The sequence below is a fragment of the Molothrus ater genome, chromosome 25 (genome assembly GCF_012460135.2).
Source record: "Molothrus ater isolate BHLD 08-10-18 breed brown headed cowbird chromosome 25, BPBGC_Mater_1.1, whole genome shotgun sequence".
Classification (NCBI taxonomy): Eukaryota; Metazoa; Chordata; class Aves; order Passeriformes; family Icteridae; genus Molothrus; species Molothrus ater.
The window spans coordinates 5,113,015-5,179,167 of NC_050502.2; the positions used below are offsets into that span (position 1 = coordinate 5,113,015).

Below are 66,153 nucleotides of genomic sequence, written 5' to 3' on the forward strand. Positions count from 1 at the left end.
TACTGACCTGTCTCCCCAAAAATCCAACCATTCCTGGCCCTAGGAGCTGTCTCTGAGGGTCATTTTCTGCCTGCTCAGAGGGCACTGGGGCTCCCACAGCTCCGTGGCAGTGCCCAGTGTCTGCCAGGTGCCCACAGGAGGCAGGAGCTGCTGGAATCGGTGCTCCCGAGGTGGGGATGAGGGAAAAAGCTCCTTCCCCATTGTTTCAGCATCGATTTCGTTCCCTCCTCCTCTGAGCTGGCTCTGCTGTGGCCAAGAGCTGCCAAGACCTACCTGGGAGTGCAGCCACGGACACTGGAGGTCAGAGCTCTTCTCCCTCCTGTCACACCTGGGTGTTCCTGCTGCTTCTCCTCCCTTTATAAACCCCTGCAGGCACTGCAGTCGCTCACCTGTGACCCTGTCCAGCTGCCTGGCCTGCATGGAAACGGCTTTCCCAGGCAGGGAATGTTATCTGCACTGGAGTTTTCTGAGTTTCTCGTTTCCAGGCAGATCCCTTCTGCTCCCTCCCCACGTTCTTTAGCTGTTCCTGGTGGTCCCACAGCTGTGGCAGATCAGCTGCTGCCTCAGTTTCTCCATCTTTAAGAGAAATTCCTCTCCCCTGGCTTGTGTTTCTAGACACTGAACCTGCAGAATGAGTTTCTTAGGATGTGAATGTCCCAGCACTACAATGACACCTGTGTCAATTATATTTCTACTGTAATTGCAAATCACAATAATATCAAAATTGCCACTTGGAGCCTTCAAGTGGCCCCTTCTCCCATCCTCACTGAGCCTGGCACACCGATCCCCCTCGGGAACAGAAATCCTGCACTGTCATCCCTCTCCAGACAAACGAGGTGCTGAGAGAGGGAGGGAATTGAGCAACAACTCATCCATGCTCGCCCAGGACCGTCAGCCAGGAGCTGATGCCAGAGGGTTTGGGATCAGGCCAGGCACATCCTGGTGCTGCTCCTGAGGGAGTCTGGGAGCCGCCAGGCGAGGAGCAGGAGGGAAACACGAGCTGGGAAGCCATGAAATCCTCCTGCATCCACGGGCTCCAGGGGCTGGGAGAGGGGGAGCATTCCTGCCTGCCCGGGGAGGGATATGGGGAACAGCCATTGCCCAGCCCAGGAATGGCATTTGTCACCTGGGAATGCCATTTCTCACCTGGGAATGCCATTTGTCACCTGGGAATGCTGTTTGTCACCTGGCCCCACTGAAGCCAGTCAATAGGACACGGGCACACCAGGTGTCACAGGGACCTGCTGCTGTCACAGCTGTCAATAACGCTCGATTTGGGACACAGCCCTCCTGAAAAACCTCGTGTCCAGCACTCAGGTGCTTCCTGGATCCCTGGGCATCCTCCCCAGCTTATCACAAAGCTCCCAGAGACTCCAGCTCAGCTTTGCTCCCTGGAAACCTCCCTGGGAATGTGGCTGAGGGTGATGCAAAGGATGTCGCCCACACAGTGTGGGGTGAGCCCTCCCTTCCCTAAACAATTTGCACAAACCCCATCCCATTCCCATTTTAATTGACTTTTCCAGTGCTTTTCTTCACACGGTTGTGATGGATGCAGCTGAAGAGTCAGCAGATGGTGCTGGGAAGTGACAAATGAGTTACCAAGAAAGGTCACTTTTCCAAAGCACTGAACTTCCCCGTGTCTTGTCCCACTGTCCCTCCAAGACGTGTCTGTCTGGCAGCTTTCCATGCATCTGGGATGGAGCCTTCTGCCTGGGGAAGGACAACCTTCCAAATCAAACAGAGGGATGAAAATTAATCATATCTGTATTAGCTGCATGCAGCCTGCCAGCTTCACCTCTTAATTATGCAAGAGTGCTCCGACAGGAAGGAATCGTGGAGCTGAAAATAAAGGATCTGACTCCAGGTCTGGGAGTGCCAGGGCAGGTGGGAGCAACAGGCACCTCCTGGCTCTGGCTCGGCCCAGTCCATAAATGCAGCTTTTGGCACATCCTGGCTGCAAAACCAGGATAAATGAAAATAAAAAATCCCAGCTGGAGGTCTCCCTGCCAGCTCTGTAATTCCACAATTCCATCCTGCTGCATCCCTGGCACAGTTTGCAACCTGCAGCCCCTGAAACTCCCCTGCCAAGCGGCAGCAGAGGTTAGAGGCAACAGAAACATGAGGGCAGGATGGGTTTGAGTGCAGCTCTGCTTGCTCTGAAAGTTAAACATGTGGCATAACTGGGAGTCGTTTTCCCAGGGAACTGGCAGTGGAGTGCAGTCCATTGGGCCTGGCAGCAGTGGCAGTGCCAAGGAAAGGGGGCAGAACGAGCTGCCTGTGCCAGCAGCACACCCAAAGCTCTCTGAAACCAGCTCTGAGGTGACCTGTGCACCCCAAAACTGGGGAAATTCTACCTGCTGCCTCAGTTTTCCATGAAAGAATAAAAGAGAGGGAAAATGGTTTTCTGGACAGAGCCTGGGTGGATTTGGCTTCTCTACAAGGGCTGGAGGGGACAGGCACTGACCAAAACCATAACAATCCTCTTTCATTGAGATTTAAAAAAAAAATTTAAATCCCTTTTTCTAATAAAATATATGTCTGGGCTTAGAAAAACTTTCTCTTCTCTCAAATAAGGAAAGAAATAAACAGGAGAAAAATGTTTCATTGCCTGGTTTCTCTACATTTTCGGTCACTCCTTTGCCACCCTCTCCCCGATGTGGAAGGAGTGAAGAGAGAAGGGAGAGGAGGTGAGAAAACGCGATGGATGCAGCTCAGCTGTTCCCATTTTGGTTTTCAAATCTGAGCCGCCCGGTTTTCACTTGAGGGATCAGGAATATTTTTAGGAATGGTACAAAATGCAGCCTCACACCCAGGGAGGGGATGTGACTGGCTTGTCCCGTGGGGCTGGGTGACATCCCTGGGCACCCCACTGTCCTTTCGGGGTGCTGTGACCCCAGGCAGGCGATGGGAGAGCTCAGAGGCAGGGAAATCACTCAGATTTCAGCCAAAGAGATCCCTGCCCTGCTCCCAGGGGATATTTATTCATTTTGGTGAGGAGGAATTCAGTTTTTCCATACTCCAGGCACCCTCTGACCTTTCATTGCCTCATTCCCTCCTTCCCCTGCCCTGTTCCCATGTCCAACACCAATGGATCAGGTTGAGCCCTGCAAGCACCAACACCAAGGCACCAGAAGAAGCCCCAGATGGTTTTTGGGGGGGCTTTTGAGGGGAAAAGGGGCAGGGAACACAACTGAGGGGGGAGAAAAGGAGGGAGAGAAAGAAGAGGAGGCGAAAGAAGGGCAGGAAAAACAACTGGGGGGGAAAGAAAAGGAAGGGAAAAAAGAGAGGGAAAGAAGAGCAGGGAAAACAAGCAGAAGGAAGAAGAAGGGGAAAAGAAAGAAAAGAGGAAGGAAAGAAGGGCAGGGAAAACAATTGGGGGGGAGAATGAAAGGATGGAAAGAAAGAAAAGGGGAGACAGAAGGGGTCCAGCATCTTTGTGCTCAGCAGTGCCAGCTGCCAGCAGATTTCCCCAGACTGGATGATGCCAGATTCCCAGGATTTATTGGTGCTCTCACTGGAGTCTCCCTGTTCATCCCAGCACCTCTCAGCAATCAGTGGCCATTTATCTGCCACAGAGGAGAAGGGTTCTGGCTCTCAAGGCACCAGTTCATCCTGGGAGGAGCAAGGAGGCAGAGCTGGATGGCTTCAGGGTGAAAAAGAGACTCCTGTGGCAGGTCAGTGAGCTCCCAGGCGAGGGATCCCAGGAGAGACTCGGAGAGGAGCAGCAGCACATCCATCCCAGCTGGGATGTGGGAAAAACAGAATGGAAAATTGTGACAGCAGCAGAAAGATCTGCAGGGCCTCGGGGCCTGTGCAGCCAGGCCTGATCCCAGCACAGGGCTCACTTTTGATAAAATGCCCGTTTAATCCGTGGATATTTTGCTTCACTGTGGAATAGCAACCTCAGCGAAAGCCTCTCAACCACAAAGGCTTTAGAGGGCTAAACAGTAAAGATTGGGAATTAAGAAGAATAAATATTAATGAAAGGGGTGGGAAAATGCATAATTTCTCCAGACAATCCTGCCTGGGCTCCCCTGCACGGGGCTGTTTGGTTTATTGTTCTCTGGAGCAGGAGCTGCACATGCTTGGAGGGATCGTGCTGGGATGGAGCTGCAGCACGAGCCACACAGAGCCTGGAGAGAGCCCACATCCCATGGGAGAGGGAAAAGGGAGCAGATTGCCCCCAAAAAGGGTCAGTATGGGATTCAACATGCAGTAAACCCTGTGCTGGTGTCAGTGGCTGTGGGTCAAACCCAGAGTGGCACAGCCAGAGCCAGAGCTGTTACATAAAGGGATGGGGAGCAGCCCTGAATGGAGGAAATGAATCCAATTACAGGATGAAGGGCACAGGGAGAGGATGGACACATTTGGTCTGGAGCAAATCCTTAAAAGGCTTTAAAGTAGGACAGAAAGAATGAATCATGGTGTAGGACATGCTGCCACCACCGAGAGGAGTTGGGGCCTTGGGATGGGGCAGGAGGCAGGAATGGGGCTCTGCACCTGGCTGAGGGACAAACACTGCCAGGATGTGGTTCTTCTGTGAGCTGGGACAGCAGTTTGGCTGTTTCTGGGGATGTTGGAGCGAGGAGCCAGCCCAGCCAGGCAGCAGGGAACAGCCCTGCTGCAAAGAGGAAACAAGCAGGCAACCCCCAAATTTCCTCCGTGCTGATTCCCATAAGATTATAACCCAGCTGCCCGTGTCACAGCAGGGTCCAGGCTTCCACTGAGAAAACTAAGGGCTTGCATTAGAAAGGAAAAAAAAAAAATTGACCCAGTTATGACAAAACGAAGCAGCACGTTCACAGCATCGCTGTGGAAAGCCATGAGCAGCCACAACAAGGCCCTCGGGAGTAACAGGATTCCACTTCAAATGAGATTTACAAATTAAAAATAAAAGAGCTGGATTATTTCTGTGTGCCTGAGCCCCCCTTCCTGGCTGCTCAGCCAGCCTCGAGTGGACACTGCAGGGTGGGGAGGGGTGCCATGCACATGCAGACCTTGGGAATTTGGGAAAATCCTTTCCTTTGTCTCTCTGACTTTGCAGTCAAGCACTGCCCCATGTCAGACAGAGGAGGAGAGCTGGACACAGATCCCTGGTAACTCCCTCAGAGAGCCCAGAAACCAGACCAAAATCCAGACTGGTTCCAGTTTGCCAGGCAGGGAGATCAGAGCAGCATTTTTGCCATCACCCCTGGCAGAGCACGACTCACTCCCAATGCAGCCCCAGGAACGCTGCCAGAGCTCCTGGGATCTGCCAGAGCTGCCAGGATCTGCCGGGATCTGATGGAGCTGCTGGGATCTGCTGGAGCTGCAGGGATCTGATGGAGCTTCTGGTTTCTGATGGAGCTGCTGGGATCTGCCGGGATCTGATGGAGCTGCCGGGACCTGATGGAGCTGTTGGGATCTGATGGAGCTTTTGGGATCTGATGGAGCTGCTGGGATCTGATGGAGCTGTTGGGATCTGCTGGAGCTGCAGGGATCTGATGGAGCTTCTGGTTTCTGATGGAGCTGCTGGGATCTGCCGGGATCTGATGGAGCTGCCGGGACCTGATGGAGCTGTTGGGATCTGATGGAGCTTTTGGGATCTGATGGAGCTGCTGGGATCTGATGGAGCTGTTGGGATCTGCTGGAGCTGCAGGGATCTGCCAGAGCTGCCGGGACCTGATGGAGCTGCCGGGATCTGATGGAGCTGCTGGGATCTGATGGAGCTGCTGGGATCTGATGGAGCTGTTGGATCTGCTGGGATCTGCCGGATCTGCTGGCTGGGCTGTGCCAGCTGCTCCTCGCTGTGGGGCCGGGGGAATGTCTTGCACACCTGCCCACTCTGCCGCAGCCCCGGGTTGTCACCGAGGGAGAAGTGTTGACAGCACCACACGGAGCGGAGCAGGTTCGCAGCTGAGCCGGGATTGCTCAGCTCCTTGGCAGCGAAATGACAGGGCCCAAAGAGTGCCTGTCTCTCCAAGGAAATCCTGCGGCGCTTGGAGAGACATTACCTGGATCAGCAGCGGGAGGAAAAGGCTGGGAGCTGACAGAGTGTGCAAATACCAGGAGAAGAGGTTGGCGCGGGGGAGCTCTCCCCACATCCCAGCTGCTTTGTGGCTTGGGGGGAGACCCTGAGCAGGATGCAGATGGAGAACCTGCATGGAAAACGGGAGCTGAGGTCCCTCCTGCTCAAATTTTGTGCATGAAACACAAAAGACAGCCTGCTGTGCGCTCTTATTTTTTGTGACAAAAGCAAGGTCACCTCCCTGTCCACCCCCAGCCCCTGCCCTGGGTGGGTGCCCAGGGCACAGGCCACAGAGCCACAGGGCCACCAGCCATGGCCAGGTAATCCCTGCTGGGGGAGGGCTGGCCCAGAGAACCCAATTGTAAATACATCAGTGTCCTCCTTCTCCCTGCCACACGTTTAAATCTATTTGATCCACTCTAATGGATTGATCTACAAGTTTGTGCACACACATCCTGCTTTGGACGGGCGGCTGGCAGCGCCTCGCCCATCACGGCCTGTCAGCTCCACTCAGCCTCACCTCGAGTGCAGAGCGAATCCAATTACAGGATAAAGGGTTTTCTTCCCCTCCATATGGTCTCTATAACGCTGTGGCTTTATCTTGCCTTAACCCCTTTCCTGGCGAGGGAGCTCCCAAGCCCGGCCTAAGCGGCTCAGCACCGCGGCCCTGGGTGGCTGCTATGTGATACGGGAAATGGGGTCTTCCCAGGGCACGCAGAGGCACATTCCTCCCTCTTCTCCTGCCCACTGGGGAGGAATGAGCCCGCACGGGAGGGAGATTCAGGGCAGCACTGGTTATAAAAGCAGCCAGCAGCACAGGAGTGCAGTCAGAGCTGTGCTCACAGCCGGGGTTCATGGGGCTGTGTGTCAGCCCAGCACCAGGAGCTCAGCACAGATGTTCCCTTCATGACTGATTTGTTGTGCTCTTGCATTTCCCTCCACCTTGCTCTGCCAGGTGTTCCCTGAGTGTCCCTGGGCAAGCGACTCTGTGGCAGGGCTGGGGATGGGCACCACAAAGGGCTCCAGGAGCCCCCCTCCCCTGTGTGAGCTCTGCCTGTCGCTGATCCCTGTGAACCAGGCGTGTCAGCTCTGTGCAAGCCGGTTATTTGATTATAATTATCATCCCTTGCTTTACACAGGGCATGAAAGCCCAGAGCAGCTCAGGGCCCCGTCACGCCGCGCGCCAACAAACAATGAGCGGAGACAATCCCAGCTCAAAGCAGGAAAACCTGCAAGGGGCAAGAAAAGCCTTTTCCTGAGGACAAACACAGAGCAGCAAAGCTCTCCTCCCGCATTAGGCAGCGCCTGGAATTTGCTGCTGTCGTAGAGTCAGCACAGAAAACAACCAGGAGCTCTCCTGGAGAGAGAGCAGCTCATAAACTTTCCCTGCTAAGAGACAGCAAATTAAAGCCATCCCTGTGACAGGGCTGCAGCAGGAGCTGAGGTTGCATTCAGGACACGTCCTGGAGGGACCAGGCACTCTCAGTGGGGTCATTTCCCTGCTCTGGGTTTACTCGAGGCCTTGGCCATTGCTCTGGGTGTGCTGACCTGCCCAGAGCTCTAGATCCACCAGCCTTGGGGCAGTGACCCCAGCGGACACATCCGTGAGGACAGCTGAGAGGGGACAGCCCTTTTACAAAGCACAGGTGGCTCAGGCTTACCTGCTCCACAGGCAGCTCCCAAAAAGGGTAAGGACCTGGTCCAGGTCGGTTGAAACCCTTCCAGTCCAGTTGTCCCTTTGAAAGGTGTCTGGGAACCACCCATGAAGCCAAATCTCCTCCACACTCAGCTGCCAGGTGAGTGGAGAGGATCTGCTGAGCCAGGAAAGGTCCCTCTCCCAAAAAGTGCAGCTGAGTGTTCTCCCAGCACCCAGACTCAGTGTCCCTCTTCCCCCCACAGCTTCCTTTGCACCAACCTTGACTTTAGAAGAGGGCAGGACACCCCAAAGGGGTGCTAGGAAGGGATGGGAGGTGACAATTTACTTTCCCATGGGGTACCCGTGCCCAGATGCAAAACCTTGGAGAAGCTGCAGAACTTTGGGATGCTGCTGGCACTGGCAGAGAGGCCCAATTGTTTTTGAAGTGAAATCTTGGAGCTGAGGATTTGCTTTCTCTTTTGAAGCTGGGCCACCACAGTGAGATATTGGAGCTGGAGGGAGTTGCCTTCTCCCATAGGAACTGGGAGGTGCACACTGGAATTGAGATGGATGCACAGCTGGTTTTGTGGACTAGAATTTCTGGGATTTCCTTTGATATTCATTCTGCAACAATGTGCCAAATTTTTGTAGAAATTTTTTGAGCTTGACTATGGCCAGGAGAGGCAGGAAATTCCTCCAGGAAAAGGTCTATGAGAAGCCATGGGGCTCCTCCACTTTCCCCTCATCCCCTCAAGGAAGACCTGGACCAGGAATTTGGTGCCTGGTGGCTTCGTGGTGTGGCAATTCCAAGAAGCACATCCATCCTGTGAGGAACCCTCATCCCAGGGCACCTGAGGCTGGCCTGACCCACTTCCCTGCACCACGTCCTACTTCTGCACCCACTGGATCAGGAATTAGGACACCATCCATCCCAACACCCCCTCAGCCTTCCGCTCCAGCTCGGAGATGCTCCAGGCGTGCAGGAGACCTCATTCATCCATGGGACAACGGTGACTTTTTCCATGGGCTGTGCCTTGAGGAGGCCCAGCTTACCTCGTTATCCGATCAGCTCCCTTAACCCCCCACATCCCCAGGATTAATGGAAGAGCTGCCCTAAGGCGCCTTAGGCAGGTCCCCTGGAGAAGGAGCCCCCATGACCCAGAAGGAAGAAATGGGGAAGAAGAACTTGGATGAGCTGGAGCGTTGGCACTGGCCCTGGGGATCCCACACTCCGTGCTGGGAGCCTGGGAAAAGCTCCTTCCATCCCTCTGGGTCTCCCAGGCTGTGCTGGTCAATCCACACTCTCTGCAGGGAGTTCAGGACGTCTTTGCTCTCCTCTGCCCCGTGGCACAACCAGGGGTGTGATCAGAGTCACACAACCAAGACCTCTGCCCCAAAATGCTGCATTTACCAAAAAATTACCAACTGCATTACCTTTGGGATGGGAAGTGGCTTCCCCTCCTACCTTTGGCCAGCTCCAGGCCTTTGGCTGTGTCAGCAGAGCCTGGATTTGGGATGCACACCCCAGCAGTCCTCACACTGAACCGGCGTCTGAAACAGAGCCCAGCCAACAGCTCAGCCCCACAAAGCTCAGTCCAGTCTTCCCCCAGTGACCTCCCCAAGGTCAGTGGGGCAGAGCTGGCCACTCCCCAGTCCCCAAGTGGTCTCACAGGGTCCTTCAGCCACCTAGGGACACCCCAAACCTGTGACACACTGTGGACCCCAGAACAGCCCGTTTTCACATCGGCCCCTCCCAAACTCCCCACCGCTCCTCCCACCTTTGCCCCTCTTCCCAAGCACTCCCCACGCCATCCCTTCCTGCCCCCAACACCTTAAACAACATTAAACACTTAATGGCAATTAATACTCTTTAATGCAGGTTTTGGGGCCAACTGGCTGCTTAGAGGGTGCTTAAACCATCAACCCCTCTCAATCCCGTTGCCCTTGTCATACAAAGTTAGCCGAGCCCCTCGTCAGCCTCCCCCCTCCCTCGAGGAGGCCGGAGGGTATAAAACCACCCCGGGGCGCGGCACCGCCAGCCCCCGGCGCGGCGCAGGGCAGGGCACCGCCTCCATCCCCTCCACTTCTGCTGCTCCTCGTAATTCATCCATTTTTTGGGTTGGAGGGGAACCCTCTCAAAGGGGTGGGGCTTCCCTTTTTTCATTAATCAGGGTCAGAACTCGATTCGTTGCAGAAAACCCCTCCGGCAGAGCAGCTCCCGCAGCCAGGGCAGCATGAACGGGACGGAGGGGATCAATTTTTACGTGCCTATGTCCAACAAGACCGGGGTGGTGCGGAGCCCCTTCGAGTACCCGCAGTACTACCTGGCCGAGCCCTGGAAATACCGCCTCGTGTGCTGCTACATCTTCTTCCTCATCTCCACCGGCTTCCCCATCAACTTCCTCACCCTCCTGGTCACCTTCAAGCACAAGAAGCTCCGGCAGCCCCTCAACTACATCCTGGTCAACCTGGCGGTGGCTGACCTGTGCATGGCCTGCTTTGGTTTCACCGTCACCTTCTACACCGCCTGGAACGGCTACTTCGTGTTTGGCCCCATTGGCTGTGCCGTGGAGGGATTCTTTGCCACGCTGGGAGGTAAGAGATGGGAATGAGGGCTTGGACTTTCCTTCTCCAGGGCTTTGGGAGTCTGGTTCCGTCCCTTCATGGCACTGTTGGGATGTGCAGCGTTGTTCTTCCGCGTGTGGGGCTCGCACTGCTCTTAAAATGGGGGAGGAAAAGAGAATTCTGCGTGTTTGATCTTGATAGCAAGGAGCCTCCATGGCATGGTGGCAGGGAAAGGAAGCCTGGGAAGGGATCCTTGTTTGTAGGATCCAGCCTGGGGTCACCTGGCCCTGGTAACAAGGTGGTTGCCAGAGACCTGCCAGGGACGACCACGGCGTGTTCCTGAATCAACGCCAAGCAGCTCGCACCAAGAACAGGCTTGGACTTGAGGTCTTTTCCCAACCTTCATGATTTCATGATAATTCCTTAACCCAAAGGCTTCCCTTTTTGGGGAAATGGAGGGTTTAGAAGGTGAAGAGAAATCCCTCAGGAAGGGAACCCCATGGTAGAGCTAGAGGTGTGGAGACACGAGAGGGCTCAGAGCTTATCCAGGGGCAAAAGGAAGGTGAGGAGGATCCAGGGTGGTTCCCAGGCTCCTCAAGGATGGCTCAGCTCTGTCCCAGCTGCACCAGATTTGGGCGCCCTTGGGATTTTCCTTGAGGCATTTCTCAGGGACACACACGAGTGCTGCCAACACTTGGCCCTGCAGAAAAACAGGGAGAATTCACTCAGCAGCCGGAGCCCACGCAGGCAGCCCTGCCCACGCCACACCTTGTGATGGATCTGACAGCCACCAGTCCTTGTTGGAGAGACCCAGAGCCACCACAGGGACTTTGCTATCCTTCCCCTAAACGGTGCCATCCCCCACAGTGATGCTGCTCTGCATATACACATTTTAAAAACATGAACATTCTGCCAAAGGCACAGCTGAATGTCCTGATCCAATCCAAGGAGCAAAGAAAGGCTTGGGGTCGAAGATCCCCAAGTCTGCTCCATCCCTGTTCAGTGAGCCTTGGGCAGTGTTATTTTGCCTTCCCGATGTTTGTACCTCTCAGAGGAGGAGGAGGAGGAGGCTCCTGTTCCCAGGGAAGGAAGTTGGCTGGGAAGCAGCGGGCTGTGCGAGCAGCAGGTCCCCAGCGAATCCCAGCACAGGGTGTCGTTATCAGCAGCTTATCACAGCTGGGGGCATTAGCAGGCTTACAGCACCGACTAAACGCTCCCAAATCCCCTGAAGTTTAATTATCCCTCATAAATACATGTGCACGTTTCCCACCCACACAGTCCCCCCCCTCCCCGCACCTCCCCCGATCCAGCGCCAGCAGAAGGCTCGTGAAATGCACAATTTAAAGGAATCAACAGGTTTGGAGGCATCTGGCAGCATTGCCAGGAATTGTGCTTCCCCACGCCCAGGTGGGATTCACTGCCTTGATTCTTAATTTATTAAAACCCCTCCGCCCCCAGCATCCCCTCGGCTCCCAGAGCTTCTGCACGTTCCGGGTGGAGGATTCCCAGTTTTCTAGCAGGATGCTGCTTATCCCACGCTGATCCCCAGCTCCCCCTGCTCTTCTGTGGAAGCACCAAGGGAAGGTGGAGCCCAGGGGGGCTCTGACCACTCCATGGGCTCTCCCTCTCCTCCCCGCAGGCCAGGTTGCTCTTTGGTCCCTGGTTGTCCTGGCCATCGAGCGCTACATCGTCATCTGCAAGCCCATGGGCAACTTCCGCTTCTCCGCCAGCCACGCCATGATGGGCATCGCCTTCACCTGGGTCATGGCCATTTCCTGCGCCGCCCCGCCGCTCTTCGGCTGGTCCAGGTGAGCCCCAGGATCCCCAGCAGCTCCTGGACCCCTCCATCCCTGCAGGGAGAGCAGGTGGCTCCCAGCAGGGAAGTGCTTGGCCTTGGAGGAGGGAAATGAATGTCCCGTTCTCATGGGAGGGGGTGTCACTGCGTGCTTGAGTGCACCCCAACCACCCGTACCACCCTTCCAGCATCCCCCATCCTCAGGGAATTCCATCCCTGTTGCCCCTCAGGGAGGGTCCTGGAGCAGATTCCCACCTTTCTCCTGCCAGGTACATCCCGGAGGGGATGCAGTGCTCCTGTGGGCCTGACTACTACACCCACAACCCCGACTTCCACAACGAGTCCTACGTGCTCTACATGTTTGTCATCCACTTCATCATCCCCGTTGTCATCATCTTCTTCTCCTACGGGCGCCTCGTTTGCAAAGTCCGCGAGGTAACGGCCGGAGGGGACCGATGGGGACAGGGGGGGTGGCTCGGGCAGGATTGAGGGGTGTGAGTTGGGGCTGCAGAGCTGCCCCTCACCACCCTCTGTGTGCACAGGCAGCTGCCCAGCAGCAGGAATCGGCCACGACCCAGAAGGCAGAGAAGGAGGTGACGCGGATGGTGATCCTGATGGTGCTGGGCTTCATGCTGGCCTGGACGCCCTACGCCGTGGTGGCGTTCTGGATCTTCACCAACAAGGGCGCCGACTTCACGGCCACACTGATGGCAGTGCCTGCCTTCTTCTCCAAGAGCTCCTCCCTCTACAACCCCATCATCTATGTGCTCATGAACAAACAGGTGAGACACCCACATCTGGGGGCTCCACGGGCACGTTGCTCCTTCCCAGAAGGATCTCAGTCCATCCAGGGACTCCTGGCCCTGTGGCACGTCCCCTCTGGCCCCCAGTGCCACCACTGTCATTTCTCTCCCCTCCCCAGTTCCGTAACTGCATGATCACCACAATCTGCTGCGGCAAGAACCCCTTTGGGGATGAGGACACCTCCTCCACCGTATCCCAGAGCAAGACCGAGGTCTCCTCCGTCTCCTCCAGCCAAGTATCACCTGCATAGAGCATGGACAGTTTGAACTGGGGTGACCTGCCGAGCTCGGGGACCCAGACAGACGCCCCCCAGCCATTCCCTCGTGCCCCGGCCCCCTCCCCTGCAGGGGAATTTAGCTGTGCCCGTCCTGCCATAGCTGTGCAGACCCCACCCCACACATCCACGGGGACCCACACGTGGCACTCTGAGCTCTGCCAGAGTGCTCCCACTCTGACCTGCTCCCAGGAGCACGGCACCTCTGGGGGACTGTCCCCACCTGTCCCCACTGAGTTCGAACAGCAGCAGATGATGGGGACCCCAAACCTTTTCCTGCCTGAATCCCACTCCCCGCCAGCATCGCCCTTCCCTGGGCTCCAGGGAGCATCACAGGAGCACCCAGGCCTCATTTGCAAAAATCTAAATATTCTGGCAAAGCCCCAGGAGCAGGACCCTGTGGCTGGGGTGGCCCCACCTGCCCCTCAGCAGGGCCTGAGCCTGGGGCTCTCTGGAGCCACGCTCCCGCCGGGATTCCCAGCAGGAATCGATTCCTGCAGCCTCTATAAATCAATACAACAAACGGAGCCACGGGCGGGAGCCCAGCTCCCTCTATCCCCAAGACACCACTGTAGATACATTTTTTTGTCTTGGAACCTGTAAATATTTGCTCATGTCCTTTGAAATCTCTATCCCTCTCAGCTCTTTCCTTTCTTCTCCTGTTCCCCACTCCAAAGCAGAGAAATTCCCCTTCCACCTCTGCTCTGGCTGGACAGGCACGGCCAACCCTGGAGGGTGGGGCCGGGACCCGAGCGCTTTCCTGTACATATTTTATAAATAAATAATCTCATGTCAGCACAAGGACATCTGCAGTCAAGGAGTAGGGGTTTAAAAAAAACTAAGAAATAAACAGAAGCAGCACAGAGAAAAACACAGATGCTCAGTCCTTGTCCTTTCTCTTGGGCTGTGGGGACAAGATGCTGGTGGCCAGCTGGGGGAACAGAAGACAGGAGCTTGCAGCTGTCCCAAAAGCCATGGGAAGGGGGATCTGTGGGTGACACCATCCCCACAAGGTGGCAGCCCCATCAGCTGGAGCACCAAAGGTGTTTGGAGGCAAAAAGAGACACAGGGCACAGCCCTCACTGCCCAGCCAGGCGTTTTAGTACTTTAATATTTAAGATTTCCCCATGTAGCCTTAAATAAAGCTTCAGCTGAGAGCTTCTCACAGAGTTCAAGTTCCCCTTCCTCTGGGGCCCTTCCAGGCAGTGTTGTGACAGAATTGGAAGAATCAGGGGAAAAAACTGTTCCCTGTGTCAGTGAATTCATTCAGGAGTGGCTGGAGAGCGATCCCAGTGCCAGAACCTCGCCCTCCTGCCCTCCCTGCTCAGCTCTCACCTCCCCTCTGGTGTTTTTCCTCCTTTTTGGGTCCAAAGCCACCAAAACCAGTGAGAAGTCCCAAGCTCATCCCTGGCATGGGAAGGCAGGGTTGGGAAGCATTTTTGCCCCCAAACACCAGGCCTGGGAGGGGAAGGATGCAGCCCCAGCTCTCCAGGCACCCTCCTGTCTCTGCACCCACCCAAATTTGGGGTCCTGGCCGGGATTGCTCTGGAGCTGCTCCCACACCACTCTTGCTGTGCTGGATGATTCACTCTGCCCATCCCAGGAGCCTTTTTTCCTTCCCTACAAAGCCCCAAACCAAGCTCAGAACTGATTTCTTCAAACCACGGGAGCAGGGGAGGAGCAGCCACCAGACAACCAAAAACCCAAACCTCACCCAGCCCAACAGACCCAACCCTTCCATGGCAGAAAGCATTTCAACCAAAGGTTCCTCTTCCAAAATCACCCAGCAGCTCTTTCCTTCCACTTTTCCATAAATCCGTGGATTTATCCAGGCACTGCATTTGCAACCAGCAGGGACCATCCTGGCATCACCCACTCAGAGCAGGCACCACCAGCTGCTCCAGTGCTGCTGGCCTGGCACTGCTGCCACCTAAATTCAGATGCAAACCGAGGAAAGCAGCCAGACTCATCCAGGGAATGGAGACAGCTGGAATCTCAGGCCCAAAGGGCATCTCAGTGTCTGACTCCCATCCTTCTGCAGCTGGGACTGTTCCTCCTCATCCCAGCACTGCTGTCAGCTGGTTTAGGAAAACTGCAGTAATTGGCTCAATTCATTTTAAATCAGTTCTCATTTGTGCAAGCAGCACTCAGGGAAAAGCAGCTTGGAGTTTATAATGTCCTGATTTGGAGCATCCACAGGGCTGAGGGGGAGATCTCAGTGAGGTGTTCTTGGTCTTTGCCCCACAGCCCTGGGCACAGACAGAACCCCAAAAAAAGGGACAAACCAAGGTGCTGGCCCAGTGCTGTTCCCCACAACCCTCATCCTGCCAGGGCTGATGGAAAGGGGTTCTGGTAAGGACAGGATGGAGGAGAAAAGGGGCTCTGGGTGGAACAAGCTGGAGGAGAAATGGGGTTCTGGAAGGGAAAGTCTGGAGAAGAAAAGGGATTCTGGAGAGGATGGATCCATCCTGGGATGGCACTGCCTGGATTTCTCCCAGGACATTTTTATCCCATCAGTGCAGAAGGAGCAGCTCCATGCCAGAGGGACTGGCTCTGCTCGTTTGTCTCTGCCAAAGGAAAAACATCTCCTTGTCCAGCCACAAGGAACAAGAAGATTAAAACCCTCAAACACTGCCCCCTTCCCTCTGTGCCATCACACACAGGGCTGGGGGGGCCAAATCCCTTTTGGGGTGCCCAGACCCTGCTACCAGGAGAAAAAGCTGCTCCTTAAGGGAAAAACTGCTGGAATTTGGGCTTGGGAGAAGCCAGGATTGCCCCTGACAGTGCCAGGGGGACCTTGCACAGCCCCAGCAGCTCAGGGAGACCCAGGCAGTGTTTGCCTCCCACCCAGGAGGGTTCAGGAGTCCCCACATTTGTGTCACATCCCCAGCAGGGCCACGTTTGTGTCACATCCCCAGCCCGAATCCATCAGGGCTGCCTGTGTCACGTTAGCAGCAATAAAAGGATTCAAACAGCAATTCCTTACTTTTATGAACAAATGGCCCTGGCTGGATGATTCAGGCAGCATTCAATTCCCAGCCAGAAAGTGTCAGCAAAATCCCAGCCTCTCACATGTAGGTGGATAACTGCAAATGAAAGGAGGGAATTATTAGCACTTAATAGCCGGTGGGTCTGCACTCCCCAGTGCTCCTCTCCAGGAGATGCCAAACGCTCCAGAGCCCCAGCAGCTGCAGGGCCCTGCCAAGGGGGGGCTGCAGGGGTTGGGGTGATGGCTCTGGACACTGGGATCGACCTCACCCCACTGCCAGGGCCCTGCTCCAGCCCAGCCCCACCAGAACCCCTGCTCTCCTCCAGCCTGTCCTTTTCTCCTCTGATCCATCCTCTCCAGAATCCCTTTTCTCCTCCAGACTTTCCCTTCCAGAACCCCATTTCTCCTCCAGCTTGTTCCATCCAGAGCCCCTTTTCTCCTCCAGCCTGTCCTTACCAGAATCCCTTTCCTCCTCCAGCTTGACCCCTCCAGAACCCCCTTTCTCCTCCAGACTTTCCCTTCCAGAGCCTCTTTTCTCCTCCAGCCTGTTCTTTCCAGAACCCTTTTTTTCTTCCATCCCATCCTCTCCAGAACCCCTTTTCCTTCTCCATCCTGTCCTCTCCAGAATCCCTTTTCTCCTCTATCCCATCCTCTCCAGAATCCCTTTTATCCTCCAGACTTTCCTTTCCAGAGCCTCATTTCTCCTCCAGCTTGTTCCTTCCAGAGCCCCTTTACTCCCCCAGCCTGTCCTTTCCAGAACCCTTTTTTTCCTCCATCCCATCCTCTCCAGAACCCCTTTTCCTTCTCCATCCTGTCCTTACCAGAACCCCTTTCCTCCTCCAGACTTTCCCTTCCAGAGCCCCTTTTCTCCTCCATCCTGTTCTTATCAGAATCCCTTTTCTCCTCCATCCCATCCTCTCCAGAACCCCCTTTCCTTCTCCAGCCTGACCCCTCCAGAACCCCTTTTCTCCTCCATCCTGTCCTTACCAGAATCCCTTTTTCCCTCCAGCCCATCCCATCCTGAGCCCCCTTTTTCCCTCCATCCCATCCCATCCTGAGCCCTTTTCTCCTCCCCACAGCCCCTCTCCCATCTCCCCCTCCCCACCCAGGGACCCTCAGGCACCCCAAACCCTCGGTGGCACAAATCCCCCAGCTCCAGAGGGATCCAGGGAGGCTTCCCAAGCACCTGGGGCTGCTCCTGGCCATGCAGGACCGTGCACCACACTCTGCCTTTCTCCTTCACCCAGCCTGCCCGTATTTTTCTTGTTCATCAGACTGACAAATGGGCAGAAAACAGACTCCTGGTGATTTCCTGCACAGGCTGCCCACTCCTCCTCTCCCCTCGGCGATGACTGAGAGCTGAAAAAGCAGGAATAGCATATAAATTTCCTCCCTGCTTTAATAAATACCTCTATTACCTTGTGCTTTCCCCCGGCTGGCTGTGCAGCTCCTGCTGCCCGCCGGGCAGACGTGATAAACCAAAATTCACATTTCTGTGGGGGACCAGCAGCAGCAGGGCTCAGGCAGGCTGGCAGCAGCATGGGAGGGGTGAAGCTCCCACCTCGGGGGTCTGGCTGCAGCTACACATCATCCCACGGGGAGATAAATCCATTTATTTATTACCAAAAGGGAGCTGGGGTTTGTCTCTGGTCCCTCTGTGGACTCCCTGTGCTGGCCCCAGGGGTAGGAGGGCTCCAGGGCTTGTCCCAGACGCCTCTGAGCCCCTCGGGGTGAGCCTGGGGTTTCCTGAAGGGTGGCAATAAAGACAAACCCTGCTAAAATCTCAGCCAGAGAGTGCAGGGGGAGCAGAAGGGTTTGGTGGTGGAGGGAAAGCTGTCAGAGCTGGGATCTGTGCTGGGTTCCTCCTCCCTGGGCCTCATCCAAATCCTTGCCTGGGGCTCTCAGGACACCCGGGACAGGACGTGTCACTGTGCCTTGGCCAGGAGACCCCCGAGCAGTGCAGGACCAGCCCGAGCATCCCAGTGGGATGCAGAGACCTCGCTCCATCCCCAGCCCACCCCTTCTGAAGCACAACGGGCAAAACCCGCCGGCCTTTGACACCCCCAGCGCTGCCAGCAGCCCCTGGGGCACCCCTGTCCCCTCTGCCACCCCCAGCACAGCCTGATCCAAGCGGGCAGTGCCGCTGTCCCCATCCCCAGGGCGCAGCAGCCTCGGCTCCTCCTCCCCCGCAGCCGGATTGATGGCGGTGTTTGCAAAAAGCACCTTCAAAAGGAGCATTAGGAGGTGGCAGCCTCCCAATTTCCCCCTCAGCCAGCGATTGCTGCGTCTCATCCCCTTCCCGGAGTCTGTTTAAGTTCTGCATTTAACAAGCTCCTAAACAAGGAGCGGCCGCAAGGGGCAGCGCCCGCTCCCTCCCTGCCAGCGGCATTTGGGGACCCAGGCCGGGAATGGGAAATTCCTCCAAAATTCCTCCTCTCTGATTTATGGCTCTCGTTAATCCTCCAGGAGGGCCCCGAGCTGCCCCGAACCTCCGAGGGATGAATAATTTAGTAGCTGGTCAAATATTCTCTAAGGGTTAGAGAACATCAGTGGGAGCGGGGATTTCGGAGAGGGAGGGACACAAAATGACAAATTGAGGCCAAAAAGTGGAAAAAGGAGATAAGGGAAGGGAAGGGAAGGGAAGGGAAGGGAAGGGAAGGGAAGGGAAGGGAAGGGAAGGGAAGGGAAGGGAAGGGAAGGGAAGGGAAGGGAAGGGAAGGGAAGGGAAGGGAAGGGAAGGGAAGGGAAGGGAAGGGAAGGGAAGGGAAGGGAAGGGAAGGGAAGGGAAGGGAAGGGAAGGGAAGGGAAGGGAAGGGAAGGGAAGGGAAGGGAAGGGAAGGGAAGGGAAGGGAAGGGAAGGGAAGGGAAGGGAAGGGAAGGGAAGGGAAGGGAAGGGAAGGGAAGGGAAGGGAAGGGAAGGGAAGGGAAGGAGCCAGCAGGGCTCGAGCCCAGCCTGGTCTCACCGGATGCCGATGCCGCCCCAGCCCGGCACTGCCTGCTGCCCTCGGGGGCAGAGCTGCAGGGACACAAAGTTTTGGCAGCAGAGCCTCGATGAAAAGTGCTGCCAAAGGGATTTTCCACCTCCTTCCCTCCTCCTCCTCCCCAGGGATCAGGGCAGCGCTCCCAGCGAGGAATCCCCGGGGCTGATGCTGGAGGGCGGTCACGGAGCAGAGGCCGGAGAGGAGAGTCCAGGTGCTGCTGCTGGGAGCTCCCAGCTCCTTCCAGCCTCGGCTCGGGATGGTTTGGGCTCCCCAGGGCCCCCGCAGCCCCGCGGAGCCGGCGGAGGTAGAGGGCAGCAGAGGCTGCTCCTTGCGGCAGCCGGGAGGGGACGGGTCCTGCCCGCTGGAACCGCGTGAGGAATCAATGGAATGAACGGAATGAACGGAATGAACGGAATAAATGGAATAAATGGAATCAAGCTGCTGCACGGCAAAGGCACAGCCAGGCTGCTGGGGTGGGAATAAGCTGCACATCCCAGTGGGGATGGGGGATGGAGCCAGGATGGGTCCTGCAGGCTCTTGGACCCCTCCCCAGTGGGTCTGGGGACAGCAGGGCCACAGGTCGGGTTCCCAGGTGTCCCATGCCATGGCCACAATCCTGGGACAGTCTCCAGACACTGGAATTTGCTCTGACACAGACACGGGATTTCCATGGGATGACACCAAGGCTGGCAATGCCACCCCTCATCATTTCCAAGAGGTCTGGAGGGGATAAATTAATAAAAAACCATGTTTATAACCTCCCCATCCCATCCCCAACTGGGGCTTTAGCTGGGATCTCAGGAAGGAGGAGCCCAGGCCAGGTGCCCCCATCCTTTCTCCTCTCCTTTGCTCATCCTCACTCCTTATCCCAGTCCCCCACCCCACAGTGATGGAGGCTGGGGGTGAAACAGGGAGAGGAGCTGGAGCTGGGATGGATCCCAGAAGGCAGGGAAGATCAAATAACCTGTCCTGAAACACAGGGCAAGAGGAGCTGGGACTGCAGCAGGAGGGACCCCAGACAAAAATCCTGAGCTTTACTGAGCCCTGCTTGTTTAAAGGAACAAAAAAAAAGAGGTTTTTTCCTAATTCCCAGCCCAAGAACCTGCAGAGAAGTGAGGGAGGGGTCTCATTCTGCCCCTGCCCTGAGTTCTGGGGAATCCTGGAGCTCCTGAATCCCAGAGGTCCCGAGCAGGGGCAGTGGGGGCTGGATAGATCCAAGCCATGGGTACAGGGAGGGACCAGGGGCCACTGGCACGTGCCCAGAGCAGGATTGTGATGCTCCTTTTGGTTTCCTTTTTTTGAGGGCAGCGGCCACCGCCTCCTTTTCCAGTTTTTTCCCTGTTTTTCCTCCTTTTCCTGGTTCTCCTCCTCCCCCTTGGGCTGCTGCCTCCCGCCTGCGGTGCAGATGGCCCAGCATATGGGCAGCCTCCCCTCGTGCTCGCACCTTGTAAGCAGATTCTGTCAGGTTTCAAGAGGAAAAGCTTAATTAAGCAGTTGTGTGTGTACAATTATGTCCTTAATTATCTCCGCGTTTGGCTCCTTTGTTGTTCCCCGTTTGTGAGAAGTTTGGGAACAACCGCAGGCGTCCTGCAGGAGCTTTTTCCTAACCTGGTTTCTCTCTTCTCCTGCCTCATTTTAGGGATTTTCTGGCTGAAGGGAGCTGCAGGATGAACCCTCCCTGGCCCCTGGGATTCACTGACCCCAGCTCAGTTCCCAAAGCAGAGCAGCTGCCAGCACTGCCCACACCAAGGGCGACCTCAGCTGCTCAAAAGCTGCTCCAGCCCAATTTACCACCTCCCACATTTGTGCTCCAGTGCCCCAGCCCTGCCCCAGCACCCTGGGGAATGAACAGATCCCGTGAGAGCATCTTCAGGGTGCTGCTGCTCCATTGCTCCCATACCCCAGCAACGCCAGCCAAGGGGACCCTGCCTAATGAATTGCTCTAATTACTCCACTTCCCCCCATTTCCCAGCTTGGGCAGCAAGCCTGTCACATCTCCAGGGACATCCTGGGTGCCCTCCTCACTCTCAGTCAGGGTCTGCAGCCACCTGCAGAGATCAGGGACAGAGGTGGCACAAACAACTGGCTAATTTGTGGTGGTGCTTTCATTTTATGCTCAGAGCACTAAACAGCCATAAACATCCGAGCTGGATGGTGGAGCTGGGGGTGGTTTTATTGTCTGCAAGTCCTTGAAGTTTTGCCATGAACCTTTTATTAAAAATAACCCCAAACTCTCGTTTCTCTAATTGAGTGTATTTCAGAACCCACACGCTTGCATTTGTACCCAGGTATGTTTATATCACCACCACCAGTTAATTTTTATTTACCTTCTAGTGAAACTCATCTTCCTCCTTAATTCCCAGGCCTGCATTTGCTTTCAGATCAGAATTGGGACCCAACAATAAGCCGTATATTTAAGGTGCCATTAAATCCTCAGCTCTGCTCTCACAGCTTCCAAACCAAAGCACAGCAGTGACCTCCCCCTCCTTTGCCAGACATCTCAGCAGGGAAAATGAATCTTCATCCAGCTGAGAGGTGCCAAGTGCCAGGAATGAGCCCGGGGAGAATGGCAGGAGTGATGGGGGCTGCAAAGGGAGGGCTGGGGGGAGATTGGAGGGAATGAGGAGAGGAACAATCTGTGAAAAATGTGTATTTTATGATTGGCTTTTCGCAAATATTAAAATGAATATTATCTGTGTTGTGTTAGAAAGCGATGCTGTATTAATTCCCTGAGCTGGCCCGGGGCAGAGCACAACGTGTCCAAGTGGGGCTGGGGCAGATCCTCCCCCAGTTCCCCGCCCCGCTCCCCAATTTTCCACTCCACTCCCCAGTTCCCTGCTCCAATCCCCAGTTCCTCTCTCTGCTCCCCAATTCCCTGCTCCACTCCCAAGTTCCCTGTTCTGCTCCCCAGTTTTCCACTCTCCAATTCCCCCTTTGCTCCCCAATTCTCTTCTCCACTCCCCAATTCCCCTCTCTGCTCCCCAATTCTCTCTCCACTTCCCAATTCCCTGCTCCACTCTCCAGTTCCCTGTTCTGCTCCCCAGTTTTCCACTCCCCAATTTCCCTCTCCAGTCCTCAGTTTCCCTCTCCACTCCCCAGTTCCCTGCCCCACTCCCCAGTTCCCCTCTCCATTCCCTTTTCTACTCCCCAATTCCCTTTTCTACTCCCCAATTCTCCGCTTTGCTCCCCAGTTCCCTGCTCCGGCGCGGGGCAGTTGAGGACAGGGGCGGCTCTCGGGCTGTAATTAACACTCGGCGGTAATTAACACCCGGGAGCAGGGATTTGATCCCTTTCATCCGGGGGCTGCGGGGAGGCATCAGAGCCCGGAGGCTTTGGGGCTGTCGCACCCCAGCCTGGTGTAAATTCAGTCCCTTTTTGGAGGAATTTGAATTTTTTGGGGGGGGGGCGCAGCGAGGAGAGGATTTGGCAGCATCAACAGCCAAATCCCTGCTGCTCCTGCCCAGCCCCAAGGTCCCCATCAGGGCAGTTTGGGATGCAGGATGTGGCTGAAACACAGCCCTGCACCCCAAAACCCATCCCCGAGGGTGCTGAGGAAGCAGGTTCAGGGATCCCAGCGCTCTCCTGGCTTTTCTGTCTCTCGGTTATTCCCCCTTCCCGCAGGAATTATTCCTGTCCAGCAGGACTTTTACACCCTGCAGGACTTTTACACCCTGCAGGAATTTTACACCCTGCAGGAATTCCACCAGGCAGCCCAAAGCAAACACAATATTTTAAAGTCCTTCCCAGCCTAACCATCCCCAGCGCTATTAATAACACTTGTAAGGAGTTGTTCTTGAATAGATATGATTTTTATCTTGACAGCGTCTCCCTAAATCATTTTTATCCCCACGAAGTTTGCGAGGAGCAGATTTTCCTGAGGGCCATTTATCTCGGCAAATATCCCCACCCCTGTTTATTGCTCACTCCCTCTTTTAGCGATGGTTTGGGCTGTTCCCCACCCTCAGCCTCAGCTCCCACATCCCTCCGTCCCCTCCCTCCACGTGTGTTTCACTGGTGGCAGCAAAATAAACTCAAATTCTCCAATCTCTGTGGCTGAGGAGCTGTTGGGAGGTGGGATGGGGGTGTGAGCTCGCTGCCAAACATCCTCCTGTCCTCCCTCCCCCCGCGTCTTCAGCCACAATTCCGCTTCAGAAAAGGCTCAGAGCTGCCCTGAATTATCTGAATTTTCAGCTTTTCCCCTCGTTGTGGCAGATGGACAAAGGCACAGGGAAAGCTCGAGGCGGGGGAGGCAGTGGGGCCATTCCTGCTGTCGCATCCATCACTGGAGGGGGAATAAAGGGGTTTTTAAAAGAGGAGAACTGCGGGGAAAGGAGCAGATTCTCTGATCCTGCTTTGGGAAACACCTGATTCTGCTGGCAGATGGGCCGGGCTGCTCCTCCTGGGGGCATGAACCCATCTCAAAGGGGCTGAACTCACTCCAAAGGGGCTGAACTCACCCCAAAGGAGCTGAATTTACCCCAAAGGGGCTGAACTCACCCCAAAGGGGCTGAACTCACCCCAAAGGGACTGAATTTACCCCAAACATGCTGAACACACTCTGAGAATGCTGAATTTACCCCAAAGGGGCTGAACTCACCCCAAAGCTGCTGAATTTACCCCAAAGGTGCTGAACTCACCCCAAAGGTGTTTGTGGATGAATTTTCCTAACCCCAGGAACCCCTCAGGAGGTGAATTCAGTGACCTGAGCTCAGCTCCCACCCCAGCCGGCGCTCATGGACTGGGAATTTGGGAATTTGGGCTCTTGCTGGAGGAGGTTTCTCCTCCCAGGTGTGGGCAGGAGTCCCCTCCTGGCTGTCAGCAGCGCTGCGGGGCTGGCAGTGGGTAATTAAACCTTTTATGCTCTTATCAAAGCAGGAGCCCAGTGCAGAGGGGAGGGAGAGATGCCAAAGCTGCCTGCAAGAAAGTTTGGGCTTCATCCTCCTCTCCCAGCTCCTTAAACCCACCCTGTGAACAGCAAATCCATGAATCCACGTTCAAAGTGACCGCAGGGCTCAGCTGGGCAGGGCTGGACCCTCCTGTCCCTCCATTCCCAGCCCTGCCCTGGCTCAGGGATCCCATGGGCCCAAGTGATCAAGGAACAAGTGTTGGGGAAGATGAACCAGGAAAGCCTTATCAATATGATTGCTTGGCAAAAGATTTTGAGAATATGGAAACTATAAGCGAGATTGAAGTGAAAGCAAGCTCTGAGATCCCTCAGTTACTGAACTACTGGAAAACAATGGTGTGGCCACTGATTGTGATCCCCTTTTGATGGAACAACACCCTCTGCTTGCAGACAGGCCCAAGGGTCAGAGCAGACCCTGCCAGCTTGGCAGAAAGGGGCCCAAAGAGGAGTTTTTAGGGTTTATAATGTAACACAGTGTGGTGATGTAGTGATTCTTATAGTCTGTATTTAAATGCTGTAGGATTTATATCTTGTACTAGATCGGTCAGTGAGAATTAGAATATTCAACACAAGAAGATTTATGGTATTGTAATGGGAACCTCGCTCTCTTGCCCCTTTTACTCTCTCACCCTCTCATCCTCTCTCCCTCTCTCTTCTCTCAGGCCTGCTCTGAGCTGTGCCTGGCAGCTCCCAGCAGGGCCCTGCCCCAGGCCCTTTGCAATAAACCCCAAATTCTACGCCCAGAAGAAGATTTATTGTATTGTAATGGGAACCTCACCCTCTGATCCTCTCTTTTACTCTCCCATTCTCTCTTTACCACACTCTTGCCTTCTCTCTCTTTACCTCTCCTTCTTTGGGGCCTGCTCCGAGCTGTGCCTGGCAGCTCCCAGCAGGGCCCTGCACTTGGCCCTTTGCAATAAACCCCAAGCTCCAAAAGGCCCCTGCACTGGGCCCTTTGCAATAAACCCCAGGCTCCAAAAGGCCCCTGCACTTGGCCCTTTGCAATAAACCCCAAGCTCCAAGCCCTGGCTTCAGAGATCTCTCATCTCCATCCATCCTGACTGTCCTACCCCCCTGACGCTCCTACAAATAAGGAATCAAGGATCCCCTGGCCCTGCCCAGGCCTGGGGACCCTCCCTGCCGCAGGACAGAGCTCACCCCCCGTGTTTGGCAGCACGGAGGGGCTGTGACAGCAGCTCCAAGGTGCAGAGAATTTCCCAGCTCTCGGATACAAGGAAGGAGCAGAAGATCATTTGTCATCTTTAAAGATACGCAGAGCCGGCGAGAGAATGAATTCTTCTTCATAACCCAGTTCCCAGGGTATTTTTACTGTGCATCATAAATTATAATACCTTTTTATTTTTGCTTTATGGCCTGTCCCCCGCCAATTCTGGTGATCTACATCCTCACCCCCCCCCTCCACCCAGTGCTTTAGGAACAATCCCTGCCTGGCTCTCTCCTCCTCCCATCAGCTCCTCAGCCTCTCTCCTTCCACCAGCAGCTCTTTTTCCTCTTGTCCACCCATGGGAGTCACCAGGAGGGGACAGTGACACCTCTGGGCTGCTGCAGAGCCTCAGGCAGGGGTAGTGAGAGGGGACAGTTGTCAGGACCCAGGACATCCCTCTGGCTGTCCTGAGCAGCCCAGACCCCTGCCAGGAGGCTCAGAGACCCTGGCACAGAGCCCAAAATGCCCCTGTGGGTTGGATTATGACCCGTGGAGCAAATTACCAACCTTAGATGAAGATCAGCAAGCCACAACAGTTTAGGTAGAATAATAGTGAAGTTATCACGGGGTGGAAAAGTAGATTTTAGGGGTTTTGCTGTGGGGGTTCAGGGGGCAAGATGGAGGGAACTGGGCATGTCCAGCCTTTCTCCTTCTTCTTCTTGGCCTCCATCTCCTGCTGTGATTGTGGCACTTTTGGATTGGTTTAGAGTAGAAGCTCACTGTCTAACACAGGTGATAGGTATTGGAAAGGAATTGTAAACATTGTACAAGTAGTTTTTAGTATAAAGACATAACCCTGCCCTGGGGGCAGGCAGAGTGCCTGGAACTGTCCTGCTCGATGGACCTGGCAGGGCAGGAAAAAATTTTTTATAGATAAGGAACAATAAACAACCTTGAGACCGAGAAATGAAGAGCCCTGACTCCTTCTTCAAGCACCAGGCTGGGAAAAGAGACTTAGGAACTTTCTCTGGGGTCACTGTGAGCAGCCAGAGGTCCCGACAGACAGCGACGCCTCCGGGCTGCTGCAGGGCCTAAGGCAGGGGCGGCCACATCCCCAGCTCTGAGCCACAGCCCTGGCAGCTGCAGGGAGGGCACCTCCAGCTCCTGGCAGGCCTGAGGCAGCCCAGCAGCTCTCTGAGACCCTCCCTGGGTGGGTGACCCTGCCCCTCACACCTGGGCACAGCCCAGCTCCAGCTGCTCCTGAGCTGGGGACAGCTCTGAGCTTGGCACCGGCCTTGTTCAGCCCTGGCGCATCAACAGCCAGGGCTGCCTCCGAGCACAGCCAGCTCTGGGGTCCCCAGCTGAGGTGGGGCATAGGGAAGGCACGGAAAACAGCTCAGTGCAGCCCCCAGGGTGTTTCCAAGCAGAGGTGGAGGCAGAGCAAGGCTGTGGTGCCCAAGAATGTGGGGACACATTGGCCCCGGGGCCACCACGAGCCCTGCGAGGAGAGCGGGCAGGGAGCAGGGCAGCAGTGACAAATGAGTTTAATTCCTGGGCAGACACCGATGGGAGGGGGTGATTAATGAGCCCAGCACCTCATCGTGGCCTCAGGAGCTCAGGGAGATATTTTGGCAGAGGGTGGAGGCGGTGGGCTGGGAACTGAGAGCAGGCAGGAGGTGACAGCCACTCCTAAAGTCCCTGTCCCGCCTGCCCACGGTGTCCCTGGCTTTGCTTATTCCCTCCTTTCCACACTGTGAAAAATGCGTATTTTATGATTGGCTTTTTGCAAATATTCAAATGAATATTGTATGTGTTATGTTAGAAAGTGATGCTGTATTAATTTTCTTAAGTAGTGTGTTAAATACAGTTTTAGGTTATAACATAATGTTAAAATAGAAATTATGCTATGTAAGATACTTCTTTAAAAGAAAGGACTCACACTGAGAGAGCAGCCACAGGACACCTGAATCTTTCAGAGAAAGAGAATTTCTTGCTCTCTTGTAGAGTATTTCTCACCTTGCTCAGCCCTGAAGATGCTCAGGATTCAGAGGAAGAAGCTGACACTGCCCAGACAGAATCCTGTGTTTGAATGGAATTTATGCATCATGTATGAGGTGTATGAATATGCAACAGGTTATTGCTTTTAAGGGTTAATCCTCTGTTAACGTGGGTCCTTTTTCAGGCTTATTTTGCCCAGAAAGAGGTACCTGGATTGTCCATAACTCTTTGTTTTTATTGTCTCATATTGTCCCAATCCAAAGTTTCCAAATTATCATTACTCTAATTGCATTACTATTTTTATAACCATTTTATTACTATTAATATTATTATAGTTATTATTATTATTACTATTAATATATTATTTTTAAAATTAAAAAAAAAAAGTGATTGGCGTTTTTCACACACACCCTGCATAAAATCCAGGCTCTGAGCTGGAACTCCCAAAAATGAGCTGGGACCAGGCTGGGCTGGGGAATATCCTGGGAATGGTGGGGAGGAGGAGGAGGATGCTGGGGACAGGTAAAGCGGGGCTGGCACTCTGGGGGCACGCAGGGAACAGCAGAAAAACCTCCCACCTTTACTCACCTGTCCACTCCGGCCCTGGGGGCACACCCAGGTGGCTGCAGGAGATTAATGACCTTGGCAAAATGTAATTACAGCCGGGGCCCGCGCCGTTAATGAGCGCGTATTCTCCCTGTCAATGCGCCCTAATTGAAAATGAGTAGGCGACTCGGCTGGCAGTGGAGCTGGCTGCAAAGGCTCGTTGCTGTATTAATTGTAGTAATTAGCAGTCACTTTAGGCTGGAGTCAGCTATAAATAGTGGGTCCGTTCGTTTAGCGGAGAGCGTGATTTAAAATGCAAATAAAATCTGTAAATCGCTGCTCTCCCCCAGCCCCCCAAAGTCGTGAGGATGCTCTGGGGAGTTTGGCTTCCAAAAAGGAAATTATCCCCTTGTTTGCCAGCTCAGGGTGGTGGCAGCAGCCCCAGGATCACCCTGGCACTGAGGTCTGGTGCTGCCAGGGTAATGGGCACTCCCAAATCAGCCCCATCCCACACTCAGGGCTTGGAATGTGCTGGAAAAACCCCCGAAATTGGGTGATGGGCAGCCCCCAAATCAGCCTCATCCCATACCCAGGGCTTGGAATGTGCTGGAAAAAACCCAAAACTGGGTGATGGTGATGGGCAACCCCAGATCAGCCCCATGCCACCCTCAGGGCTTGGAATGTGATGGATAAACCCCCAAAACTGGGTGATGGGCAGCCCCCAAATCAGCCCCATCCCACACTCAGGGCTTGGAATGTGACGGAAAAACCCCAAAATCCACTTGGTGCAGAGCAGGCCACAAAGCCAAGTGCTCCATCTCTGTCCTGGAGCTGCAGGGACGTTTTTTGGGGGGGGAAGAAAACCACCCAAGGACTGTGAAGATCCAGGAAAAGGGAATGAAGGTCCAGCCAGAGCAGGAACCATGCCAAGGTGGGTCCCATGGCCCCAGGCACGCTCTGGAGCTCTCAGGCCCTTCCTGACACGCTCCATTTATCTGATTATCACCAAAGGAAGGACAAGTGAGAGAGGAAGGAGGAGGAATGATCTCTTATTAATGCAGAGCTGCTAAATTACAGCCTGTACGAGCAGGGACAAAGTAACGCCTAAAATAAAATCCTGGCTCTGAAAGATCCCCAAAGCAGAGCCATTAAAAGTTAAAAAACAAACACAAGAAATGCATTTTAACTGCTGGGCAGTCCTTGATTTAACAGGGACCATCCAAGGCCCTGCCTGCTGCTGGGCCGTGGAGGTGTGGGGAACTCGATTTTAGAGAATTAAAAAAAGCTATTAAAAGAGACTGGGGGAGGAATGAAAAGCTCCTAGATCAGGTTGGCGAGGAGTTCCTGCTAATTGTGGCTGCAGCTTGGAGCACATTGCCCCTGTGGCACGGGGGACACTGTGAGCCAGGCCAGGCCAGGCCAGCCTGGGATTTGTCCCCTGGCCACAGGAGATGCCACCACTCACTCTCGGGTTTTGTGTTGCTGAAATGGCTCCTGAGGTGTTGAAAAGTCTCTTTTTCCCAGCCCCACGCTGAAAGAAGTTGAGATTCCTCAGCTCTGCTTTTCAATGTTGTTTATTTTCTCTCATCTATCCCATTCTGAGGCCTGTCCAGCAGGTTGGTTCCTGGCACACTGACCACCCTTGGGGTGGTGTTGGCTTTTTATACTAAAAACTGCCTGTATTTCATTTACAATAATTTCCCAATACCTATCACCTATGTTAGACAGTCTGTCTCTGCTCTAAAGCAATCCAGAAGTGTCACCAGCACAGCAGAGGATGGAGGAGGAGGAGAAGAAGACAAAGACGACAAAGAAGACGAAGAAGACGGAGAAGGAGAAGTATAAGGACAAGGACAAGGAGGAGGACAGGGCACTCCCAGATTCCTCCATCTTGCCTCCTGAACTCCCATTCTAAAAACCTCAAAATTCTACTTTTTCACCCTGTGACAAATTCACTATCACTCTACTCAAACCCTTGTGGCTTGTAACTCCTCACACAAAGTTGGGAATTGTTTCCATGGGAGGCACAGGTGTTTGTGACTCCGTGCCAAGGTCGCTGAGCTCCCTGCCAGGGTCTGAGGGCAGCCAGAGGAATTTCCTGGGTTCCAACATCCCAGGATCCAGCACTGGGGTCCAGCACCTCCTCCCCTGCCAGCGCCTGCAGATGCTCTGAGCACAAACCCTCAGGCACACAGAGCCTCTCCAGCCCCAGGCTCCCAAAAAGACCTTCAGAGCGAGCAGCACTGCCAACAAATGTATTTAAATTACAAAAAGAAAAGGAAAAAAAAAAAAAGTAAAGCCCGAACCCAAACCTAAACCTGATGTGCTTTTAAATTGGAAAATAAATTAATTGCACAGGAGACAGAGGAGAGAATTATTAAAATCTACATAGCCTTCCATGTTTTCCTCCCAAAATGAGGAGGTTGGATGCTCAGCTGGGGTAAATCTCCTCTAAGTGACACTTGTGTTAATGGTCCTGCCCTGATTTACACCACAGGGGGGGATTGGCTCCCTCCCTGCACATCTGTCCTGTGAGAACCAATAAATAAAACTCAAACAAAAAAATATTCATCCACCATTTATTCTGCTTAATTATTTAAACTTCAGATTCTGGAAATAATAAAGGAGTAATAAAGAAGAGATTTACCATCCAGCACAATTGCTGGGAGCACTCTGGGTAATTTCCTCCTTCACATTTTAATCTCTCCCTCTCTTTTCGCTTCCTTTTTGCCTCACCAGAATGAATCAATTTATTAAAGTTGTTGCCAAACTGCTTTGCTCTGATGTGCTGGCAGTGATGGAGAGGAATGAGCTGCTCTGTCCCCCCCAGGTGTCCCTCCCCTGGAGAAGGGGACGTGTGGCCACGCTGGGATCTCTTTGTGCAGTGCTGAATGTGAAATACAAAGCTGTGTTTGGTGTCAGGTACACACAGGCAACGTGTGTATTTGTGATTGTGATGTGTGTGGAGGCTGACCATGGGACAGTTGCGAATTCTAATAATAATAAAGCACGGAAGAAGGCCTTTGAACCTATCTTTTGTTTGCAATTAACCCTGGCTGATTTAGGAGCATTGGAATTAAGGTGTTAAGGATGTTGTTTTTTGCTTGCAGTTAATCCTCAAAGAGCTCTGCAATAATAACCTTTTGAAGTATAATTTTAGAATATTACCTGTACCCTTGAAACTATAACTTTGGAATATATATAAAGGAAACATGTTTATCTCACACCTTAATAATGCAGAGAAAAACAGCTTGAGAAAGGAAGATGAACATCACCTCAAGGATTTATGGTTTCAACCGAGGGAAGCTGGACATCACTGCTATGAGATTCACAGTCCTTGCAATTAAAGGGTGGACCCACATCTGGAGAGCTGGACCTCACCAGATGGGATTTGTCTTTCTTCTTTTGGAAACTGGGCCAGCACCATCTGGGATGCTCCTTTTGGGATACATCCTGAGAAAAACTAAATCACAATAGTGTATAGAATTGTGATGTAAAAATTGGGTAATAGAAACTGCTGAGCAAGCTGATGAGTACCCCTATAAATACCTGTAAGCCCAAAGTATGGGTGTGCAGTTGGAGGGAAAACTTCCCCCACTGTACCCAGCGCTGTCTTGCTCATACTTTACCATATTAATTAATAAATTGATTGCTGCTTGAATATTTGCCTAGTCAAGCTTCTTATTCATAACATGAAGGAATCAGCTCAAGCTCCACGTCCCGATTTTGGCACCAGCTCCGAGGAACACAAGGCAAACACAGCGCTCAAAAGAGCAGCAAGGCAGTCCCTGGGGACAGGCACCAGCTGGAAAAGGGAACAAAAACTGTTTGAGAAGATTAGAAACTACAGATAAGAGCACAGACCTGTTCCCACAGAGCTCCATCCTCAAATCTCCAGCAGTGGAGGCTGAACAAACAAAGCCACAGCCCAGCCAAGGGGCCAGGGACCCCCATTCCCACCCCTTCCCCTCAATCTCCCTGCAAAGTGGCCTTTCCCCTTCCCAGAGCCACAGAAATAAATTAAAATTTAAAAATATGGGGGAAATTATTCACCATGGAGATTTGGAGAGACAGCAATTAATTAATAAAAATAAGTATTGCTAATACTGGGTTTTCACACAGCCCTTTAAATTGCAAATTCCTCTCCAAGCATGCACTATTAATTAAATCATTTACATCCACCGTGACCCTCAGATCCAATTATTTATTCTGATAAATAATTTTTTATTTATCCTGACAAATCTTTATTTTTAATGCTGATAAATAATTGGTGGGGGAACGCAGGGCTGGCAACAAGGCCTGGCCTGAGCCTGCCTCCTGCACAGCCCTGTCCGCCTCAATCAGCCTCAGCCCCTGCTTCCCCCCAGCTGATTTCCAGCCTCTCTGAACACAAATAACAATTCTCCAGCCCACATCCTTGCAGGGAAATGCTGTTTTTTTGGAGGAGCCAAGGCCTGGGGCTGTTTGAGGCTGTGGCAGTGTCAGAGTCAGGGCCAGATGGACGCTCGGGCTCTGTCCTTCCCCTGCCACCAGGGACCCCAGACCTGCAGCTGCCATCCCCAGTCCTGCAGGATTTCCTGGGGTGGCTGCTGGACAGATGGACAGGACTGGGGGGCCTGACAGAGCCAGGGCAAGGATGAGGCTCTGAGCTGCCTGAAATACCCAGGGCTGAGCCAGAGCTGGAGGAAATTCCCTACAGGAGCCAGTGCCGGGAATTCCCAGGGAAATTCATCCACAAACACCAGAGGTTTGTGTCCAAAAAGGAGACAGAGGAGTTCTGTGACTTTATTTGAATATTTCATTTATTTGAAATGCCCCATGGGGCATTTCCCATGGGGTCTCTCAGATTTTTAGGGGACACAGCCTCCTTTTAATCCTCATTTCCCTCTCTCTTTCCCCATTTTTGAGGTACTTGAGAGGTACAGACTTCCCAAAACCCCAGTACCTCAGATCCCTTCCAATATGTGTCCTCCCCTTTTTTTTTTCTTTTTCCTCACATCCATCCATGGAATTCCTATGTAATTCATGGTTCTTCCCATTGTTTCTTTCATCCCTCAGTATCCAGTTTTATTTCTCAGCAGACCCACAGGTCGTTTGTAAAGACAATTCCCTCATTTCTTTCACTGGGGAGGCTCCAGCCAAGCCCAGTGACCCCACAATGGGAGTATCTTCACATTTCCCTGTGGAAAACTGATCCTTCCTGGAGCCCATCCCTGCAGAGAGGGGAATTCATCCTGGGAGAGGGGAATTCATCCCTGGAGAGACATTACAATATGCGAAAAACACCAATCACTTGGTTTTTCAAAATTTTAAAAGTTTAATAGTAATAAAATGGTTATAAAAATAGTAATACAATTAGGGTAATAATAATTTGTACAATTTGAATTAGGACAATATGAGACAATAAAAACAAAGAGTTATGGATGTCCAGGTACCTTTTTCTGGGCAACATAAGCCCTAAAAAGGACCCACATTAACAGAGGATTAACCCTTAAAAACAACAGCCTGTTGCATATTCATACACCTCATACATGATGCATAAATTCCATTCAAACACAGGATTCTGTCTGGGCAGTGTCAGCTTCTTCCTCCTAATCCTAAGGTGCCTTAGCCAGGCAGGAAGAAGTTCGTTTCTTCTGATAAAAAGGCAATAAATTCTCTTTCTCTGAAAGATTTTGGTGTCCTGTGGCTGCTGTCTCAGTGTGAGTCCTTTCTTTAAAAAAGTATCTTACACAGCATAGTTTCTATTTTAACAATTTTATAACCTAAAACTCTATTTAACACACTGCTTAAGAGAATTAATACAGCATCACTTTCTAACACAACACATATAATATTCATTTGAATATTTGTGAAAAGCCAATCATAAAATACACATTTTTCACACAGTATAAGAACCAAACTACCAGTACATGCTTAACGATCTACCAGCTATTTTACAACAGTTTCTAACCTATTTTTAACAGTGGGGACAGAGGGACAGCACTCAGCACCTGCTCTTGCTCCTGTAACTCCACCTGGGAGCAGTGAGAGAGGGTTTGAAGTGATGTGGGCTTGCAAAAAGTGAATTTGCAGGAATTGCAGAGTCAGCAGCAGCCATGGAAATTAAAATCCAGCTCCTCACCTGCCACTAAACTTGCCACAATCAGTTGGGTTTTTGGCACACTGCACCTGGGCTAAAGGAACGAACAAAAAGCCAAACAAAACCCAAAAAGAGAAAAGAAAAAGTACCACAAACTAAACCCCAGCCCTGCAGCAAAGCGATTGATCCTGTCAGAAGCAGGAAAAAGGCACCCAACAGAATCACAGAGCGAGAAGTTGCAAAGCAGCAAGAGGTGACAAGTAATTATAGAACAGGGAAATGCAGAGGGAACTCATTTGGATGAGCAGCCACTGATTAACGGGCCCAGCATTTATTTTCTTTATTTATGGCCTGGCATCACGGGAAATTGATACAGAGCAGCCCATATACAACATGGCTGGTGACATGTTCAGCAAATGAAGAGGCTGGGAGGAAATCAAACTGAATTATCCCTGCTGCTGCTCAGCCCCCCCCGCCTCTCCTGTGATGGTGCTCACAGGAGTCTCAGGCTGAGGGAAGAGAAGAGGATCTGACTCCGTGTTTCAGAAGGTTTGATTTATTATTTTATGATATATATTATATTAAAACTATACTAAAAGAATAGAAGAAAGGATTTCATCAGAAGGCTGGCTAAGAATAGAAAAAGAATGATAACAAAGGTTTGTGGCTCAGCTCTGTGTCCGAGCCAGCTGGGCTGTGATTGGCCATTAATTAGAAACAACCACATGAGCCCAATCCCAGATGCACCTGTTGCATTCCACAGCAGCAGATAACCATTGCTTACATTTAGTTCCTGAGGCCTCTCAGCTTCTCAGGAGGAAAAAAATCCTAAGGAAAGGGTTTTTCATGAAAGATGTCTGTGACACTCTCCCACCCCTCAGAGGGAGGAGCAGGGGTGGCACAGCCCCGGGTGGCATCTGGGTGTCCCCAGCGGGAGGGGACAGCCAGGCCACATCCTCATGGCCATCACCTGCTGGCTGGTGGCGGCAGCTCTGCTGTCACCAATCAGCCCAGGTGATGCTGGACAGCTCCCTGTGCTGAGCCCTCCTCCAAACCATCCCCGCCCATGCAATTAGGAGGTTAATTGGGGTGGGATTGAGCCTGTGACCCTCCCACCTGAACCCCCGGGCATCTCCCAGAGGCCCTTAAATCAGCAGTGATCCCAATCCCTCTGCTCCCACCTCCCTGAGGAGAATTAAACACAAATTAACTCTGGGCCTTTGTGCCCTGAGCTGGACCCTGGCAGGATTTGAGAAGCAGGAACTGCAGCCCCTGCTCAGGGTACCAGGGCTGGAGCACCCCCAGCCCAGCTCTGGGGTACGAGGAGAGGCCCCCCCATTGCCAGGAGAAAGGCAGGACCGTGAAAGGGTCCCCATGGCTCAGGGAGCTGGGTAAAGGCTGTGCCCATGGGGTAAAGGCTGTGCCCATGGGGTAAAAGTTGTGCCCACGGGTAAAAGTTGTGCCCACGGGCAAAGGCTGAGCCCACGGGCAAAGGCTGTGCCCCTGGGGTAAAGGCTGTGCCCACAGGTAAAGGCTGAATCCATGGGGTAAGGGCTGTGCCCATGGGTAAGGGCTGTGCCCACGGGTAAAGGCTGAGCCCATGGGGTAAAGGCTGTGCCCACAGGGAAAAACTGAGCCCATGGGGCAAAGGCTGTGCCCATGGGGTAAAGGCTGAGCCCGTGGGGTAAAGCTGTGCCCACGAGCAAAGGCTGAGCCCACGGGTAAAAGCTGTGCCCACAGGTAAAGGCCGTGCCCATGGGCAAAGGCTGTGCCCACGGGTAAAGGCTGTGCCCACGGGTAAAGGCCGTGCCCACTGCAAAGGCCGTGCCCACAGGCAAAGGCTGAGCCCACGGGTAAAAGCTGTGCCCATGGGCAAAGGCTGAGCCCACGGGGTAAAGGCTGAGCCCATGGGGTAAAGGCTGTGCCCACCGGCAGCTCTGCCAGGGATGAAATGCTTTGATGCAAAACTCAGGACTGCAAACAAAGGGGACTGTGAGGACGAGGTGGCACCTGGGGCACCCCAGGACATGGGGAGGTGCAGTGCAGTGAGCCCTGGTGCCAGACCTGGAGATGCAGTAGAATGGGCCCTGGTGCTGGGGGTTTTGTGCTGGAAAATGCAACATTTTTGCACTGGTGTTTTAATAGAGGCTGGTCAGCAGCAGCACAAGCTCGTTCTGAGCAGAGTGAACAGCAGAGAAGCTTCCCAGGTGCTCAGAGCAGAGCAGCTCCTCCTGGTTTGCCCTCACAAGTGCCAGCTCTCGTCAGGATCTGTGTTTTGTGCTGGAGCCTGAACAGGGTTAAGGCAAAAAGGAGCTGAAAGGAGAAAAGCTTTAAAATGGCCAAGAACAGAACACTCGAGTCCATCCAAAACAGGTTTAAAAATTTATAATTGCCTCCCATGCACTGTGCTGTGAACTCTCCCTTCTGCTGCAGTTTCCTGGTGTCACCCAGGCTGGGCACCTCTGCACCTGCCCCAGTTCTGCTCTGGGGGGACAGGAGCCCCTCCAAATCCCCTGCTGCTCATTCCAGGGCTGCCCAGACGTGGTCAGCCCCATGGAGGGGTCTGGGATGCTCCAGCCCCCATGGCTGAGGGTCAGCAGGTGCCACCAAGGAGCCAAGAAATGCCATTGTCAGCCCCCAGTGTGAGCAGGGCCAGTAAAACCCCCCCTCTGCTCCCCCTGAGCTCAGCAGAGCCCAGAGCACCCCTTTAAGAGGGACACTGGGTTATGAAACACGGGTGATTTAAATGCAAATGAGTGAAAAAACACAACTTCCTTTATTAAAATGGAAATTGCACTTCAAGCTGCCACCAGCGCTCCCCACAGCCCCGGGGTGTCCTGGTGCTGGCAGCAGCCACATCCTGAGCCACCACCTCGGTGGTTTGGGGGTTCAGGGTGCCTGGGAAGTCATTTCCAGCCCTCTGTCTGCTGCACATTTCACATTTTGAGAGGTGTCACTCAGCTGCAGCCTCCTGACATCAGCTGTCCCCAAAGTGCCATGCTGAAGGGAATAATTATTTTCCCATTTCCTGAGATCTCCTCACTAAATTTGTTCCTGTAGGAATAGAGAAAGGGAAATTAAAAAAAAAAAATAAAATAGAGGCCAATATGCCTTGCTGTTCCTCCCCAGGATGGTGGGGAATTGGGATTTTGGGGACATTTGGGGCCCAAGGCAGAGGAGCAGGGATGATTCCTCCCTTGCAGCATTCCCCATAACCCCCATCCCCTGTGGCTCTGCACAACCTGCCCTGGGATCTGCTGCTCTCCCAGCTCCTCCAGCAAGTCCTGGCTGTTGCCTTCAGCCACCAGCTGGCTGCAGTTGCTGGAAGATGATGAAGGCTAGCAGGGACTGGAAAAGTCCCAAGTGGTTATCCTCTCCATTCCCCCATTCCCCCAGGAGAGCATTTAATTGCCTTTTGAAGGATCCCGCAGCCTCTGCAGGAGCCTTCCTGACCACCCAGCTCTCCTGGCATTTATTCATCCACAGGGCCTGGCTTGAACTTTGTTTTCCTTTCACTTCCTATTACTGTTCCCCTAATCCTCTCCTCCAGCCCTTTGCCGTCCTTCATCCCTCATCTCCTGCCCTGTCCTTCCCTGCTGCGCCTTTCAAACATCCCTGTCCTGATCCTCAGCACGGGAAATGGCACTGGGAGACGTGGCAGGGGCTGAGATGGACCTGAAACCAAACCCTGCCTGCAAACAGCCCCCAGTGCTGGCCAGGGAGAGCCCAGCATGGCCAGGGAGAGCCCAGGATGGTCAGGGACAGCCTGGCATGGTCAGAGAGAGCCTGGCATCAACAGGGAGAGCCCAGAACAGCCAGGGAGAGCCCAGAATGATCAGGGAGAGCCCAGAACAGCCAGAGAGAGCCCAGAACAGCCAGGGAGAGCCCAGAACAGCCAGGGAGAGGCTGGCAGGATGCACACAAACCCCTCCTTGGCCTCCATCAGGGCAGGGACAGACCCCTCAGCCTGGGCTGGGGGCAGTCACCTTCTGGCTCTCACCTCTTCCACTTCCCAGGATTTGTAGGAATGGGAATGGGGAGGGGAGGCAGGTGCTGGTCCCCCACCACGGACAGGAACCTGTGCTGGGATGCTGAACAAACCATGGGAGAGACCACAACCACCTCATTTCCAGCACTTTACAGAAACACCCATTTGCTTAAGGCATCTAAAAATTAACGTGTGACAAACCCAAGCGACCCCATGAAGCCCCCGCAGCCCTGAGCAGCTCTGGAGGAAGTTTTGCCAAGCAAATCCTGCAGGAGCTGCCCAAGAGGTCACAGCCTCCATCCTCCAGCCCGATCCTTCCACTCCAGCACCATTTAATCACCATTTGGAGTTTAGCATCCAGCATTACTGCCTCATCGTCAGGCACCGTGCCAGCCTCGTGAAGCATCACTTCATCCATCATTGTCTCCCAAGCTGTCTCTCCTGCCTCCCGGGCATCATTCCTGCCCCTCCCAAAAAGCCACCAAGCCACTGAGCAGGCTCTGAGCCAGCCCTGAAGCTGCAGCTCCTGAGGAATGAGCCGGACTCGCTGTTCCCTGATCGGGGCCCGTCTGCTGCTTGCAGAGCTGATGTATTTATTTTCATTACATTTCATCCAGGGCTATTCTCCTCCTCCCACCTTCCCTCCAGCCCGGGAAAGGAGCCACCTTCCAGCTGATTTCTCGTCCAGCAGAGCCAGGTCCGTGTTCCTGTCCCATTTCATTAGCACAGGGAGGGAACTGGGCTGTGCAGCCGCAGAGCTGCAGCCTCCACGCAGGCACCAGGGTGGGCACAGCCTCCCCCAGCTCATTCCCCCTCTCCTGGCACCCAAACCCACCCTGTGCCTCCCCGGGCAGCGTGCCCAGGTGGGGCAGGGACGCTCCAGAGTGGATTTGCTGGGGAAGATTGTAAGAGCCCAAATGAGAGATGCGGTGAAATAAACAGGGCAAGGAGAGTTTTTCTCCTTTTATTGCCTGTATTAAAAGTGATCAGCTCGAGGTTGGGAAGCTCGACGGGTCCGCAGCTTCTCCATTGACGCTCAGAGAAAAGAAACGACTCAGAGAAAAGAAATGTGCAGGTTTGTCCACTAAAGGGCAGAGCTAGGGGTCCTATCCTCACAGGAACAGTAGGGACAGCCCCAGGTTTCCCATCTTTTGATTCTGCCAGGCTCGGTGGTCCTGGTTCCAGCTGAGGTCTTTGCTCAGGGCGAGGGACAACAAAGGTTCTCAGCATCTCTGCAGGCTCAGTACTTTGTTCCTCACCTCCAGACATCGCTCTGATCTTTTAATTCTGGGTTGGCTCGTTGTTTTTGGGGTCTTTTTGGTAAGCTCAGTGGGGTGGCCTCCCACGTCTCGAGGCTGTTTTGCATCCTCTCTGATGCCTCCCTCCATGTCCCCTCCCCTCACTGTCCAGGGAGAAGGACAGCTTAGCTTTAGGCAGGGCTATACCCATGCAAAAGGAGCAATTAGCTAAAAGGACCGGTGATTACAATAACGAACAGGGAGAACTCCACCTTGGCAACAGCTGGTCCAACTGGTTCTGCAACTCTTTTTTTCCCCCCAAAAAAAATTAGCAGATTTTTTGTTTATAACAGCGACTGTAAGAGCCTAAATGAGAGATGCAGGACTCCATGGGGCTCTCCAAAATGCAGTTTATTGCATCCAAGGTGTTACAGCAGTCCAGGGTCGTGGGTGACAGAGCTGTGCCCACAGCTGTCAGCTCCAGCTGCAGGCAGGCCTGGAGACCCTTTGCTTTTGGTTACAATGCATTATAGACTTTTCTTTTGGTCACAATGCATTATAGACTTCTCTTTTGGTCACAATGCATTATATACTTTTTTTTTGGTTACATTGCATTCTATACTTTTCTTTTGGTTGCAATGCATTATTTACTTTTCTTTTGGTCACAATGCGTTCTATACTTTGCTGAGCATCTTAACACAGTAGAACCAATCTATACCTTAACTATTATCTATAGCCTATCATAACTGCTATAATTACCATATTCATGTTACTGTTCTCCAATCACTCAAAGTTAGTACATTACAGTTTAAGCCAGAAGTTGTTTTTAGTTTTCTTGCAGTGGAAAATTCTGAGACCTTTTTTCTACTTGCACCATTTGCTGCCTTGTTTGCCTGTGCCATCTTCCTGCTTGGTAAAAACATCTTCGTGTTTGGGGTGGGTTTATCCTTTGCTCTAAGCCATAAAAGCCCTTTCTAATTAACTATACCCTTTGCCTCCTTGGTTATCCAGCAAGACTGGCTCAGCAATTCTTTCCTTCTCTATCAAAACTTGCTTCCATCTCTATTCCTTCATCAGACTCTACATTCAAAAATCTTTCTGCTAAGTGCACGTATCTGTGGGACTTTCTGGTCAAACTTTCATCCTTCCCAACAGGTGATGAATGGTGCAGCTCTCCCCACCTGTCACAGCCCCTCCCAGGTGGCAGCAGCTGAGTCACGAGTGAAATGTGTGAAATATGTCCCCATCCTCCCCACTTGCCTGCACCTGGTGGGAAACAATCGCTAAATCACCTCCCTCCCCTGCATCAATCACCCAGCCAGGCTGCAGGGACACGGAGGGGAGAGCTTTGATGCAGCTCTTCTAGGATAAAAACAACAAAAAAAACATGGATAACAGCCATTAAGTGCCAGAGAAACTCTGAGATCAACTCGACTCTCAGTGCCAGGCTTGAAGCTGCATTTTGGGTTTGGTGGAGCTGGCAGAGGTGCAGGGAGGAGCACAGTGGGAGCATGCTGCTCAGCAGGGCAGGATTTAGGGACCCAGTTTAATTCCAGAGCTGCTGAACAGCCCTGGGCTGGCACCCTGAGCAGGGCCTGCAGCGCTTTCAGTGCTCAGGGCTGAGATGTGCAAAGGAGGGAAAGTTTTAGGGCCAGACAGAGCAAAACTCTTGTGTAATCAGTGCTGAATTATGCGGCAGGAGCTGCAGGGGAAACATCCTTGAAGGCTGAATTTCCCATCGTGAGGAGCCACTCGGTGTTTGGAGCACACTAATTATCCCTCAAACAAGGATGAGCTGTAATTGGAGGGGTTTAGCACTCACACGTGGCAGTGATGTCACTGAGAGGCAATAAATAAATCCCAGAGTAGAAGGAAGGCAGCAGATTCCCCTCCAAGGAGCAAGGAGGGGAGTGGGACAGCATTTCTCAGGAGTGGGAGGGTTGAGAGGGGATCAGACAGGTCCAGAGGAGCCCTGGGACAGCTTTTCCCCAGCCTGAGCTGTGAAGAGACGTCAGGGACCCATCCTGGTGCTCCCCAGAGCCAGCAGAGCTGGCAAAGCAAAGCCCCAGAGCTGGCGCTCCCCCCTCAGGGGTTCTTTTCATCCTCGGAGTGTTTGGGAGGATTCAGGATCGATTGCAGGAAGCCTCTCCTGCTCAGCCCCTGTTCGGGGTCAGGCCATGGACTGGGGAAGAACAAAACCCTGAATTTCTCACCCTGAGCTCCACACACACCTCAGAGCTGTTTCTGCATTGACTTCCAGAGCCTTTGAATCCACATTTCCCACGCTGAGACCAGGCTGGAGCTGAGCAATAACAGGATGCCATAAACTCCATCTCTCCCAGTAGTGAAATCCAGTAGTTCAATACATCTTAATATTCAATTACTATTTATGTAACATGCAGCAAAGGATTATCCCATTAAACCAAAATTAAGTGTTTCGTTCATTAATTAATACAACTTATTTCAAGTGCTGCCAACATTTATCCCTGGAAACGTATTGTTTAAAACCAAAACTCACAAGTGAAGGGAAAGGAAGTTATTTGCTTGCTGCTTTTATGTGTTCTCAGAGATGAGCTATGGAGCCTGTGAAGGATCCATCCAGAACCCAGGAGGGGAATCTCCCAGGGAGCAGCAGAGGAGAAATCCTGGTTGGAAATGCTTTGTGTCCCCCTGGGTAAGGAGGTCCAGCCTCTATTTCCTCCATTTCAGCTGGAACAGAATGGGGAAAACTCTTCTTTGCCCAGCCTGGAGAATGTGCTCCACCGGGCAAACCCAGCTCCAGCTCCTTGGGGTCAGACCTGTGCTTAGACCCTCTGTGAGTGCTGCCACAGGACACTGGCTGGTTATTCCAGCCCTAAATTCCTAGAAAGCCACATCCTGGTCCCACTCAGCCTCCAGGAATTACCCAATTGACCCATCAAACCTCCAGCACCGGCAGCAAGCGCCGGGAAAGAGCGTGTAATCTAAATTAAGTCGAGAGCCTCTTTCCAAAACAAATTTCTTCTCGAAGAAGCAAGCCCAGACTTCATTACAACAACCCAATTATCCACGAGGCTGAGCTCTGGAGACAAGAGCTCCCCACGAGTGCCTCTCCGTGCTCTGCTCCCGACACAACGTCCCCTCCATGCAAATGGGAGGGTGGGGAACAGCTGGAGCTTCCCCAAAGCTGGAAATGGGAGGGTGGGGAACAGCTGGAGCTTCCCCAAAGCTGGAAATGGGAGGATCAGAAACAGCTGGAGCTTCCCCAAAGCTGGAAATGGGAGGGTGGGGAACAGCTGGAGCTTCCCCAAAGCTGGAAATGAGAGGATCAGAAACAGCTGGAGCTTCCCCAAAGCTGGAAATGGGAGGGTGGGGAACAGCTGGAGCTTCCCCAAAGCTGGAAATGAGAGGATCAGAAACAGCTGAAGCTTCCCCAAAGCTGGAAATGGGAGGATCAGAAACAGCTGAAGCTTCCCCAAAACTGCAGACAGGAGGGTCGGGAATTGCAGGAGTTTCCCCAGCACACCCCAGAGAACAAATCACAGCAACAGAGGCAGAACTGGAGCTTCTCTGTGGCAGAGCCTGCCCCGGGCTGGGTTTCTGTGAGCTCCCTCCAGGGCCACTCTTTAGGGTGGAGAAGCAGAATTTGATCCCCAAAGTGCCCCATCTCTCAGCGAGGGGAACAAAACATGAGATACAAGAGCTGTAAATTCATTTTTGAGCCCATGGGTCTCTCTCTGTTGAAGGAACTCTGCAGGATTAATATTTTTGGAGTCATCTTTCACTCCAGATGATGCCTTTGGAAATCAAACGATCCTGCTGGCTCTGCAGGAGCTGGGGCACCCTGGGCACCTTTCTACACTCTTGCCCCAAAATCCCAAAATCTTCACTTCCACGAGATGGAAACTCTGAGCAGTGACTTCCAACCAGCTCAGGTCCCACTCTGAGACCCTCCTGCTCCAACCCCACCCTCCATCCCTCTTTGGAAGCACTAAGGAACAGTTTCACCCTCTTTTCCTTCCTGACTTCCAGCTGCTCTGTTTCCATCCCAGAAGCAGCAGCTTTCCATGTGCTCCTGGGGAGGTCACAAAATTCCAGATGCATCAAATCACCTCAGGAAAAGAAAAAAAAAACCTCAAAACAAAACAAAACCCTGCAGAAAATCTTCCTGACTGTTATTTCTAGATTGAAGAAAGGGGGGAAAAAAGTAAAAAGAAGAATTTACAGGTAATTTCCTTGTCAAAAGTTCCTGTCTGTAAATACAATCAAGATAAGAGTGACACGGCAAATAGCTCCTCTTCTCTCCTGAATGAATTATTCAATCCGCCACTGATCCCCTCTAACTGCTCCAGGATTGCCTTCTGCTTCCCTGATTTATTTTACTTTATTTAGTTCTGTAGAGGAGCGCCGCCAATAATCAAAAGGAATTCAGGCAATTTCAGGATTCAACAAATCCCTCCCGCAGCCCCGGCAGCTCAGCCCGACCCCGGCTCCCCCCGGCTCCTTCCCATTCCCTCTGATCCAGGATTTCTTCTTCCTCAGAGCAGTCCCTGGATAACCCAGATTACTTTCCCTTGGAATGGAGCTGAATTTTGGGACAGGTTGCAGAGATCGTGCAGGAACAGGAGTGTCCCATAAATCTCCCCATTCCCAAAGGATGGAGGAAACCCCATCCAGCACCCGGGAATGGGATAACCTTGCTGAGCTGCCAGGGGTCTTGTCCCTTAGTTTCTCCTCCTTGGAGACACCACAGCCCCCATTAGAGAATGGGAATTCACCTCTCCTCACACCCACGGGGAATTTTTTCTTTTAGGACAGCCCCAAAATCCCTGCAAGACATCAATAAAGAGCAGCGCTGCAGCCGGCGTGGAAAGCAAGGAAATGATATTACAGCTGCAAAAACGCTGCTCTGCAGCCCCACCAAAGCTAATAAAAATATGACTGGAGAACAGAACTGTTTCGGAGCCGCCAAATAATATCCAGAGGATGATTCAATTACAGGGGATCAGTGCCAGGCTGGCTGCAGAGCCCAAAGTTCCTCTGCAAGGTTGGGAAGAGAGGGGCAGGTGACGACTTCATAAACCCCCAGCCTGCAGTGTGGGGGCTCCAAAGAGTGGAGAGGAGGAGCAGCAAAGCAGAAACCAGACAAATAAACCCCTCATTCGACTCACGAAACAAATCATGGGGGTTTTTGTTCTTTTTCCCGGAGCAGGTTTCAGCCAGGGCGGCGTTTCTTTAGGTTATCGATTAGCAATTAGAGAGGTGTTTTAGCTGCTTCTCTGCTGTGTCCGTTCCTCCCTCCAGAATTTCAATTCCACAAGAGCCTTTTCCCACCCAGCAGTGGGGGCCAGAAAGAAAGCAGCACTGCCTGACCCCCTGCCCTCAGGCTTGCCAAAAAGCCTCGGGGAGGAGCGGGGAAGGCGGCACTCGGAAAAAGAAAAACAGGCTGGAGAAAAAGAAAGAATCTCGGTTCAGTCCAGCAGGAAGCCTCCCCCTGTGGCTTTTGGGAAGGGAAGGATGCTCTCCAGCAGCTCTCTCGCTGAGGAGAGTGGTTGGGATCACGGGGCCAGGGTATGGGGACCTGCTGGTGCCTCTGTTACTGTCACCTGCAAGGGGTGGCCCCACAAAATGCCACCACGACGTTCAACAGCTGCCACCAGCACGGCGTGAGGGGAGGCTCTGTGGGCAGAAGGCAAAGCTGGATGGGGCTTGGAACACCCTGGGGGATGTCCCTGCCCGCGGCAGGATGGGCTCTAAGGTCCCTTCCAAGCCAACGCAGCTGAGGATTCAGTGATTCCAGCCACAAACCCCAGCACATTCCAGCCCGGAATCGATGGAGGAAAAACCGCCGGAATCTCTGAGGAAAGAGAGGCCAGACCCTTTCTTCAACAGCAATTTTCAACCCTTTTTATTTGCTCCCTTGTAAAAAGGGGGAAAATAAAAGGAGAAGAAATAACAAACTGATTTCAGATAATTTGCTGGGGCTCCGGGTGCATTGTAAATGTGTGCTCCAGCCAACCGGCAATTTGATGGATTTCACAGCCCGCTTTTGTGCCGCTGCTCGCCGAGCAAAATCCTGCACTGAAATTGTGGCTGCCTTCATGTTCTCCTTAGCACACGGCATAATTGCCCCCTGCAATTTGTTGCCTGGAAAGGTTACCAGGAAAGAAAGGAAAGGGAGAGAAGGACAACTTTGTTGGCAGGGGGAACAAGGGAGAAGGGGAGAGGCAAAGCTGGCGGCATTTGAAATGTGATTTATTCCATGGCAGGAAGGCACAGGGGCTCCCCAGACCCTGGTGGGGATGGAGCTCCCACAGGGATGGGATCCCAGCAGCCCAGGGCTGGACATCCCTGCTCCTTTTAGGAAAATTCATCCACAAACATCAGAGGTTTATGTCCAAAAAGGAGACAGAGGAGTTCTTTTTACTTTATTCCAATAAAGGGAGAGGCCATGGGGTGTTCCCCTGGGATCTCTCACATTTTTGGAGGACGCAGCCTCCTTTTTATCCCAATTTCCCTCTCTCTTTCCCTATTTCTGAGGTACTTGAGAGGTACAGACTTCCCAACATGCCTGATACCAAAGATTTCCCTCTAATGTATAACCCTCTCTTTTCATTTTTAATTCTTATGGAATTTAGGGGTTTTTCCCCATTTCTGAGGTACTTGAGGGGTACAGACTTCCCAAAACACCTCATACCAGAGATTTCCCCCTAATGTACAACCCTCCCTTTTAACTTTTAATTCTTATGGAATTTGGGGGTTTTTCTTCCCCATTGTTTCTTTCATCTTTCAATGTCTAATTTCATTTATCATCAAACCTAAAGTTTATTTGTAAAAGCAAATACCTTTCCCCATTCATCAATCAGCGGAATCCTTCCCATCGTTTCTTTTATCTCCCAGCGCTGGTTTTATCTACCAGCAGCCCCACAGCTTGTTTGTAAAGACAAATCTGCTATTCCTCTCAATCCCAAGGGGGGCTGAAATGCCAGGAGGAGAAAATGAGGAAGCAGAGGGGAAGGGAAGGAGGAAATCCTGGTGGAAAGGCTGAGCAGGGTGGGGAGGGGGCGGCAGGCAGCAGCAGCAGCCAGTGTTTATTAATTTTCTGCTTGGCTGCTCTCGGTGCCACAGCTCCGAGATCATGGAGCAGCTCCACACTCTATTAAATAATTCAATCTGCGAAGAATCCAAGTGTGTAAGCGAACACTCTTATGCGTCTTAAAATTTAATTGTGGAGCTAAACAAGATGAAGTGCAAGGAAGACATAAAAGATATGAAAATAGATGCTGCAGCTTTTGTTTCTCAGGCTGCTCCAGCCCTGCCCAGGAACCTCTCCCCATTTTTCACACGCTGCCACTAAAGAGTCTGAGCCTCCTTCATCTGCTCCCCCCCTCCCCTTTGCTATTTACAGCTGTGTTTGCAAGCAGCAGGCCTGCAAATCACTTAATATCCATTAGAGCAGCTCCATTCACCCCGCTGGCTCCTGCCCTGGCCGCCCTTCCCTTATAAATCCTCGTGTTCCAGGGTTTAGGGAATCAGCTGGGAGCACTTGCTCCGGCTGCCCCTCTGCAGCCTCCCCCTCGCCAGGCTGGAGAGCCCTTCCTGCTCCTGCAGATCCTCTCCTCCCTTTCTGGAGCCTCTCCAAGCTGAGATTCCATAAATCAGCCCTGCTGGAGGGTGAATCTCAGCTACCTGCAGGCCCTTCCTGCACAGGCTGGGTGGAGGGATGAGAGCATCCCCTGCCCTGTGCCACTGCCCAGAAAAGCTGGGAAACCTCAGAGAAGGGATGAGGGGCTGAGATTTATTTGGAAAGAGGGGTGAATTTATCTCTTGGGACTGGGGGGTGAAGGAGAACCCATCACTTGCATTGGATCAAAACCTGAGGCCCCAAACCCCAGCAGAAACCCTGGTGAGCTCATCCCCGAGCCAGCCTCACATCCAAGGTGCCAACAACCTGAGAGCAGCCCTGGGGGTTCAAAGCCCAGCTGTGAGCATTAGAGATTCGCTCAGAACATCTGCAAGTGCACAGAACACCTGCTCCTGCCCCAAAAAACCACACACCAGGCTCGGGGCTGGTCCCACAGCCCCAGCAGCTGGTCCAGCACTGCTCCCACCTGCTGCCAGAGCACATCCCTGGGGCTGGATCCCAGGGAACGGCTCAGTTCTCAGCCACTGAGCTGCAAACACACCAGGAGGGGGGTTTGGGGTGGGAGCACAGGGCTGAGGGTCCCCTCTGTGGCACAGCCCTGCTCAGAGCTGCAGCAGCACCGTGCAAAGCATCCCTGCAAAAACCACTCACACAGAGCTGCTGCATTTCCCTCTCCGTGCTGGAAGATCAATCACAGCCCTGGCTCGTGGCAGGAGCAGCCAGCTCAGCCCTCCTGCACCCAAATTTGTGGAATTTCAGCTTTGTTATTACACCCAGGCTTGCAGGTGTATTCATGTAATTTCTTCTTGCAAAGGGCAACAAGTGAGACCTCGGGCTGCTTTGTCTTCATTTGCTCTGCTGCTGAGCTTTTTGGGTTGTTCCAGGGGCTGGTGGGATGGGAACTGCTACAAAACCCTGCAAAGCTCCACAGCTTGAGCCTCATCAGCTCCCCAAAAGACAGGGGGGGGGGTTTGCTGGGTGGGGGATGAGACAGCAAACCAATATCAATAATCAATAAAATACAGCAGCTCTGCTGAAGAATCCAGCAGGCTGAGGCACACGGGGACCAACAGCACCAGTTCCACGTGGATGTCCCCACTCCAAAAAAACGGAGGGGGTCTCAGCCAGCCCCCCACACTCCTCCCTGCCATCCCCCCGTGTCAGATCTGCTCCAACACTGACAGTGATTGACGGGGGGCAGAGCAACAGGTGAATTAAACAGGCACAGCCGCCAGGAGTGGTGCTAAATGTCAGAAAAGATCAACCCTGGCGCTCACAGCGTGGCTCTGCTCCCGCCCAGAGAGGTGATGGAGTGGAAAAGCAGCCTGCAGAGAAGGGAGGGCAGCTCTGGAGGGTGCTGAGCACAGCTCTGAGCCTCGCCAGGAGCCGCAGGGCGGGAGCCTTCAGCTTGGATCCGTCAGCTTCAAGGGCTGAGCCAAGCCGTGGAGCAGGGGTCATGTCCTCCCCCTGGACAGGAGGGACCTGCACGGGCACCTCTCAGCTCTGCTTCTGCAGGTGCTGTGTGTGCTCCCCTCCCTGCCATGTGAGCATCAGGATGGAAGCAGTTCAGGACAGCAATGCAGGAGTGAGACCTAACTCTAAACCTAACCCTAATCCTAACCAATCCTACCAAATCCTAACCCTGATCCTAACCCAATGGCTGTTCCAGATGCAATCCAAGACATCCCAGTCCAACCAGCCTCCCAGGACCTGCCTGCCTTGCACAGGAGCCAGGTGAAAACTTCCTGCACTCCACAAAGGAAGTTTCTCCTCTTCCCATCTCCCTTGCCTTCCTCACCCGGCACATTCCTCCAGGACAACCCCAGAGAAGAGAATATCTGTATTCCAAGGACACCAGCCCTAAAATAATGTTATTTTTCAGTAGTGCCACTTTAAATCTCGAGCAGTTGAAAAACCAATTTGCACCTGGAAACGTTCCATTTGTTTGCAGGTGTTTTCCTCTTAAGTGGCACCAGCTAATCGGGGCTGGCAGGGGGAGCCCCAGACAGGTGCCACGTTCTGGGCCACCAGCTCAGCCAGTGTGGGACATTCCTGGAGAGTCCTGGGGCTGGAGCATTGGGAAATGCATTTGTCACATGAAACGAGTGGGGACAGAGAGGGGCTGAGCTGAGCATCCTCCAGCACGTGGTGGTGTGGAGGGGACACCCTGGTCCTGTGGACGTGGTGAGGACAGAGGGGATGTGGGGACAGAGAAGGACACAGGGAATGGAAGAGGCGTGAGTGGCAAGTTTGGCACTTTGCCCACCTGAGACTCAGGAGGTGAGAAAGAGGGGAAAGGGGCCAAGAGCCCTGTCCTGCTGCAGGAAAGCTGCTGCCAGCTGCTGCCGTGGCATGGAGCTGCCAAGGCTTGGTCTGCCCGCAAGGTTTCTCTTCCCAGCAAGAAGAGAGAGTGACTAACCCCAAACCCGAGCCATACATCACCCTAATCGATGTCCCTGACTCGCGGCGCCCCCGTCCCTCACCTTGCAGCCGGTGCCTGGAGGTGTGAGGCTATTGATCCCCGGATGCCCGTGTGATTGCAGTCCACAATCCACTGCCTGCCAAGCCCAGCCGAGCCCAGACCTCTCAAATCATGCTGACACCTTTAGGAGGTGCCGGGCGCTTCATCCTCCCCGGTCCAATATGTAATTATGTCCTTGTCACCGTGATGTAGGGGCTTGGCAGGGCAATGAAACCCCGGGGGCCCCGCGCCGCCGGCCGGAGCAGGCTGCTGCCAATCCTGGGCTGTGGCTGCACTGCAGGAAATAGAGCTCAATAAAGGCGTGTGTGCATCACCACAGCTGAAAGTTTGTCTGGGAAAACAGGTGGGGGAGATGTCAGGGGCTGCTGTCACCGCGGGGTTGGAGCGTTATTCACTTCCTCACCTTCCTGCTGCCTGCTGGGGAAGGGAGGGAGCAGGTGAGGGCTGGGAATGCAGGATCTAACCCTGATCCTTTCACTTCTCTGCTTCAGACACCACCAGCCTGGCCCTCCAGAGATAACCAAACCCTCCCTCTGCTTGTGGCATCCTGGAAGCTGCTGGCAAACCGGCGCTTCTCTCTCTCCCTTGAGGGCTCCAGGGCATGGGTGGGCACAGCACAGGGCCTGTCCTGCTGTCACAGCCTGCCAGGCTGGAAGGACATCAGTGGCTTTTAGCATGGCACAGCCAGATCCTCACCAGCCTCACAGCAGCAGCCATGGCAAATCCCCTCTCTGATTCCCAAATCCCTTCCAAGCCCTGGAAGGCTGCTCGGGAAGTTGCCACCAGTCCTGCTGGGAGGCAGCAGAGCTGTTCCCCTGGCTGATGTTCCCCCAAAGAGCACAAACAGTTCCCAGCAGCTCGATTCCTCCCCTCAGGGCTCGGCAAGCATAATTTTTCTTCACTAATATATCTTTTGCTTGATGAGCTGTCGATGGCAGGAGGATTTAATCTCCCATACCCTCTCTCTCTCCCAAATCCACTAAGGTGAAGGCACTTCATTACAGAACCACTCAGCTGTCCGTTCCTATCGATCACACCTTGGCATGGGTGACCTTGGATCGATGAGCTGCCGATTATTTAGTGCCTGTTTGCCCACACCAAATGCCAGCAGGGCCAGCACCTGCACCTGCACCCAGCTCTAGACAGGAGCCTGGCCACCACTCAGGAGCTCACAGGCAGGAGCAGGGACACATAACCAACTCAGACAGCAGGATTTGCCATGTGGGGACAATTTGTCCCTTCTTCAAGTGGATTCAGGCCTTGGGTTTGATGTTTCCCATGTGCTGCTCCCAGAGCCTGTCCTAGGCAGCATTGCTCCTGAGCAATCTCCCATCATAGCTCTGCCTTCAGGAACCCAAGATTCCCATTAGGATAAGAGCAGTGAGAGCCAGGACAGCCAGTGATGAGAGGGGCCAGCCCAGGGGGTGACAGAGTCCCTCACTTCTCTCCCAAACCCAAACTCCTCTCTGCAACTCTCTGGTGATTCATCCGCCTCCACCACGTCCCCTCCAACCAGTCACTGCCTCACTTTTTTAATCAAATCCTTTGCTTGCCTTCCCTTCAGGAGCCAGAGCCATTTTTCTATTACGCCCTGATTGATCAGGCCCTGGCCAGGCGCTGTCCTGGTGCTTCATTTCCCATCCCCACCCAGCGGGGCCGTGGGCTGAGCCCCTCGCTGGGCACCACAAACACATCCATAAATGCACACAGCTAAGGAGAGAAGGCAGGGGGAGATTTGATCCTGCTTTTGATTTGCTGCCCCCCCAGCTCCACACCCTGCATCAAAAGCAGGGAGAAGCTGGTGTTAACCCTGGAACACGGGGGCAGAGGAGGAGGAGGACACGGGGGCGAGTCTGCACTGCTGCTCAGTGCTGGGAGAAAGAGACTCCATCCTCGTGCTGTGCAAAAAAAAGCAGGAGGAGAATCTCCAGGGCTGCTCGTTGCTCGTGCTAATGAGTTGTTTTCCACTGTAAGGAACCAGGAGAACAAGCCCAGACTCTGCTAAACAAGGGCTGTGGCTACGCCAGGTCAGAGATCAGCCACCCCCGGAAGAGAGCGCTGACAAGGTGGTAAAAACACGGAATTAAACCTCTTTTCCCTCCTCCCTGCTCATTGCTTGGCAAATTGAACAACTCCTGTGTGCACAGGCGGCTGCAAAAGGCTCAGTGGTGCCTTGTGTGGCACCTTGTGTGGCACAGACACCCCTGGGATGGCCCAGGTGGGTTGGGAGGTTGTGACCGTGTTCACAGGGGTCCCAGGATGAGGGAAGAGACGAGGATCTGACTCTGTGTTTCAGAAGGCTGATTTATTATTTTATTATATATATTATATTAAAACTATGCTAAAGGAATAGAAGAAAGGATTTCATCAGAAGGCTGGCTAAGAATAGAAAAAGAAGGATGATAACAAAGGCTTGTGGCTCGGACAGAGAGTCCGAGCCAGCTGGGCTGTGATTGGCCATTAATTAGAAACAACCACACAAAACCAATCCCAGATGCACCTGTTGCATTCCACAGCAGCAGATAACCATTGCTTACATTTTGTTCCTGAGGCCTCTCAGCTTCTCAGGAGGAAAAATCCTATGGAAAGGATTTTCCATAAAAGAAGTCTGTAACAGGAAGTGGCTTTGGGAGGGCGAGCTGTGCCTGTGCTCCCCAGGATACACCCAGGACAGGAGCCTGCCTGCCTGAGCACTGCAAAACCCGCACGCAGGTGAAGAGAGAGGCTGGACAAGCCCATCCTCAGTGCCACCGAGTCTCATTCCCTGTCCCAGCAGAAGCCAGGGACAGCTGGCTCAGCCCATCCTGCCCTTTTCCAGCTCCTGGAGATCCCTGCTGGCCCGGAGCTGCCTTATCTGCGCTGGCACAGCAGCGCAGGGCTGCCCTGCCATCAGCCACCGGCGGATTACAGGGGTTTATCAGTTTATTAGGGGACAAAAGGCGCCCGGCAGAAGGGTTCTGAGACAGTGCAAGCGGCTGATAAGAGCCCGCCCGGCTCCTCAGACACCTCAGCCTGGTCTGGCACATCGTGGGCAGCAGGACCCCGGTGCAGAACAGGTGCTCTGGGCACGGGGGGCACTCGGGGAGCTCCAGCTGCCCTGCTCGGATGAGCAGAGATGTGGGAGAGGCTCCCTGGGAGCACCTCCTGAGGCACCAACCCCTCAGGGTCCCCCAGGGGGTGGCAGTGGCAAAAAAAAAGAGCAAAAACCTCTCTGGATGAAGCACTGAGGCAACATCTGTGGGAGCGCCAGTGGAAATTCCCCGGGAGGTTTTCATTTTCCTTCTAAAGTTTCACCCGACTCCATCACTTCTCCTCCTCCTCTTTCCTTTTTTTTTTAATTTTTTTTTTTTGTTTCTCCTCCTATTCCTTTTAATTAACAGCGTAATGGAACTCAATTCATTCGCAATCTATTCTGGCAAGAAACAACCCTCCCCGGACTCCAAATGACCTGACTAATAGGGTTAGAGGCTGTAAAAAAAGTGCAAGGCGAAATTTTTAGCTTCCTCATCCTAATTATCTCCTCTGAGCGCCGCGACAGCGCGGTGACACAGCGGCACCGAGGCTGCCGGGGGGACACGCTCTGCCTGGGCACGCTCCCTGCATTTCAAAGCTCCAATAAAAAAAGCCGATTTTCCCCTCAGCCTCCCATAACACACAGCCCAAGGCGAGCAGAGGGAACTGGGGAGGGATGAGGGGCAAGGGTCCGGCGAAATGGGCAGAGCTGGTGAGAGGGGAACGTGGATAAATAGGCTGCCAGTTAATGCTATTTAGAGACAGACAGACACAGCAGGTAAATAATGATAATGATCTTCTAACGAGCTCGCATCTGCACAGCACCTTGCCTCCCACTGAATCCCGAAACGCTTTACAAAAAATAAAATGGTCCCAGCACGCTCCTGCAGCCCTTTCCTGCTTTGTTGCCAGCACTGAAGGGGGTGCTCAGCTGTGCCCAGCTCCGGGCCAGAACACCCTCGGGACATTCCCACATCGCACTCCAGGACCTGTTTGGAAAAGCCCTTCCTGGTGGCATCCCTGGATTTTTCCCAGCCGGGTGCCTCCCAGCTCTGGGAACACCATTTAGGAGCTCTTAAACTGATTATTTTGGGATGTGATCTAAAAATGAAAGTTTTGATCCAACCCTCGGCTTCCCCACAGGCTCGGAGCAGAAGCTTTCGACAAACCTGGTTTGGGGCAACCTCCGAATCCTGATCCACCTCCAGGTTAATCACCACAGTAACCCGGAGCTGTTAGGAGCTCTCTGAGGGCTGGAATGGGTGTGATTCCCCAAGCTGTGGGGGAATCTGACCTCCAAACCCTTTGGAGTAAAATATGAGTATTCAGGGCTCAGTTCCAGTCCAGCCCTGCTCTAATTTCCAACTCTATTTGTTCTATTGAGTGGTTATCAAGTTAAAAAATGCAAGGACTGTGGATTTCTCTCCGGCTTAAACATCTGAAAACAAATGTGCTAATGAGCAATCTGACCACTATAAAAATGATTACTGACAGCACTTCAAGGGCCCGACTTTACTGCCTTCAGAAGCACCAAGAGCAGCAGAATGACCCGGCAGTCCCAGGGCCATCCATCCAGCCTTGGCCAGCGGGAATCTCCACATGAATGCTTTGGGGAGAACGTAACAGCCAGGGAGGAAGAAAGGAAAGGAATGAAATCATCTCTTGCCAAAGCTGCTCCAAGCCTCGTGCAAGTGATTCGTGCTGGAGAGGCCGCGGGATGAGATTTGCAGATGCTCTGAATCTCTCCCAGCAACGCAGCTCAGCAGAGAGCAGCGCTCCGGGTGGGATGGGACCCTCCTGCTGCAGGTGGGGCTCCTCCTTCACCTGGGGCTTTTCCTAGAGGACATTTCCAGGTCCAGCCTCACCGAGGGCTTTTTCCTGCGGGACATTTCCTCCTACACTCACCAAAGGGAGAGAGGGAAGGAGGGAAAGAGAGAAATTACCGCTCCAGGTGGGAAGGGACCCTCCTGCTGCAGGTGCAGCTTCACCTGGGGCTTTTCCTAGCGGACATTTCCAGATCCAGCCTCACCGAGGGCTTTTTCCTGCGGGACATTTCCTCCTACACTCACCAAAGGGAGAGAGGGAAGGAGGGAAAGAGAGAAATTACCGGGCTTCAGCTTGGAGGTATTGAACAAAAGCGTGCCCTTCCTGCGGGCCTGGTGACTGATGGTGCAGTCCGAGCTGCCCATCTGTTAGGATATAATCCTCACTGAAGGAACAAAGAGGGGCATTAAAAACCAAACCCTGCTCCATTTAAACACAGATTGGAGATTTATGGGCGTTTCACCGGTCCCTTGTTCCTCTGGTGATTGCCCATTCCGGGCGCTCTTTGTTTTCACAAACAACCGCCCATTCTCTCCGAGCCACCGCTTCAGAGGCAGGAAAAAGGGACAGGTGCCAAAGACAAAGTTATTTAAAGTGTCGTTCTAGCATCCCCTGGAATGGACAGGAGGGACGGAGCCAGCCTGAGGCCACGATGCCAGCACAGATGGGATCCCCTCCCTTGCCTTGGCACGGCTGCTCCTGTGCTGGCACGGGCAGGACTGGCTCTGGGCATGGGAAGGGCTGCCATGGGGGATCCCATCCCATCCCATCCCATGGATCCTATCCCATCCCATCCCATCCCATGCCATGGATCCCATCCCATGCCATGGATCCCATCCCACCCCATCCCATCCCATGCCATGGATCCCATCCCATCCCATCCCATGCCATGGATCCCATCCCACCCCATCCCATCCCATCCCATGCCATGGATCCCATCCCATTCCATCCCATCCCATCCCATCCCATCCCATCCCATCCCATCCCATCCCATCCCATCCCATCCCATCCCATCCCATCCCACCCCTCCTGGGGCTGCTGGGGAATGCAAAGATTCCTCAGGGGATGCTCTGACCTCATTCAGGGGTCCCAGGCAGTGCTCAGGGCCCTGCCAGGAGCAGGACAGGGAAATGGCCTCATTCCCCCTCATTCCCCCTCCAGGAGGAAGAGGAAGAGCAGGTCAGCTTAAGCTCAGCTCCAAGGCCTGAGCAGGAGCCTCCCATGCTGGCAGCTGGGCCAGAACTGGCAGCTGGAGGCAGAAACAAGGCTCAGGGTCACGTCCTGGCTTTGTCACCGATCTGCTGTCCCTCAGCTTCGCTCCCATCCTGTGTTTACCCTCCTTGTCCCTTTAGATTGGAGCATCTTTCACATCTACTGAGAGCTCATGGCCTCCCCACCACGGACAGCTCCAGTCTGAGGGAGAATCCTCCCCGCAGTGGAATTGGTAACAGAAATAAAAATGGGGAATAAAGGGCAAGAACGTTCCCTGGGGTGGTTTCCTCTCCATCCCTGGAGCCAGCAGCCTCAGGCAGAGCTCAGGGTGTTGCTGCAGGTCTGCCCTGTGCAGGCAGCCAGGAGCAGACAGAATTCACTCCCAGTCCCAGGGAAGCAGCAGCACACGGCAGCCCAGGCTGATTCCAAGGGCACGCCAGGATACAGAGAACACACTCCTGCCTTCAGATGAATTGGAAGTTAACCACAAACTGCTAAAAGCATTTGGGGGATGAAAGAGGCTCTGCTGCTGACTAATTGGTGCTCAGGAGCAGCCCAGCTTTGGGTGGTTTTGCCAGAGCTGCCGTGGGCATCCCGACAGCTCCAAGCCGGGTTTGCTTTAAGCCCTGGCGCATTTGCAAGCCTGGCTGCTCCAGCCCTGCCCTCCCGCTGGGAGCTGAGAGCCCAGGGCTGATCCTGCAGCCACCTGTCAGGTCCCTGCCATGCAGAGCAAGTGGCTCCAGCCGCTCTGCCAGGAGCCAGTGCCTGTCCTGGCACCCACAGCCAGCTCAGCCACGACAGCTCCTGACAGCTCCTGAGCACCACAGACCTGCCCAGCCCATCCCGGAGTGACCGTGTCCCCTGTCCCCTGTCTGCTGTCCCCTGTCCCTTGTCTCCTGACCCCTGTCCCCCGTCCCTGCCCCCTGTCCCCTGTCCTCATTCCTGTCCCTTATCCCTATCCCCTGTCCCCTGTCCCTATTCCCTGTCCCTTGTCCTCTGTCCCTTGTCCCCTGTCCCTGTCCCTTGTCCCCTGTCCCTGTCCCCACCCTGTTCCTGCCCCCTGTCCCCATCCCTGTCCCCATCCCTGTCCCCTGTCCCCATCCCTGTCCCCATCCCTGTACCCTGTCCCCTGTCCCTGTCCCCTGTCCCTGTCCCCTGTCCCTGTCCCCGTCCCCGCTCCAGTGGATCGATGGGGATGAATCAGGAGTCTCGGATCTCCGTTTTTCTCAAGTGCTGCTCGCAGATCACGGAACGCATCCTCCCTCCCTCCCTCCCTCGAAGCAGAGCACTTCAGAGAGCCTTCGCAAGCAATTAACGTCGCCGGGCTCCCGCGGGGAGCGGGGACATTAAAGGGAACGAGCTCTGCAGCCGCACAAACCCCCATTAATTTGTTGACACCGCGGATCGGTGTTTTCTCCTCGCTCCCACCTCCCAGGGAGGTCTCCAGCACAAGGAGCTGAGTCAAAACCCAAAACTGTTTTTTTTTTGTCCTCTCAAGTTCCTCTGAGTTTGCTCCATCCACAGAGCTCTTTCCACGCTCCAGTTTTGCCAAGCTGGGGCTGGTCTTTGATCCCCAGCCCTGCCCATCACCTCCAGGCCATGCTCGGGGCCTGTATCCACCCCTGGAGGGCAGGCAGGACAGTCCCCATCGCTGGCACTCAGAAAATCCAGCTGTGCTCCTGGACCTCAGCAAGACACCGGCTCCCATTGTTAGGAAAATGAATCCACAAACACCAGAGGTTTGTGTCCAAAAAGGAGACAGAGCAGTCCTTTGACTTTATTCCAATAAAGGGAGAGGCCATGGGGCATTCCCCTGGGATCGCTCAAATTTTTGGAGGACGCAGCCTCCCTTTTTATCCCAATTTCCCAACCACATTTCCCTTCTCTCTTTCCCCATTTCTGAGGTACTTGAGAGGTTCAGACTTCCCAAAACACCTGATACCAAAGATTCCCCTCTAATGTATAACCATCCCTTTTGATTGTTAATTCGTATGGAATTTAGGGGTTTTTCCCCATTTCTGAGGTACTTGAGAGGTTCAGACTTCCCAAAACACCTGATACCAAAGATTCCCCTCTAATGTACAACACTCCCTTTTAATTTTTAATTCTTACAGAATGTAGGGGTTTTTCTTCCCCATTGTTTTATCTCCCATTGCTGGTTTTATCTACCAGCAGACCCACAGCTTCTTTGGAAAGACAAATCCACTGTTCCTCTCACCACTGACCCCACACCCTCAACTTCTCTCTTGGATTTAGGGTTTCATAAAGAACCAAGCAATTTGTCCAAGCAATTTATGGGAAGAGTTGAACCTTCAGTTGAACCAGTGCCCCAAAGCCCCAGGCCACCCTTTCCTCCCCAAATGCTCTGGGTTGTGCCCTTCCTCCATTCCTGGGGAGGTGACCAGCAGGGAGCTGCTGCCCAGCAGGCACGGGGTGATCCTGCCAGTGCAAACACCAATAATTAGAGCATATTTACACCCCACAGCTTGCACTGAGCTGGATGAACTCATTTAAGTCAGCAACAACGGGTCAAGCCAACAGCAACTTGTCTCCATCAGACCCACGGCAGGGCCAGGGGAGCTGTGGGAGGGAGAAACCCTTTTATCCTAATTAAAGCACAACCTGGCAGAGCTCAGCTCCCACCTTTCCAACACCTTCCACCAAACTGCTTAATCACAGGCAAATGAGTTGCTGTAATTACAGCAGGAAGGGATTTATCTCGGGCTGCAGAGGTGGAGTAGCACGACCTGCAGAGAAAGGCGGTGTCAGCAAAGAGGCTGCTGGTCCTGCAGGGGGGTCTCCGAGTCCCTAAATCCTTCCCTGATCCAGTTCCAGAGCCAGCAAACATCAGTTTCTGTGTGCTCAGACTCCGGGGATTGGCTCTGTGTGCTCTCTGGCACTAAACAGCTTCTCCAGGGGGAGCAGGAGCATCCCAGGGAAGGATCCATGCCAGGTGGGCACTCACCTGCTCCATGCTCAGGGAGTTTCGTTCCTGGCTGAGAATCAAACCCCAAATCTGGTTTTTTTTTTTCCTCTCAAGACAAATGAAGATGTTTTTCCAAGCTGGGATAGGATTTGACCACTCGACTGATTTCTTTTCCTGCAGCACTGTTCCCTCTCCCCTGGAACTTTACCTGCAAAGCTCTCCTGGGAACAAGGGACAGCCAGAATGAAGGGGAGAGGAGAGGGGCTGCATGGAGCTGTGGGGATATTTGTCACAGCTCTGTAACATCATGGGTGATGTTTTGAGGGCTCAGGCTGAAGCTCTGGTCTGGACAGGGAAGCCACAGGAACCTTTTGGTTGTTGTACTGAAGCAGAAACACCGAGGAGTCACAGCCTGAGAGAGCCAGAGGGGCAATGAGGGCACTGGGAAAGGGCTCCTGCAGCGTCTCCCCCTCCTCTACACTCAAACCCTGCTCCTGCACACAGCTGGAAAAAGGAATTCCTCAGCTTCACCGGGGTCTCATCTCAGCAACTGAGTTTAAGTCAATATTTATTCTCTGTGTACGGCAACTTCAGTCAGGGACTCAGGAAAACAAACACTGCTCAGTGCCTGGGAAAGGCAGGGTTTGGCTTAGCACCATCCCCAGCTTCCTGGGGAAAGCTCTGGAGCTGGAGCTGCCCTTGGGAGGCTCTGCAGCACTGCCACTGTCACCAGCAGCCTGGGGCCCTGCCTGAAGTCACCAAGATCTGCACAATGTGCGTTTTTCTGCTCAGGGCTGGCAATTGAACCCAGCAGAAGGGGCTGCAGCCCCGGCCAGCCCAGTCTGATCGATGCTTCTCACATGCAAATAGGCAGCGCGGCCTCTCTCTGAAAGCTCAGCAGGATTTTTCCATCTCCACGGGCTCTCCAAGGAAAACTGCACGGAATTCGTTCAGGACAGGCCATCAGCGGCTCCATTTCCCGGTGCCTGGCTGCACGTCCCTCAAAATCAAGAGGAAAAGAAACATTTCCCTCAAGCTCTGGGTTTGGAATTAAGTGCATGCAAAGCGCTCAGAGCAAGGCAAGGAGGGAGCTGAAGGCTCCCAGTGCTGCCCATCCGAGGCTGCCCCCAAAGTCCTGCCTGGCAATGGTTTGGGAGCTGCAGATCGCTGCTCACTTTCAGAGCACATTTCCACAGCAGCACCCTTGGCCTTCCCCAGCTCCTTCCCTTCCTTTGGCCAGAGATTCTTCCCTTCCCACGGGATTTCCCACCTGAGCAGGGTCCTGGCTGCACCCCCGGGGACCCCTGTGCAATCCATGGGCTCGGTGGGAAGCAGCTCCAGTCTTTGGATTAAACAGGCAGGAACATTAATAAAAAAAAAAACTAAAAAAAAAAAAAAACCCAAAGACCAAAACTACAACAATAACAACAACAAAAATCAGAAGCTTCTGTTACACCCAGAAGCAGCAGGTTCATGCACTTTTGGAAGCACTTCTGAAAGGCAGATTGGATCAATGCAGAGATGGAAAGCACACAGGCAGCAGTCCCTTGTTTTATTCCACACAGACTCACATTAAAAAAAAGAGAAAAAAGAAAAGAGAAAAAAGAAAAAAATCACCTGAAAAAAAAAAAAATACAGTCAGAAAAGCAGAGCAGGAACAATGATTTTTTGATTTCCCATATTTTATTTTCCCCACCAGCGACTTCCAGATCAAACCCACTCACTTTGCAAGCTCCAGCGAGGGCTCTTTGCCCCCCCAGCTCAAGCTGAGCTCTTTGACTTCACAGCCCGACCCCAACAGGAGGCTCCCACCCCAGAGCTGCGATGGCTCCGTGCCCGAACTGGGCAAAACCAGAAACCAAAACCCAACCGGGTTCATTTTCCTGGCCTGGGACAGTGCCCCAGGCTGCCGTTCTGGGGGCCCCGGCAGCGACCCCGCACTCGATGCTTTCCCCACCCCATTCGCCCCCTCCGCGCTCAGAGCTGGCACCAGTGCGGGACCCGGCGCGTTAATTAAAGGTTAATGAACGTGCTCAGAGCGCAGACATCAGTGCCCTCTACTGGGACCAGTCAGAAGGGCTGTGGGGGAGCGCTGGGCACCCTGCGTGGGTGGATGTGCCCCGGCGGGGGGAGCCCCGCTGGGTGCGGGAGAGGCGCGGTACCCGCTGGGTGAGTGCTCCTCCTCGCACAGGATCTTCCATCCTCATCCTCATCTCCATCCCCACCCCTGTCCCCATCCTCATCCCATCCCACTGGGTGAGTGCTCCTCACACAGGATCTTCCATCCCCATCCCTGTCCCCATTCCTGTCCCAAATCCCATCCCCACCCCTGTCCTTATCCCTGTCCCCATCCCCATCCCCATCCCTTTCCCCATTCCCCTCCTTGTCCCCATTCCTTGTCCCCATCCCATCCCATCCCCATCCCATCCCATCCCATCCCATCCCCATCCCTTTCCCCATTCCCTGTCCCCATTCCTTGTCCCCATCCCCATCCCCATCCCCATCCCATCCCCATCCCATCCCCATCCCCATCCCATCCCATCCCATCCCCATCCCCATCCCATCCCCATCCCTTTCCCCATTCCCCTCCTTGTCCCCACTCCCCGTCCCCGTCCCCATGCCCGGCTCTGCGGCCCCTCAGGGCTGCCCCAGCCCCAGCACTCCGTGTCCCAGCCCCCGGGGTGGTGGCAGTGTCCCTCAGGGAGCACCGGCAGCCCAGAGAGGAGCTGTCCCTTGTCCCCAAGCCGGGCACCTCCAGCGCTCGGAGCTGGATCGGCTCTGACAGCGCTCGGGAAAAGCAAATCCCCAGGGGAGGGAGGGAAGGGAGGGAAGGGGGAAGGTGGGCTTCACGATTTCTGAAACCACTCTCAGTTTGACTGCATTAGCTTTGCCTTAGGCTCCAAAACACGACGAAAGCCAAGCAGAGAGGGGGGGAAAGGGATTGGGGGGAGAGTGGGGATGGCAACGAAGGAGAAAGCTGTAATTGCAATTGCTGGAATTCACTTTTAATGCTGGCTGCTGCATACAGTAAACACACTCTCAAGTCCAGGGAATAAGCATTGATTTTTTTTTTTTTTTGCAAGTGTTCCAGTGAAAAGCTTCAAATCAATCCTGTTCTGTCAGACACTTTTTTGCCTCTTGGCCTCCAATTACTCACTGCCCACATCCACCCTTTCCAGATCTCACCTTCACCAGGCACACCTGATGCTGAAGGAGCACTGTTTGATCCAGAATCTCCCTGCTCAGTGGGGCCAGGGAGGAATTCACAGCCCCAGCACAGGAAGGACTTTACCTGCAAAGCTCTCCTGGGAACAAGGGACAGCCAGAATGAAGGGGAGAGGAGAGGGGCTGCATGGAGCTGTGGGGATATTTCTTCCTTGTCACAGCTCTGTAACATCATGGGTGATGTTTTGAGGGCTCAGGCTGAAGCTCTGGGCTGGACAGGGAAGCCACAGGAACCTTTTGGTTGTTGTACTGAAGCAGAAACACCAAGGAGTCATTCAATCCCAGTGGGGACCTCCTCTCCCACCTGCCTCCCAGCCACCCCTCCAGTTCTCCAGCATCAGGTACCTTCCCAAAGTTTCATTTTCCAGCTATGGCTGAGCCAAGGCAAAAAGCTGGGTTTTCATCCCAAGCAGGATTTGCAGGTCACTGGTGATGTTTGGTCCCTGCCAGGTTTCCCAGAGGCAGGAGCTAAGGGGATGGGCTCTGTGTCAGATCCCAGTCCAGCTGCTCAGTCCTGCTGGAAAGCTTCAAAGCAAGGCAAAAAATGTCACTGAGGCTCTTTTGTACCCTCTGCAGGGGGACAGTGTCAGACTGCAGCCTGGGCTTTGATTGTCCCCCTGTGACTGCTGAGGGAAGTGGTTGTCAGGGTTTTGATGCTTCCCAGGGCTCTCCCCCCTGCGTGGCAGCATTTTCATTCATCTGCTCCATGAACAGAGGGAGGAATATTGGCCACAAGTCTGGGCTGTGGGACAGATACAGCAGGTCCTGCTGTCACACAGAGAGGGAACACAGTCTCCTATAAACTCAAGGTTTACTCAGTGATCTTGGAGGTTCTTTTCAACCTTTTTTTGTGACGATGAGGCAAAGCTGATTCTCTGTCAAGTTTTAATTTCAGGCGAGGCTTGAACAACTTCTCTGCTCCCGTGGCAGAGGGAAGCTCCAGCTGCCCACACTCATGACAGGACCCCACACTGTGGAAGAACAGTGGGACAGGGCTGTGCCAGGGAAATGCCACCCACAGAGCTGTCCTGGTCAAACACATCCTGCCAGAGAGCCAGAGCTGACATTTTCTAGGACAAAACTTTCTCCAAAGCAGACACAGATGGAAGCAGACACTCACATCCCACAGCTCCTGCCACACATTCTCCCTTTTCCTCCCCGTTTTCCCCACATGGATCAAGACCTCCCGGCACAGAGGATTTGCTCTCATTCCCAACACCCAGCACCAGGAAGAGTCACCACTGCAGTGACATGACCTTCAGCTGCTCACAGCCCAGACATTTCCTTCTGACAGCTCCCACATTCACCCTCAAATTATATGTACTGTATATGACTGTTGAGAATAATCACAGTATTTGCAGTGGTGTGTTAGGCACCAAATTATGTATAGGCAAAGCGATTAGAGAGCAGAACAAAGTGGTTGTTCATGCAGCTAATGGCCAAAGTACCACTATTTTCCATCAAGACAATTTGCAGCCAGCATAGCATCTTCTCACTCCCCAGCCAGGAGCAGCTTTGCATGAAATCTTCAAAAACAACTCTTGTTATCACAAGTCTCAACAGCAGAGCTCGGAGGGGGTTGTAACAGCCTTGATAGTCTTTAATTCTTCTCACCCCACCGCCTCTCCCTCCTGTCCCAAGTGCCTTCCTCTGGGAGATGTGGCTGAGCGTTGTCGCAGCCAAGTTGTGTATCCAGCACTTAATGGCATTAAAACTTCTGCTGACTCCCATCTTTAGATAAAAACCTGCTCTTTAGGTTTGTTTACTAAAAATCAAAATCAATAACCATCTCAGCTCGCTGTCCTACAAGCCTTCAATCTCAGCCAAGCATCCAGAGCCCTGGGGATGCCAGAATATGCTCAAACCATACACAAAATCTGTGCCTTCCACTGTCACCAAAGTCCTTCCACGGGTAAAACGTCCTGGTCCAGGCCCCCCCTGAGGTCCTCCCTCCTTTTTTCCATGGGTCTTGTCCAAAAAAGCCAAGCACCTGCTTTATAAAGCCTGTCCAAGCCTAGAAGGAGCTCTCCTGTGCCAGGCCCTTGGAAAGAGATCCAACACAGTAATTACTGTAGTCAGACCAACAGGGAGATTCTTTTAATGGCAGATTGTCCCATGGGGTAGGAAGGAAACACCAGAACTTCTAGGGAGAAGAGGAATCTCAGTCTAGGGCTGATGAGAACCTCAGGCCAAGGATGGAGAAGGTGCAGGAGCTGCAGGGAAGGAAGGGATGAGGCTTTGGGAGCAGGAGAACAGGAATGCTGGTGCCCTTGATAGCTCTGGCTCCAAGGTTGATGGAGCTGCCAGGAGGTACAGCATGTTCTCTCCTATTGATCTATCAATGTCTGCTCTCCAGAGGAGGGATTACTCACTTCTGATAACACAGCAAGGTTGCCTCTGATGAAAATCAATGGCTCTGACTAGCCAGCCTTCGTTTAATTACATCACGCTGTAAATCCAGCGGGAGCAGAGCGGGACGTTCTCCACCACCACCACCAGCACCAGCTCCGCCTCGTGCTCCTCTCCCCAGTTTTGCACCAGTTTCTTCCTGGGATTATCAAGATAAATGGCCTTGATGAGCAGAGTTTTGCTGTCTGTCCTGCAGCCAAGGAAAGGACACGGGGATTTCTCCATTACCTTGGCCCACAGCTGGCAAAGCTGGCCAGGAGGAGAAGGACACCAGAGATGTGCAGGCACATTCCTGGCAATTAGCTTTGTGGGAAGGATTGGATTAAGACTGAGTGTGAGATCAAGCAGCTTTTTACAAGCTAAATAAGCAACAAGCAGTTTGAGAGAGATTTCTCCCCCTGTTTACAAGGCCAACCAAGGCCAGGTTAATTAATCTCTCTTTCCAGCTGCCCTTCTCACTAGGGCTTGTTCTTCACTTTGAGCAAAACACCCCAGACAGCTGCTCAGATCTCTCACATTGCAGGGTGATGAAAACAAAGGCACAGATGAAAATTGCTTTAGAGCTTAGCCTCTCACAGAAAACAAACGTGCCCGTGCTGTAATTAGGACTAAGCATGCGAAAAAAGCACCAGATCTTTGACCGGTGCTTAACCAGGGATAGTAAATAAAAATAACAACAATCCCTTCCCACACACACAGAGCACACACAGAGGCACTAAACCAGGCAGGCCCATTTTCCTGGAGCTCACAAAAGAGGGTGGTTCAGTCTCTTGATCCTGGCACAAAGGCAGATCCTAGGCACAGGCTGTGGCTCCGTGCATGCTAAACCTATCAAAACAAGGCATTCAAACACACTGTGCTGCCCCTGGGGAGGGTTTATACCGGCACAGACAGCAGCCAGCAGAGCTTCATGAATGGCTCAGAGCTGTTCAGCCAAGGCTGCAGTGCAGAACATCATCTGAAGCTGTGGCACAGCCCCTGCCACGCTCCCAGCCAGCAGCTGGACATGCCAGCACTGCCATTTGGAGCTGCCCTGCTGCCTCCTCCTCCTCCTCTTCCTCCTCCCTCAGACATGGTTTAAGGCATTTAGTGGCAGAGATAAATTCTCCAGTGTTTATTTTAATGAAAAGGTCCCCACAATGTTTTCTTTCCCTCACCATTAACAGTGCAATTAGAGCTGTGAGGCCTCAGCCAGCTCTCCCCACACAAACACCCTCCATCCTCAGCCCATCCCAGCTCCTTCCCCAGCACTCTTGCAGCAAACAGAAGGCAAAGGCACAGCAGGCACCAGCAGCAGACACCTCCACAGCCCTGCAGCCAGCCACGAGCTAAACCCAGGAGCTGCGGCGCTTTAACACAGCTGGCAAACATCTGTGTGTGCATCTCCTGTCTGGGGAGGGCTGAAACTCCCCCAGTTTATTGGGGTTTGGGCAATGGGGTAGCAAGATCTGTCTGGCTGTCCAGAAATCTCAGTCAGCGCCAGGCTTTGCCCTGTCCCAGGAAAACATTTCTGATCTCACCAACCCCACGGACAGCAGCCACAAAAGGCCAAAAAAAACAGGTCAGAAAGTGCAAGAGCTCTCCTGGCTCAGCTGCCTGGCTGTAGGAGAGCCTGCAGGTCCCGCAGGGCTGGCTGAGCATCCCTCACTAGAGATGTCTCCCTTCCTCCTCTGTCAAGGTCTCCTCTCCAAGCACGCCCTCTCTGCCAGCCGGGCACGGCTCTGCAGCCAGGCTTGGAGCAGGAGGCAGGTGCCAAAGCCTTGAGTCACCAGGCTCAGAGCCCTGCCAGAGCCTGGCACGTCCCTGAGAGCTGGGGATGCAGGGAAGGAGCAGTCTCCATGTGTGCTTGCTCTCCTCAGCATCCAGACGTCATCTCCAGCCCACTTGCTGAGGCTGACGTGTTCCAGGGAGGAATCAGACACCCTTAGGAACAGCTCTTCCTCCTCAGCAAGGGTGTCCTGAAGGAATTGCCAGAAATATGCTTTTCTTTGGGTTTTTCTGAGGGTTCTGCTGGCAAAAGGACAGGCTGCAACTGCCAGGGAGAGGGGTTCTGGAGCCAGGCATTCATCCTACAAACACGGGGGCAAAAGGTTTCCTGATCAGGAGTTGTCAGCAGATTTGGGTTGGAAGGATTGTGGCAGGGATTCTCTGGAGAGAGCTCTCTAAGAAAGAAGACAGGGGAGAGAAAAACACCCTTAATTTCTAGATTATCTTATTTCTTAGCCCTTTGCTATCAATTGCTTTGAGATGTGGCCATGGATATCAGCAGGCAACTTGCACTCCTTATCCCTGGCTGTGGAACAACTCTAAACCAGGGAAACTGCTCCTGGCCCAGTGACCTCGGAGATCAGCTCCCCTTTCTCTGCTGTCAACAGAAAGACTGGGCTGAGTTACCCACAGCACATTCCCAAGATTCTTTCCTCAATTGTGGCTCAAATTGGCTAATGCATTAGGAGATTACAGGG

At 53.3% G+C, this 66,153-nt stretch overlaps 1 protein-coding gene and 1 long non-coding RNA gene across 2 annotated transcripts; one reads left to right on the forward strand and one right to left on the reverse strand.

Moving 5' to 3' along the window:
• The first annotated feature begins 9,877 nt into the window (after window positions 1-9,877).
• On the forward strand, window positions 9,878-13,935 carry LOC118696421 (green-sensitive opsin). Its single transcript, XM_036398581.1, has 5 exons — window positions 9,878-10,238; window positions 11,848-12,016; window positions 12,273-12,438; window positions 12,546-12,785; window positions 12,926-13,935. The coding sequence occupies exons 1-5, from the start codon at window positions 9,878-9,880 to the stop codon at window positions 13,055-13,057; spliced, it is 1,068 nt and encodes a 355-aa protein (XP_036254474.1). The 3' UTR covers window positions 13,058-13,935.
• Window positions 13,936-14,183: 248 nt separating this feature from the next.
• Window positions 14,184-19,254, reverse strand: LOC118696422 (uncharacterized). The gene is made up of 3 exons (XR_004981650.2): window positions 19,034-19,254; window positions 17,257-17,429; window positions 14,184-16,167 (listed from the first exon to the last, which is right to left on the reverse strand). It is a non-coding gene; the product is annotated as an uncharacterized LOC118696422 (long non-coding RNA).
• Between the last annotated feature and the right edge of the window lie 46,899 nt (window positions 19,255-66,153).

Bases quoted from the DNA above. Each gene is read 5' to 3' on its own strand.
- LOC118696421 (XM_036398581.1), top strand. From the start codon at position 9,878: ATGAACGGGACGGAGGGGATCAATTTTTACGTGCCTATGTCCAACAAG. The intron at 12,439-12,545 runs GTAACGGCCGGA...CTGTGTGCACAG, and splicing joins TCGTTTGCAAAGTCCGCGAG to GCAGCTGCCCAGCAGCAGGA. The intron at 12,786-12,925 runs GTGAGACACCCA...TCCCCTCCCCAG, and splicing joins ATGTGCTCATGAACAAACAG to TTCCGTAACTGCATGATCAC.